This window comes from Babylonia areolata, chromosome 7, assembly GCF_041734735.1.
Source record: "Babylonia areolata isolate BAREFJ2019XMU chromosome 7, ASM4173473v1, whole genome shotgun sequence".
Taxonomy (NCBI): Eukaryota; Metazoa; Mollusca; class Gastropoda; order Neogastropoda; family Buccinidae; genus Babylonia; species Babylonia areolata.
In genome coordinates, this window is record NC_134882.1 from 12,390,634 (window position 1) to 12,462,722 (window position 72,089).

The 72,089-nt window shown below is 39.3% G+C and overlaps 3 protein-coding genes across 6 annotated transcripts; 2 read left to right on the plus strand and 1 right to left on the minus strand.

The window, feature by feature from the left end:
- The first annotated feature begins 18,198 nt into the window (after positions 1 to 18,198).
- On the plus strand, positions 18,199 to 29,201 carry LOC143283711 (transcription initiation factor TFIID subunit 9-like). Of its 3 annotated transcripts, none has more exons than XM_076589962.1 (7): positions 18,199 to 18,357; positions 19,526 to 19,662; positions 20,932 to 21,063; positions 22,383 to 22,458; positions 23,639 to 23,785; positions 25,462 to 25,611; positions 27,527 to 29,201. In XM_076589962.1, the coding sequence occupies exons 1-7, from the start codon at positions 18,234 to 18,236 to the stop codon at positions 27,733 to 27,735; spliced, it is 975 nt and encodes a 324-aa protein (XP_076446077.1). In that variant the 5' UTR covers positions 18,199 to 18,233; the 3' UTR covers positions 27,736 to 29,201. The 3 variants fall into 3 exon arrangements, with proteins under 3 accessions (XP_076446077.1, XP_076446078.1, XP_076446079.1); XM_076589963.1 differs by having other exon boundaries at positions 23,642 to 23,785; XM_076589964.1 differs by lacking the exon at positions 23,639 to 23,785.
- Positions 29,202 to 32,942: 3,741 nt separating this feature from the next.
- Positions 32,943 to 43,220, minus strand: LOC143283712 (cyclin-I-like). The gene is made up of 7 exons (XM_076589965.1): positions 43,059 to 43,220; positions 40,878 to 41,025; positions 39,812 to 39,940; positions 39,424 to 39,498; positions 38,393 to 38,533; positions 37,759 to 37,992; positions 32,943 to 37,271 (listed from the first exon to the last, which is right to left on the minus strand). The coding sequence occupies exons 2-7, from the start codon at positions 40,989 to 40,991 to the stop codon at positions 36,978 to 36,980; spliced, it is 987 nt and encodes a 328-aa protein (XP_076446080.1). The 5' UTR covers positions 40,992 to 41,025; positions 43,059 to 43,220; the 3' UTR covers positions 32,943 to 36,977.
- Positions 43,221 to 49,292: 6,072 nt separating this feature from the next.
- LOC143283713 (uncharacterized) lies at positions 49,293 to 64,470 on the plus strand. 2 transcript variants are annotated; one of them, XM_076589966.1, is made up of 7 exons: positions 49,293 to 49,539; positions 52,050 to 52,199; positions 54,167 to 54,238; positions 56,019 to 56,108; positions 56,711 to 56,866; positions 57,534 to 57,638; positions 58,135 to 64,470. In XM_076589966.1, exons 1-7 carry the CDS (start codon positions 49,423 to 49,425, stop codon positions 59,008 to 59,010), a joined length of 1,566 nt encoding a protein of 521 aa, XP_076446081.1. In that variant the 5' UTR covers positions 49,293 to 49,422; the 3' UTR covers positions 59,011 to 64,470. The 2 variants fall into 2 exon arrangements, with proteins under 2 accessions (XP_076446081.1, XP_076446082.1); XM_076589967.1 differs by lacking the exon at positions 49,293 to 49,539 and adding an exon at positions 50,743 to 50,944.
- The last annotated feature ends 7,619 nt before the right edge of the window (positions 64,471 to 72,089 follow it).

Here is a 72,089-nt window from a genome sequence, read left to right on the forward strand (position 1 = left end):
CCAAACTCAAGAGACACAAAGTCAAGACACACAAAGTTCAAGGTACCTTCCCTCAGACGACGACAGTCTTCGGCCTGATGTTACTCCACTGCATTAAAAACGACCCACTCACTGCTCAGGGAAGAAGAAGGATATGTCGGGTATTGATAAAGAGGTCATCAACGTCTTTAGGGAAGTACAGAATGAGGTACCGATGGATGAAAACGAATGCTTTTTTAAAAGTTTAGTGCCTGTTATGAAAACATTGGATGTGATGCAGGCTTTGGAATTGCGGGGAGAAATTCAGAAACTGGTCATTTCTTTCGTGAAATCAGCGAAAACACAAGCAACAGAGACACATGCACAACAGACACTCATCCCTTCCCCACAAACCAGTACATCTACTTCAGGTGCAGCTCAGTTCCAGTTCCAGCAGTCTCAACAGCAGCCTTACTATGTGCAAGATCAGTACTTCCCTCAGCGAGCATATTCACCCTGAATGTTTATGAATGTGCATTGCCAAAGGTACATTTTTGTCACGTGTGCTATTTTGAATACTTGCATCATGATGCGAATGAAAACGGCCAATTCTTCAGTTAAAAATACCTTCATGTGATCATGTCACTTTTTTGTTTGTTTTTCAGCAATAGTATTTTGCTAAAATTGACACTGCTTCCAGTCTCAGTTTCCAATACTAATTAAAGATCATAATGTTTGTGTGTGTATACTTTTCATGTGGTGTTTTTCAAACTCCAGGTGATGAGTAGTGTCTACAAAAAATGTCTGTAGACAGAGGTTTTTTTAAGTGTTCAATGATTAGTTTTTGTTTCATTTTCCTTTCTCCTCTCCCCCCCCCCACCCCCCACCCCCCTCTCTCTGTTCTTTTTGTGGTGTGACATAGCGTGGATCACACCAAAGTGATGGCTAGTCAATCATTAATGTATGTAAACAAAATTAATGCCTGTATTTTGAGTGATCTTTGCTGCTTTTTCTTTATTATCAATACTTTTTCTACTTCTTCTCTACTTCTTTTTGTACTTCTTCTTTCTATCTTCTTTCCTTTCTTTTTTCTTCTGTTTTATGGTTCTTTCTTCTTTGTTTGCTTACAAATGTCAAAGACTGTGCTCGATTGTTTGTAAGCGGACTAAAATACTAAAATAAAGAAAATGACTGCTTTAACTTTGTGCTCTTGATATCATAAATGACAAAGACGATGTGTGAAAGTAAGCATTATTTGCACTTATGTGTGTATGTATTTCACAATTTACTGTTAAAATACAAAAATCGTGTACTTTGGATAAAGATACCACTGGCTTTTATGCAAATGCATAAATGTTTTCAAACGCTCTCTCTCTCTCTCTCTCTCTCTCTCTCTCTCTCTTACACACACACCCACACAAAACATGGAAACACACAAATACAACCACACACGCACATACACATTCACACGCATTTGCACCGCACACACACACACACACACACACACACACACACACACACACACACACACACACAGACAGCCAAACAGAGACAGGCACACTCAAACGTATATACATACAGAAAAAAAATTCAAATGGTTACCTCAGTGTAACAACAAGTCGTTCTTCCGGTGGAACTGCTCGGCAGAAGTTAGTTGACTTTTCTCGAAGATCAGGTGCACAGAGTTCAAGAAGATGATCAAAAGAATGAGGTGTCATTCTGAGGTACTGATGAAACTTCTCTAAGTGATTGCGCAGTTGGGACATCAGATGGTGATATTCTCCATACATGTGTCTCCATCTGTTGATAGGATGAACAGCGAAACGTCGTAGGCTCCCTCTTTTCTTCCTCCACCACCACCACAGCAACAACAACGATCTGTTCCGTTTCGTCCGCGCCATTTTGATAGTGACGACTCACATTTCCCTTGACCGCACTTGGCCTCAGCCTCGGCCGTCAAAACTCCGGAAAGCCGGGTTTACTATGGCCACTTTGACGGACCCGTTCTACGGGCTAAAGAGACGGCCGTCAAAACTCCAAACGGCCGGGTTTACTATGGCCGCAGCCTTACTATGGCCACTTTGACGGACCCGTTCTACCAGCTAAAGAGACGGCCGTCAAAACTCCGGAAAGCCGGGTTTACTATGGCCACTTTGACGGCCACTTTGACGGACCCGTTCTACCAGCTAAAGAGACGGCCGTCAAAACTCCGGAAAGCCGGGTTTACTATGGCCACTTTGACGGACCCGTTCTACCAGCTAAAGGAACAGCCGTCAAAACTCCGGACGGCCGGGTACTAGGGGGGTTGGGGGGGTAAAAGTGTGTGTATGTGTGGAGGGTGAATAGGGAGAGACAACGCTAGGGAAAATGGAAACGTTATAACGCCAATCTCAAACAACTATAACAACTATAACAAATGTCCTATATGACTACACAGCAAACCTTCTGCAATAACAAATAACATTTGAATTGTTAATAACACATTCAAAAGAACTTTTGGTGAAGTCTGGCAAAAAACATTTTAGATTCTGACATTGTTGCGTGTGTGTGTGCGTGTGCGTGTGTGTGTCCGTGTGTGTGTTTAGGATGGTGCCTGGCTACATACGTTTGTCAAAAGGTTGAGCCTTAGTGTCTGTGAGACTGAAAATTGTTGCGTGTGTGTGTGTGTGTGTGTGTGTGTGTGTGTGTGTGTCTGTGTCTGTGTGATGGAAAGAGAAAGAAAAGGAATTATTTTCTTTCTCTTCTTAATAATTACCTAAATTTCAGTGTTTTAGAAAAAGTGCACCGTATGTTTCCCATTGACAAACATGATACGCGTGTACCCAAAGAATGATTAAAACATACATTACAATCTCTCTCTCTCTCTCTCTCTCTCTCTCTCTCTCTCTCTCTCTCTCTCTTACCTGCGTGCTAGCTACTTCGGTAGCACATCACAGCAGCATTGACTTGAAGTTTATGTACCTTGAGATATGGAGTGTTACTTCTCTTTATTGTTGTTTAAGTCACTTGACTTGAAGTTTATGTACCTTGAGATATGGAGTGTTACTTCTCTTTATTGTTGTTTAAGTCACTTGACTTGAAGTTTATGTACCTTGAGATATGGAGTGTTACTTCTCTTTATTGTTGTTTAAGGATTGTACCTTTCACCGCCTATCAGACACTGGTAATTACTAACATTTAGTTAACGTGCTAATTTTCGCGATTGAATGTTATCACTTTTGAATACATTGATATCTTTTGATGTGGTAGAGAAGGTGAGGCGGTTGTATGTTGAGTTAGGGGAAATAGGATGAATGGAAACAGTGATGAATATTTGAAAAAAAAAAAAAAAAAAAAAAAAAAACAGATGTACAACTAAAAAAAAATTACATAAAGGACTGTATACTTAACGAAAAATTACTCAAACGACTTCATTAAAGGTGAGTCGGTAATAAAACAAGAGAAGTAACTAATAATGAATGTAAAGAGTTAAAGTCTTCAACGTTCCCAGTGACGAACTATATAGATGATGACATACTTTCGTGCAGGTGAGGCCTCATTGATTCACATGTAACATTAACAGCACAATATAAACATCATGCTTCTGTACAAACAGCCCTGCATTACATGTATGAACACGAAAAAAAATAGAATTTGCTTCATCCAGTTAAAAGGGAATAGATATTTGTTTACTTACCGTTTATGAAGAATCTGTGTAGATGTTTCGAACCGGCGATGGTCTTGTTCGTAAAGTGATGACGTTTCCCACAACCTACCCTTACTGAAGTGGTGATATAATTATATATGTGTATATATGTGTGTGACTTGTTCATGAACCACTCCCTCTTTCTGGTGATGTTTCCTCCCCCTCCCCTTCCGGATACACAGAGATGAAATAAATCACAGAAACGAATAAAAACCTCTGTTTGATGTCACATCAGGAGATAGAATGATAACGAACACAGGGGCAGCATGCCACCTGTTACGTGTTGTATGTCGTCTTCGAAGCAACTCTCTCTCTGTGTTTGCATGCGTTATATTCCTGTCCCCACTTTCCCCGCCCATCAGAACTGTACGCTAGTCGTGGCCTGTGTCCTTAAAGACAAACCGTTCCTGCAGCCTATCAAGCAATTATGACAAACAGTGGGCTGTTCTGACCTCTGAGACATGTTCACTCATGTAATGCCACTGGTTACCGTTTGGGACCGCAACTTCGTGTGCCCTTATGACACAGGGGGACAGCTCGTCACTCAAGCTGGCAAACCGGAACACTTCCCAACAGGCTCGGCTGCGCTGTGGCTAACACCCCTGGCAAGCTTGGCTGAAAAACGGGGCCCAAACAGGCTTGGCGACTGTTGGTCACCATTGTCTGCTTAATCTTTTCAGGCAAGATGGCTGCCTTCGACTGGCAATAATTATATATCCATTCTAGTTAAAAATCCGTATCCTATTTAGAATATTAGTACGCAGTAAACACATTGGTGGTGTAGCCAGTGTCATGCTGTGTGTTCTGTCCAGATTTGTTTTGTTTTGTTTTTCTTTCACATGCGGACAAACGATAGAATGCTATGCCATCTTTAAACCCAAAACAAACGTCCCCACAATGAACCGGAAACAATCCAATAAAATCCTCGGGATCCCGAGGCTGAACGAACTAAATGGTTCATGATCCGGAAATACGGGTTAATCCGGAAGACTTACAACCTATCATTGTTATGAGTGAATATTTTCTTTCTTTCTTCTATGTTAAATCTAAATTTGGCATTGTCAAAGTAATACCACAGAAAATGATTCTGTTAAAGTTTTGCACACATACACACGCGCGCACAGACACACACACGCGCGCGCGCGCATACACACACACATGCACGTACACACACACACACACACACACACACACACACACACACACACACACAATGAGAGAGAGAGATGGAGGGAGGAAGAATCGAAACACTGTGTTATTACGTAGACTCACGTTGTGTGACACAGTAGACGACCAAAAATACTATCCGGTTTTGTACTGACTCAAGCATACAGAGCATGAAGCAATGAATGTCTCAAACATATTCCAAAACATTCATAAGAAACAATACTCTTTCACAGGTGTACCCCTATACTTCCATAACACTGTGACCGTATACGTGTGCATGTGTGTGTGTGTGTGTGCGTGTGTGTGTGTGTGTGTGTGTGTTTTGGTTTTTATCAAATGTATTCACAATCATGTTCAACGCAGCCTTACAGAGAGACAGAGACAGAGACAGAGACAGAGAGACAGAGACAGAGAGAGATTTCTGTTCATATCTTCTTTTTTCTTTTTTTTTCGTCTGGTATACCTGTGACTTCTGATGAACAGGTTTTTTTTGTTTTTGTTTTTTGTTTTGTTTTGTTTTGTTTTTTGCTGCCCCATCAACTGCACCGTTTCATTTGCATTACTCCCACGCCGCTCATTTAGATTCCCCCATATACAGCCACACCCGGGTTCGTCCGTCACAGTTCCAGCGTCGGCAGTCCGCAGAGAATCATTGATGTTAGGTCGCCAGGTAGCCACACACCAGAGGAGACCCTGCACTGCTGCTGAGACACTTCGGTGGTGTTCCGTGGTGCCTGTTCTGATTCAACGTACTTAGGACACCACCTACTAAGCCCCTACTAACGACTCTAATGACTCAGTCGCGGAGCCAGACTGAGTAAGCGTCCCTCCCAGAGTGGAGACCGCCACCACGTCCCTTAAACAACAAGCCCCATGAATCTGCCGACACTGAAGACATTGACAGGACTCACCCCAAGCCCAGAAGTGGAGGGGTATCGAAACTGAGGTCACCGTGAGAGCAGGGCATGAAAGGCCACAGACCTTGAGACTGTTTTCATAAAACTGATGATGATGAAGGAGGAGGAGGATGACGATGATGATGGCGATGTTGCTATGGAGGTCCATTTTGGTTTGGGACTGCATGACAAGGCTGTACTCTACGCTTCCTGTCATAATGATATCCCGGCGTTAACCAGGCCCGAGAGATACCGCCACTTGCAGTGACGGTCAGGTAATTAGAGCAACACACCCAAAGACGCATCCTTGAAGTGGATGACACTCTACTGTGTGTTCCCAGTCTCCCCATTTAAACCAACAGCACCCTCAACTCTGGGCTGGAGCCGGCCACGGGCCGAAAAACCCACCTCCGCTGGGATTCGATCCCACGTCCTCCCAACCGCCAGTCCGCGATGCCGACTACTTCGCCACGGCGGCTGGTACTGATGAACAGATATTTAATTCAAATGAATTTCTTTAATGAATGAATGTGCTTGGCGATGAATAATCTGGCGGTTGAGTAAAGCATCAAAATGACAATGATGATAATAATAATAATAATGGTGATGGTGATGATGATGGTGATGATGATGACTGATAATAATGATAATAGCAATAATGAAGATAAAATGATAATAGCAATAATGATAATAATGATGATATGATGATAATGATGATGTGATTATTGTTATTGTTGTTTTTACTCTTTTTTGAATCACTTGTGTAAACAAAGTGAGTCTATGTTTTAACCCGGTGTTCGGTTGTCTGTGTGTGTGTGTGTGTGTGTGTCCGTGTGTCTGTGTGTCCGTGGTAAACTTTAACATTGACATTTTCTCTGCAAATACTTGGTCAGTTGACACCAAATTTGGCATAAAAATAGGAAAAATTCAGTTCTTTCCAGTCATCTTGTTTAAAACAATATTGCACCTCTGGGATGGGCACAAAAAAATATAAAAAAAGAAGCCCAATTATATGCAAACTGCATTTACTGTTATATTTATATTTTTTGTATTCTCTAAACTTGGCACTTTGACCTCTTATTCTGACCCAACAAGAGGAGTCATTATTATCATTTTTTGTTCAAACAGGACCTTCTTTTGCTAAGCATGGAATTTTTTTTTTTTTTTTGCAAACGTTTTGGTGCAGATAGTAAAAAAGGGAAATTACTCTGTAATTAATGCTAGGGGACTTAATTTATCACAAGTGAGTCTTGAAGGCCTTACCTCTCTTTTTTTTCCTTCTTTTTTGTTATTATCATAAAGCACTGCGGTAGAAACTGTTGGACCCCTGATCCAGTGATCACCAGTGATCAGGGTTCGTGGCCACGTTTCAGCATGGTGTTATGTCCTTGGGAAAGACACATTACTCCGACGAAGTTTCTTGACTCCACCCAGGTGTGAATGGTATAGACGTCTGCTATAAAATAAAATAAAGATAGTGACCCTGCGTTTTATAGCTGTTGGTCAAGTCTCTGCTGAACCAGCGAACGTGGCTCCATGCTAGGATGACTAAACATTAACATAACCACGTAACGACCAGTTAGCTTTCGTTGTCATGAGCCAAACTAGTCTCTTTCTGTGGTCCATGGATGCCTACACTATAACTGCAGACTTGAGAAAACGACCGATTTGCTGATGAACTTCAGGTCAAATTGCTCAAGGCTGTAGTTTTCAGAGCGGTGGGAAAGGGGGAACGGAGGAGGGGTTTCTGCTGTAGTCTGTAGCTAATTCACTGCGTTGGTCGATAGCATTGTGCGATGGTTGATAATATTCGCTGCCTTTGTCTTGCTGTTGTCAAAAGGGAAGTCCAACTGCACTGGGTCGTCTCCAGGACCACCAGCCAGCTTCTGCTCCGGGGACGACCTGCATGTCACGTCCTGTAACGCCAGACTACCATCAGCAAGAGGAGCAACAGCAGTTGGAAGCCCGCCGGCACTCGCACCCCTGCAGCCGTCCTTTGGCGTAAGCTGTGTCTCTGGCGCACACTACAGGAGAATGGCGACCCAGACCCGTCCATTCCCAGTGCAATGGCAGTCAGACACTCTGAGATGAGAAGTGTAAGCCGTGGGCGCTGGCGAGGAAGGGTGTCGGTGCTGCCCCCAGACCAGCAGCTCTTCTTCTTCTTCTTCTTCTGCGTTCACTCGTATGCACACGAATGGGCTTTTACGTGTATGACTGTTTTTACCCCGCCATGTAGGCAGCCATACTCCATTTTCGGGGGTGTGCATGCTCGGTATGTTCTTGTTTCCATAACCCACCGAATGCTGACATGGATTACAGGATCTTTAACGTGCGTATTTTGATCTTCTGCTTGCATATACACACGAAGGGGGTTCAGGCACTAGCAGGTCTGCACATATGTTGACTTGGGAGATCGTAAAAATCTCCACCCTTTACCCACCAGGCGCCGTCACCGTGATTCGAACCCGGGACCCTCAGATTGAAAGTCCAACGCTTTAACCATTCGGCTATTGCGCCCGTCGACCAACAGCTCAGCCGGGATTGAAAGATTGACAGTGTCGGAGAAAAGTCCATGCTGTCCATTCAGTGGCCCGCCCCCAAGCCCAACCATACCAGGGTGTCTTCAGGCCACAGTCGCTGCCACCGTTCTCCGAAGCGCTGGCCAGGCACCAGGCCGAACTTAGAGGGTCTGATACCCACATCACAGGCGAAAGATTTTCTTTCTTTTTTTTTTTCTTCTTTTTTTTTCTTTTTTTTTCCATTGTTTTGTGTGCTTTCGTTCTTTAGTTTGGCATCTTTTCACTATTAGTGATATTAGACGATAAAAAAAAGTGGGCTGGGGTGGGGAGAGGGGGGGATGGGGAGAGGGGAATTAGTAGTCAGGATAATACAGAAAAGGTAGACAACTACGAAGAAATGCATAACTAACATGAAATTAGCTTTAACAGTAACAATTCAATAATGATGATAATAGCTAAAACCATTAATACAATTATAAAGTACATTAAAGGAATGTAGAAATAGGGCTATTAACTAATGCCTTTGAAAGTTCTTCTAAAAGAACCTCGTTAGAAATAACTTCCCCAAAATCATCTGCAGAATAGTTAATCTCTATGAAATACTTGGGCAAGAAGATACGGAACTGCAGACAGTGAAACAAACTATGATGCAAGTCGAACTGCTTACCACAAACGCATATAACATTTTTACTATATTTCGTCTTCAGCGCGTCAAGTTTTATACGGAAGAATGTACAGGTTATTAATCTTGTATAACAAGCTGATCAATTCGGTATTTTTTCTTTAATAATATGTTCGGGGAATAATGTCCCTTTCTGTTTTGAAAACGTTGCCTTCCATCGTTTGTGAAATCGACCCCATGCTATTTTTTTTCTAACATGGTGTATACTTCTTTCACGGAAAGTCGGACATGTATTTTTGTCTATTTCTCTGTGTGTGTGTGTGTGTGTGTGTGTGTGCTGGGTTTTGGTGGGGTTTTTTGGGGTTTTTTTTATAGTTGTTGTTATTTTGTTTGTTTTTAGAGAAACCAGAGTGCCCACGCCACACAAGACGGCCAGGTTTTATCCACACATGCTGGTGTGAGTTTACCCTTCCCGTGACGTAGTGAGGATGACGACGGGTGACACATGGCAGTGTGGGAGGAGCTTGACGCTAGTGGCATTGTTTCGTGATGCACTACCGTTCCTCCCACCCCCGCACCCCCACACCCCAAGACACGATTATTATTACGTAGGTTTCGCCTTCGTCCGAGGTATTCCCATACACTTTTCACGGATGCGAAGAACATCCTGGGACGTTGTTAAAAAGGATGAAAAAAATTAACAAAACGTCTTAACTGAAGACAAAAGAAAACAACTGTGTTGTTTGTCAAGCCCACCGGATTTTTGTCTTTCTTTGTTGTTGTTGCTGCTGTTGATGTTTTGGGGGTTGTTTTTTGTTGTTGTTGTTGTGTTGTTGTTTTTTTTGGGGGGTGTGGGGGGGTTGTTTTGTGTGGGATTGTGTGTGTGTTTGTTGTTGTTGTTGTTGTTATTGTTGTTATGTTGTTGTTGATGATGATGATGATGTTTTTTAACGGTGAATCCTGTTTTGTACCTCCTTCAGGATTTTAATCAGGTGAAAATGACTGAACTTGGGACACTCTACTGTGGTTGTGCCTTCAAAATAGTTGTTTAGTTAATTTTCAAAGGCATGAAAACTCAACTTCAAAGGGGCAAAGATAAAAGCAAAATGACGTCATGAAAACATTTCAAAAACATGATTTCAAAGATAGAAATGGCGTACCCGAAAAATACACGTGGCGTCATTTTTCGCGTGACGTGCTACATTGGTCTGTTTGTTGGGAGGGAACATGCGTATGGGGTCGGAGACTGGAATAGAGTGGGAAGGGAAACCCTTGACAATGACGATGTATCAGTTTCAGCTCCAACTTCTCAATGACCGTCACTGCGTTCAGGCAAATACATATTCACTACACCGCATCTGCTAGGCAGATGCGAGACCAGCAAGCAATAACCCAACGCGCTCAGTGAGGCCTTAAGTGCATGGACACATACCCAAAATCAATCAGCTAGAGTGGATTTCGTCTAAAGAACTCAGCCAGAGTTTAGTAAAGACACTTCATATAGTATATCCTTGATAAAGACACTACACTCCGATGTTTCCTCACCTCATCCAGGTGTGGCATGGTTTTGGGATGCCGGTTAGAACGGCGGAAGGAGAGGATTGGACCAAGCCTTTCTGTGGCAAGCCCGAGACAGCGGATATGACGAATGCACTGCCACGATGGCCGCACAGAGTTATGGGACATTTTAACCTAAACGATAAACATGATTCCCAAACCAGTGTTGATCAAAACCAAACCTTGTTAGTTTCATGCAGATGGGGTGAACGACACTAGTATTTTGTTTGTTTGTTTGTTTAAATACTGGCTTTGAGGGTTTTTCTCTCCCCATCCAAGTTTATACATACTTGAATGGAAAATGGATGTACGTCAATCATGTGTGGTGAGTTAGGGTTAGCGATCAGCTTCTTCTCCTCCTCATTTCCCCCTCTTTTTGTACAGTATTCATTTCCCTTTCCAATTTTGCCTCTGTCCTCTTTTTTTCTTTTTCTTTTTTTCTTTTTTTTAATTTTTTTATCTGTTTGTTTCTGTTGTTATTGTTGTTGCTGGTGCTCACCCTCCAGAACTGAAGAAAAAATATCCATGTAAACTTGTGTTTCAGTGCAAATGTCGTTTATAAAACTAAATAAATAGATAAATAAATGATATATGAATAATTGATCATGTAACTAATCAATCAACCAAGAAACACAGATCAACGTGTTGGATGGAAAAGTGTTGCTATCTACTCCAGTGTGAAAGTGAGAACCAAGCAAGCCAAATTACAGACTAAACAGTCAGCTGCCTGTATTGCATTATATTGTACTATATAACTTTTTTTTTTTTTTTTTTTTTTTTTTTTTTTGGTCACAGTGGATCATTTGTGGGGAGGGCGCGTCGCCACAGTATAGCACCGCTTTTCATCTGTCTGCTTGTGTATCGTTTTTTGTTGTTGTTGTTGTTTTTTACCACTCAAGGTCCAGTGGAGGGGGAGATCTTTTTTGGAGAGTGTGGCATTCGACCCGGTATGGTCAGGTTCTCTTGTTTCCAGTGTGGACACGTTGCCAATAGGCCACCTCTTCGTCAGAAAACAAAAGTCAGTTGTTGTTTGTTTGTTTTATGGTGAAATCAATACACACATTAATAGAACGCGCTTGTCAGGTATTGAGAGCTTACCAGAAGTTTGAATAAAACACTAACATAAAACAAAATTAATATAAGTAAAGATTAAACAAATATAAGTAGAATGATATATATATATATATATATATATATATATATATATATATATATATATATATATATATATATATATAATCAAACAAAATAAACAAAAACGTTCACTGGTCCTTTCAGATCCTTGCCATTCAGTCTTTTCACCAGTTTGTTCACATACTTAAAAGACGATCAAAAAGGCCGTTTTTACAAACAAACGGAAAAGACATTTAATATGTTGGATGAGGTCAGCAAACGTGGCTGAAGAGAACAGGGACAATGAGGGTGGGCGTAAGAAAAAAAAAGTTGGAGCTTTTGCGAGTGTCTACATGGTGAGTTGTTTTTTGTTTTTGTTTTTTTGTTTGTTTGTTTGTTGGGTTTTTTTTTGTTTGTTTGTTTTTTGTTTTTTTGTTTGTTTGTTGTTGTTGTTTTGTTTTGTTTGTGTGTGTGTGGGGGGGGGTAATTAACTTAAAGGTGGAATGCGACTGTGATAACTGCGTTTTCTTTATATATATATATGTGTGTGTGTGTGTGTGTGTGTGTGTGTGTGTGTTTTAAGCAGGTCATATCCTGAAACGGAGTGAAGACTGCTCTGCTCAGTGGGTCTTCTCGATCTTTTGAAAGCAACTGCACATGGGGAATTGATGTGGGTTTTGTTTTTGTTTTGGGTTGTTTTTTTTATCTTGCTCATACGCTCTTTTTGAACCAACATGCTGGAAATCCAAACGGACACGCTGGATTAATCTTTAGGAGGGTCCGACTCGCCCAACACACATATATGAGGTCATGAAATACAGACCTCTATTTCTCTCTGTGCGCTGTTCTATATGTGTATAAAAAAAAAAATGTTTGAATGTGATTATTTGATATAACCATGTCTTTTTCTTCTTTTCTTGTCTTTTTTCAATTATTTGCTTGTGAATTATTTTTCTTGCAGTCTTTTTTTTCTCTTTTTTTCCCCTCCATTCTTTTCCTTTCGGGTGCAAAAATGTGAACTTATTCATTACCCTTACCAGTAAAAAAAAAAAATCAATTCATTTTCAGTCAGTCAGTCAATCAGTCAGTCAGTCATTCTCTCTCTTTCTGTCTCTCCCTCTCTCTGTCTGTCTCTCTGTCTCTGTCTCTGTCTTTCTCTCTCTGCTGTATACCTTCAGTGCCGTCTCAGTGGCATCAGTACCCACACACTGCTCATTCCAAAATCCCCCGTACAAAGCGACACACAGGCACGTTTTATGGCAGTCTCAGCACAAGGAGTCCACCAGGGGATATCGATACCGAGTCGCCATGAAACCACCCATCAGAAAAGACCCAGCACGGTTGCTGGGTAGCTCCTGTGACATTCAGTGGCCCCGTATTGAAGGTGGTATTGCTTTATCGCGAAGTGCGCAGTACCTAGAGTGGAGACCTCCCCCACGTCCCATCCAAGACGATCCCAACGAACTTGCCTGCACTAAGCACTTAACACGAACTGCCCAAAGGCAGCAGAGGTGGGGCTGGAGAGAAGTATCACAGCGATATCAGGGCGTTAAAGCTAACAGATTATTGAACTCTACGAACAACTGAGTTCTATTCTGTTGATGACGAATGACCAGTATGAAGATGATGATATTGCTGCTATAAGGAGGTCGAATACAAACTGTCTCCATTCAGTTGTGTATCATGTCATATCTCTTCTTTTTTTCTTTTTACATTTTTTTAATTACTTAATTCATCTTACCTCGTCTCATCTCATTTCAGTAAGAGTCCAAATCAGAACAATTATTCATGTATTTTACATGAGGCCCTCTGTTGACCCATTCCTAAGAAAGAACCCAGCACCGGCCGAAACTTTCTTCTTCTTCTGCGTTCACTCGTATGCACACGAGTGGGCTTTTACGTGTATGACCGTTTTTACCCCGCCATGTAGGCAGCCATACTCCGTTTTCGGGGGTATGCATGCTCGGTATGTTCTTGTTTCCATAACCCACTGAACGCTGACATGGATTACAGGATCTTTAACGTGCGTATTTGATCTTCTCCTTGCATATACACAGGAAGGGGGTTCAGGTACTAGCAGGTCTGCACATATGTTGACCTGGGAGATCGTAAAAATCTCCACCCTTTACCCACCAGGCGCCGTCACCGTGATTCGAACCCGGGACCCTCAGATTGACAGTCCAACGCTTTAACCACTCGGCTATAGCGCCCGTCGGCCGAAACTTTCAAATGACTTTAGTTTTGACGAGAAGGCACTTGATACCACCTGACATAACAGCAATACGCAAGTAGATTGATCATTGAAAGTCACTGACCGAAAGCGTTACTGATATCTAAAGATTGGACTTTTTTCTAAGGGAAGGTGGAGGGGGATGTTTTGCAGTATGCTGAGAGATAGGGAGAAATATCACCGTGTGTGTATGTGTGTGCGCGTGTGTGTGTGTTTTCTTCACTTTAACGTCTATTCACTATAAGTGTTTTTAGACGGAAAGGAGTAAAGTAGTGTACAAAGGAAAGGGAATGCATATGAATATTAGTGTTAAAAAAAGGGGGAAAAAAGAAGAAAAAAGTTCATGTTATGTATCAGAGGAAAAGTATATTATAAGAAAAAGTCTAAAGAGGTTGTGGTCAGTGTGTATTGAATGAGTTGTCATGGGAAGGAGAATATGTATATGCATATCAACAAGTATTAACCTACAACAATGTAAATATAAATAACAGTATTAAATATAATACATCAAAGGAGGATATCAACTGGACTGGAGTTTAAAATTTCTGAAAACATTCTAAGCAATGAATAATCATTCAAAATCTTTTCAGTGGCTAATGAAATATTGGAAGAAAAGTCATCAACTACATCTTTTGGAAGTAACTGTCTTATGCTCGAACAATGAATGAGTAGATGGCTTACAGTTATTTGCTTACCGCATATACATTTTATATTTTTAGAAAATTTTGTACGAAAGGCATTTAAACGAAGTCTATACATTAGACTTGTAATTTGTCTTGAATGTGCTGCTGGTGTCGAATTTAGAAAATGTTTGGGATTAGCTGCATTCTTTGTGTTTACACAACATTGGTAATATTGATTATTTGAATTTATAAGTAATTTCTTAAATCGATTTCTACATACATTTTCTATACAGCTAATGCATTCATGTAGATCTAACTGGATGCCAAGTTGTATTGCGCCTTCGAAATTACGTGCTGCTCTTCTAGCTGCTTGGTCTACCCACTCATTTGAAGATATTCCACAGTGCGAAGGTACCCAACAGAAAGTTATTTTAATGCCCTGTTTTGTCAGTTGGTGAATAATATGTTTTATTTCCATTGTCATCTCAATTCGCTTCTTTGAATTTGGAGATTCTATAGCTTGTAATATTGACTTTGAGTCTACACATAATAAAATTTCACTTACAGCTTTCGGAATGTCTGAAATATAATTTAAGGCCATAAGTATGGCTATAAGTTCAGCTGTGAAAATGGAATATTGTCTACCAATATAGTATAATGTTTCTATTCTAAATGAAGGAATTACAAAAGCCGCTCCTGAATTACCATCTTCTAGAACAGATCCGTCTGTGTATATTTTTAGATAATTTGAATATTGATTTTCTCTGTTGTGTGTGTGTGTGTGTGTGTGTGTGTGTGTGTGTGTGTGTGTGTCAGTGTGTGTGAATGAGGCCACTGAATTAACTTATACCTCAGTACTAAGTAATACTGGTATACTGCGGGATACAACATTGACTAGTAAATGGGGATATGAAACACACTGGGCACCCATCAAAATATGACGACGCACAAGTATTATGGGTTGATTGAGATACACAGAGAGAGAGAAAGATACGGATACGGATAGTTTATTCAATAAAGGCCATGGCCCCTCATGAAGGGGGTACAGTGAATCAACATTCAAAATCAAAACCTTACAAATTACAAAAGTAAATGATAAACTGCAAATGATAATCCACAAATTGGATAATGCACAACTAATAATAATTAACTACATAATACACTGCGAAACTTAAAAGCCTTATATAAGTAAATAGCAAACTGTATAATAGTTTCGTTAGTTGATGACATAAGCATGGCAAGTCGAAATAAAGTAGGGTGTCTATGATATTTTTTGTGGAATCCACTCATGTCTAAGGTCATTCAAAGCAGGGCAACACACACAAAGTGAAGTTCGGTTTCTTCAACACGTCTGCATAAAGGACAACTAAGATCAGAGACACTGGATTTTCGATAACGATAATGATGAAGAAATATGTCAGAAATTCCAAATCGGAACCTGGTTGTGATATGTTTCAAATGCTTATCCATTTTCATTGATAGATAAGTAGGAATAGAGTGCATAGAAATGAACTGTCTGTAAAACTCAAATCTATCGCTATCTTGAACATGATAAGACCATTCTTGCTATCTACAGTCAATTAATCTTGTTCGGAGTGCACTAATAAATCCCTTTATGTCCCCTACCCCCTGCTGTAACCAAACATAACCAAATCCCAGTCCATATAATCTTTGATACCCAGTTTACCTTGCCCCTCAAATCTAAATCATAATATTTATAACATGTTAAATGCTTTTTTCGGCAACCTTGAATCTTCCATTTGTGTTATTTTCAACCAATAGCGAATACATCTTACTGCGGAATTGAGATATATCGGATATCTTTTTGTCTCCCCGTAAATTAAATCATTAGGCGTTTTTATGGTAACTCCAAGAAACTTTTTCAGTGCAAATAAATGAACATTCTCGCAGCAAACTGCAGCATTTGAAAGACCCCAAATTTCTGCTCCATATTGTACAATAGGTTGTACCTAGGAATCAAACAATTTAATAAATAGATCAAAAGATTGATTTTCTAAACTTGACAGTTTTTTTCATAATACAAAGTAATGCTTGTTAAGCTCTACTTGCAAGATCTTTACATGCAACTGTGAAACTCAATTTTGTTGAAAAATATATTCCTAAGTATTTATACCATTCACTACTGGCATAGTTATTCCATTATAAGTCCATTTTTCCCTAATTCCTAAATATCTACATTTTCTAAATACAGTTATGTTACTTTTTGACATATTTACTTTCAACTGAAGTGATTTTGCAGCTCTAGATAGACTATTTAATTGTGTTTGTAAACCAGTCACAGTTTCAGACATCAACACAACATCATCAGCTAAGAGGAGAATGAATAACTCTAGAATCTCACCAGTAAATTGTGCACCATGTTTTCCGTTTCTGACAACTTCTGAAGTAAGTTCGTTAATAAAAAGAGAAAATAATACAGGGCTGCACACATCACCTTCTTTCACGCCAGAAGTGCATTGAATACAATCAGTCATCTTCCCCCCACATCTAACCCTTCCTTTCACACCCGCATACATACTCATAATACATTTCAACAACTTCCATGAACACCAGTTTTTAAAAGAATAGGCCATAGAATTGTTCTGTTTATGGAATCCAAGGCTTAGAGAGAGAGAGAGAGAGAGAGAGAGAGAGAGAGAATCGGAATGTTTTATTCACAATCAGGCCTCAGTAACATCATACATTTCAACGAAGGAAAATAAGCAAATAAACATAAATGTAGACAACAAAATATGGCATCATATTCGGAGAGACTGAGTGAGAGAGAGGGGGTGAGAGAGAGAGAGAGAGAGAGAGAGAGACTGGAAAGAGAGGGGGGAGAGACTCAGGAGAGACCTGAGACAGACAGACAGACAGAGAAAAAAATTATTTATTTCCGAGAATGATAGACAAGCACTGGTGCTTGTGCTTTTCATCCAGTCCCCGCCCTGTTCGGGGTCTTCACTACACCATACTAACTAATGACGACATAATCATATATACCAGTAGGGATGATAAACACAAATTGACATCAACCGATTAAATCCGCGATGCACAAGTAGGTATACTGTATATCTACAGATAGTGTGACGTTGCAAAAATGTGAGAACACCTACTGTAACAAGGAAAGCCTGGTATCAGTGGACAAAAGAGAGAGAGGGGGGGGGGGAGGGTGAGATCCAAGTTCAATCACACACCCCTCATTCAGTTGACACACTGATGCACTGCATCAACGGCGAAAGGCCTGAATTTATGTGAAATACAAAAGAGCACTTTCTGAAGACGGCCTGTCAGCCAGTGGCGGTCCAAAGTACATCCTCATTCCACTTCCATTACATGCACTTTGCATGACTCGCCCTGCAAAGCTAATACACAAAGGGAAGATTTTAATTTTTCATCAGTGGCTTCTTTTTTTTCTTTTTTCTCCAGAACTGACTTATAACGAGCAAAACGTTTTATCACTGTGCTGGGTGTAGGTGGATGGTGGTGGGAGTGGGGGGGACGGGGAGGGAAGGGGCAAAAGTACAGTATCAGTATCAGTAGCTCAAGGAGTCGTCACTGCGTTCCGACGGTCAAATCCATATACACTACACCACATCTGTCAAGCAGATGCCTGACCAGCATCGTAACCCAACGCGCTTTGTCAGGCCTTGAGAAAAAATAAATAAATAAATAAATAAATAAAATAAAATAAATAAATCAATAAATAAACAAATCAATAAATAAACAAATCAATCAATAAATAAAAGTACAACTTCAAACCGGAAGTAAACTGTGTAGTTTTACATGTTTTATCTCCCACCGGATGTAGAATTCAACATTCACTTTGTTTTGTCTTGCGGAAACAGTGCACAGGCAGAAAAATGGCGAACACCACGGTGAAGAGTGCTCCTCGCGATGCACAAGTTATGGCCGCAATTCTCAAAGATTCTGGAGTTGTGGAATATGAGCCACGACTCATACACCAGATGCTTGAATTCACTTACCGTACGTACAAAACATTTCCTTTCAGATGTTTATCTCTGGGCGTTTTTTAGCGCTTTCTTTGAAGTTGAACCAATAACCAGCATGGCAGCAAGTAAAAAGTAAACAGACCGAAACACGCCGGTATTATATATTTGATTCTTCTGGCTGCAGTTTGCACCATGAGTGATGTTACTAGTTACAGATCAACCACGTTCATATTGAACATTTGTTGAAAAATAAACAACAAAATGTTACCCCCCAAACGTGAGCTGAATTGACTAAAGATGACCAAATAGCGCGAAGGTAGAGTGTACTTTGAAAATGTCTCGCATTTCAACAGAACCAAATCTTCATGCATCATTACATGTGTCCGTTGCGACTATGGCCAGATTGGTCCCTGCAATCTATGATTAATCCTGATCCAGACCATTTAAGATAAGTTCTGGAAATTTACTCACAGAACATGAACGATTCAGGCAACATGCATGTGTACACATGTGAGTTTGCAAACGAGGATGTGCGTTTGAGTGCGCATGCATGCGAGCTGGTGCACAGTCACATTATGTAAAGGAATGCATTTGCACTAAACAGTTAACATTACGTGCAGTATAGCAACTGTTAAACTTACCACTGTACCATTGTCAGTTAACTTTGAACTGAACAATTATCAAAAGAAACACTCAAACAAACTCCAGCATTCTTTATGGTCAAATCAAAGATTTTTAATAATTGAATGAATTGTAAACAGTTGCATTACTAGCTAGAAATATTATTAGCCCCATATTCTGTTGCCTGTCAAAAATCCATGAAAATAACACTACAATTATTAAGCAGAATTTAAAACGCACATTGAGACATTTGCAAAACCGACACTATTTTGTTCCCCTGTACACACCTCTGTGTGACTTGTAGCATGAACGTCTACACCTTTTTGTGAACACTACTCATTCTGTCTTGAGGGGGGAAATTGTGTATATTGCTGAGATATTTACTATGACATTAAATAATTTTATGTCGAGAACTGCTGTGGAAGGAAATCTTTCTCTTGATCTTTTTTTTCTTTTCTTTTTTTTTTTTTTTTTTTTTTCTTTTTTTTCTTTTCTTTTTTCTTTTTTTTTCAAAAAATGGTTTGTGATAATTTTGAAACTTTTTATGTATAATTTGCATGTTCCTTTTCCTTTTGTTGCAGAATATGTCACAGATGTTTTGGAAGATGCGAAAGTTTACTCTCAGCATGCTAACAAGAAGAACATTGATGTTGACGATGTCAAGTTGGCAGTACAGTGTCGAACAGACCACTCTTTTACAAACCCTCCACCCAAAGAGGTCAGTTTTATCACTCAGACAGCTTCTTTTTCACATTTTTACCTTCAAAGATCTGCAAGTGGTGGACTGGATATGTTATAACATGAATTATAAGTATTGTGTAGTTTTATTAGTAAATGGGGTTTGTACTGGTATGGTAGCAGGTCTACTTTACCACACAGCTCTCTGTTTAAATTTCTTTTTCTTGATTTTTTTCAAGGGTTTTTTTTTTTTTCTTGTACAGGTCTCTCCATTCCTTTCCCTCGAGTCTGACCACCCGCATAAACCCTCTCTCTCTCTTGGAAAGTTTGATCATTTGCATTATTTTGACTGGGGAGTTATTGGTTGCAGATAGCAGGATTAGAATGGGCACATTCCAAACAGTGATTTTATTTTTTTTCAGTTTTGAAAGCTTCAACTTGTAATAGTAATGAGGGATATATTTTGATGAATATGAATAAGTATATTAAATTGGCTCTAACAACATTTTGTGTGGTGTGCTTGACATTGCAGTGCTTTCAAGATGACATGGACCTGATGACACTAAAAGTGTGTCTTACATAATTTTTGTAAATCTGTGACCCAGGATGAACCACACACACTCTTGGAATGCCCAGTTCCTCATGCCTTAAGAAAAGAACTTATTTCTCAGTCATCCTGGAACTTCCCCACAATAATTAATCTTTGTTACTTTCATCTGTGAATGACCAAATTGTTAAACATTTATCAACATTTTTACATTGTAAATCTTTCAGAAGAAAATGGAAGGGAAGTTAAATGAATTTTGATTTGATGATAATTATGATTATGTCTGCTGACTTTTGTAGACATATAGTTGTGAGGTTGTCGTGTTTTTATTTCTTTGTTTAATAGTTGGGTCTTTTTTTATTTGTTTGTTTGTTGGTTTGGTTTTTTTTGTTATTGTTTCACCCCTTCAGAAGATGGTTACGACCTATGTGAATAAATCATCTGAGGTCTGGTCTCTCTCTTTTGCTGTCTCTCTCTCTCTCTCTCTCTCTCTGTCTCTGTCTGTCTGTCTGTCTGTCTCTCTCTCTCTCTCTCTCTCTCTCTCTCCCTCTGTGTGTGTGTGTGTGTGTATATATATATCACTTATCTCTCTGAGTCCCTCTCTCTTTCTTTCTCTGTCCTTGTTTTCAATGCTTTTGTTGGTCCCTTCTTTACTTTTTTGCTCATTGTTCATCAAACCCTTGTCTTATCCCCTCATTGGTTCAAAGAAAACAAACACTGAAATGTCTGTACTTATTTTTTGCTGCTGTTTTGTTTTTACAGCTGTTGCAAGAGATAGCTCGTCAGAAGAATGGTCAGCCTCTCCCACCTATCAAGCCATACGGGGGACCACGTTCGCTTCCCGATCGTTACTGTCTGACCAATCCCAACTTCAGACTCAGATCATCCAAAAAGGTTGCCATCCATTTAGTTTATGTTTGCTTCTCTTCTTCCATATTCTGTCTCTGTATCCTCAAGTTGTTGTCTGCCTATGGTGTGAAATTATTTCTGCTTCATTTTTGTGTTTGTTTTATTGGATGGACTGTATTTTCAGTGCGGAAGCATTGAGTGAATATGTGAAAAATGCTGAAATATTTTGCATCATATTCCACTGTTTATGATGAGGTGTTATAGCATTTCACCCATGGCAGTGGTTCATTTTCTTTGAAGAACAGATGCCTTTTTAGTTTGTGCAAACTATATATTTTCTCCAGCTGGCTTGCTTTTGTTAATTTGTGGTGTGGTGAATTAGGTGAAACTAGTGTGCTTTTGTTGTAATAATTGATATTGGACACTTGTAGTTAGATGATGCTGTTGAATAATCGTTATAATGTTCAGAACATAATTTTTCAGTTTGTTCAGTGTGTGTCTTTGTGGTATTATTCCTGAATAAAAATAAAAAAATTTTAAAAAAGAAGTACCATTTATTTTCATCAGAATCTTCACAATTTTTGTAATCAGTGAACAGTGACAGATTGTGCTAATATATGCTCTAGCCACAGGATTAGTGTGTAACTGTGTTGCTTGCTGAGATGCCAAGTTACACCTGAGCAGCAGTTTTGAGTACTGGTAGTATTAGCAGTACTTTCATTTAAAGTCTTTTCACGTGGTTGATATTGGATGAGCAACTAGAGTATTGTGAAACAGATTAAAGGTTTGGTCAGCACCAAAGAATGAACAGAAAAGTTAAACAGATAACCCCAGTGAGTAACTTTTTGACTGACTACTATTGTGGTTCAAAGAAAACCTATGTTTCTGGATTGTTGGGGAAAAAATACAGTAATCAGTCAGCTTGGAAGTCCGTGTGAAATGCATTTCTATTGGTTCATTAACTCAGTTGCTGTGTTGGTTATGCATTTTGCCATGGCAACAAAAATACACTCATTGCTGTTCAAATACAGATAAAGATAGATACATATAATACATTCAAAAAGAAAAAAAGTGCCAGGATAACTAAGACTAAAGTCCCAATAAAAGAGAATGAGAGTCTTGCTGTGAGCAAGACCCATTTGGTCATCAAAAGTCTTGCAATGATTGACAAAATCATTGGTATCATGGTCACACTGTTAAACTGAAAAAGTTATTGGTATCATGGACATACATTTCAGTTGACAAATTCATTGGTGTCATGGACATGCATTCAGATAATTACTGGAATATTACTTGATACCCCCTCCCCCCTCCACTCTCACTATGTGCTTGGTTTGAAGCTTGCACATGTTGTTATGTTGCAGCCTCAGTCACGCATTCAGTTTGGTTTGCCCTCACAACAGAGGATAAGCCTGCCCACACAAGCCAAAGGACTATCAGGTAAACCTCATGGTTTTAGGGGTGGGGTTTTTTTGTTTGTTTGTTTGGTTGGTTGGTTTTTGTTTTGGTTGGGGTGGTTTTGTGTGTGTGTGTGTATGTGGTTTTTTTGGGGGGGGGGGGGGGTGTTGTTAATGAGTGTTAACCTTGCTATTGCAAAAATTGCTTTTTTAAATATAATTTGATTGTGTGTGCACATGTGTTTTCATGTGTTCATGTTATACACTCGAAAATTTGATTGGGTTTGAATTTTAAGATCTTTTTGTAAAATGTTTGTTGTTGGTAAGTGACCTTTTTTTGACTCACATGTGTTGAGAAGTCTATGTACATAATCACCCAGTCTCTTGAGTCCGTATGTATGTGTGTATGTATGACAAACTTCAGTGTTGGCATTTTATTGTCTGGCAGAAGATGGGGGTAAAACCAAGCTAGGGTTGGAGAGTAGTAATGAAGACCTTTCCACTTATTTTTATGTTGATGTGGTAAGCAGGGTGACAGATCAGCAGAGTGGGGGGTCAGAATAGGAAAGGTTTGACAGAGTTCGTGTCTTTACACCCAATTTTAACCCTTTCACTTCCAGAACTACAGGTTTTACAGTAGATGAAAACCGCAAAATGAAGGCTTCAAGCCAAATATTGGGTTTTTTCTGTACCCATTCCTGACTCAGCCCCACCCCTTTCCTGTTGATGTACCTTGTAGCATGCAATCATTATCAGGATAACCAGAATCACTTCAGTTGATCAATAACATTACTTTTATTTTCTATCACATTTTCGTAGTTGCTATTGTCATCATTGAGCGGAAAATCAAACAAATTCTAGCCACCTCTTCTACAGTGTACATTCTGACAACCATGTTGACTCACCCAACAGCTTTTCGCTTTATAAAACACACACAAAAATGCATCAAAACCAAGCCCAAACTTGCTGAGAAATTGCTTCAAACACTCATCATGGCATTCACCATATGCATTGGAGGTAAGCGTATGCAACTGAGTGGCTTGACTCCTGATTATGCTGTTAACCGTAAACCGCGGATATACGCGGTTGGAAGTGAAAGGCTTAATCAGACATGATGTTGTGAGTTGGTATGATAAAGCTCATGTCTTTGATACCCAGTTTTAAAGCTCGTGCCGCAAATTTTTATGTCTCAAACTTGATGATGTGACTGGCCATGATGACAGCAGTGAAGAGATTAGAGAGCAGCCGTGGACAGTCATTGTTAACCAAGGCAGGACCTTCAGGTACGGGCCCCACTGACAAGGTGCTCGTCGTCAACAAACCCACCATCAGCGCAGCCATGCCCACCATCCGTGTCAACACTGGTCCAGGTTTGGCTGATCTCATTCAGAACTCCCTGTCTGCCCTTGTTTTCAGTTCACGGCCACTGGTCAAGGTCACATTATGGCATGTACTGTTGATTGATAGTAAAAGTATGCAGGTTTCAGTTTACAGTTTCAAGGTGGTGTCAGAGTGTGGGGGCTGATCCATATAAGCTGCACATTTGCTAGGAGGTGTTGGGGTGGGGGTTGGGGGGGGAGACAGATGCATGATCTTCACATCATCCAGGCCTTGACAGTTTATCCAGGTTTGTGTAAAACATTAACATTATGATGGGGGTGGAAAGCGTGTAGGTAAAATAGACAAGATCTTGCATGTGATCTGAAGCAGACTCCCTATCCCCATTAAGTATTTAACTCTCTTGCAATCACTCTGGCTACAAAGTCCATATTGTCTCTCAGTCTCAGATTTAGATTTTACTGATGCTTTTTTTTTTTTTTTTTTTTTTTTTTTTTTTTTTTTTTTTTTTTTTTTTTTGGATAAACTTTTTTTATTAATAAATTATTTTGTAACATAAAAACTTTAAGTTTGGAAATGCTTCCACATACACTTCTCATTGCTCCCACACCATCGTATGGTATAAGAAAAAGGACCAGTTTTTATCACTTGATCTGAAGAAATTTGTTTTGATGAACAAACATTCAAATGTCTCTCCTTCAGTCTTGAAGAACTAAAACTCAATTTGTATGTGTCAAGATATGTGATTTTGTTAACATAATATGTAATTTTGAAGACTTTTTGTTAAGGATTTACCCCATAACCTAACCACCCCCCTCCCCATCTTTTTTCCAGTTAATTTGGGCATTTCTGAAACTATGATAACTGATTTGATACTTCTGCCTAATAGGATTGCTCAGTTTTTTTAATAGCAGCTGAATAGGACTGTGTGCTTGGGGAACCACAGTTTCCTTGGAAAAAGACTTGGGTAAAGATGAATGCAGGGAAGAATTTCTCAATAAGATATGTCAATGCATGACAGTTCAGGTCAATGTCAAGGTCAAAGTGACAATATGGTATGAAATGTGAGTAGTAAAAGAATTTATGTGAAAGCGATATAATATCTTGCATGCAGACTTAAAGTAAAAAACTGTGATTGGTCATGTTGAGAACAAAATCCTTGTGGGACGTTCTTGGCAACGTCACAGTTCAGTCACATCATTGCATTATATGATAGGAAAGGAATATACTTATTAGGTTTTCCGTTCATTTGTGTCAAACCTGCTACAGTGACTAGCACATTTATGGTCAAAATGTAAACACTTATAAAAAGCTGAGGTAAAGTGAAGGTCACAAGAGTATGCAGGAATGTAAATGCTTTTAAAAAGTTTAGGTTAGAGATGAAAGGTCAAGGTCTCAACAATATGTAGGTTAGAGATGAAAGGTCATGACAATGTGCAGTTAAAATGTCCTGTTGCAAGATGATCTTGCAGTATCCATTTTTCTATTCCATAATCCTTGTGGTTGGATTCAGTGGGTGAATGTGGCGTGATAATCTGCTTTGCAGTGTCTTTGTGTTGCTGCTTTTTCTGTTCCTTTATTGATTGCTGTGCTGGATAAGTGGGTATCACATGTGAGTCTTGAAGGCCTTGCCTGCTCTGTGCCCCCTTGACAACAGGTTCTAACAAACTGGATATCATGTTGTTGCTGTCAATGTGTACCTATGCAGTGAAGGGGTTAGGCAGCAGCACAGGACAGTCGGTGACCGTGTTACCCAAGGCAAGCCCATCGGGTACGGGTGCCACAAACCAGGTGACCATCATCAGCAAACCTGCCGTCGCCACCGCCAAACCCACCATCCGTATCAACACTGGGCCAGGTCAGGCTGCTTGTTCTTGTTCAACTCGGAGCTCTGAGAGAGCATGTGTGTGTGTGTATCAGTTTTGGAGGGCATTGTGAGAGGTTGTGTGTGTATAGATCTCAGTTTTGAAGGAGAATGTGAGAGATGATGAATGCGTGTATCTCTGTTTTGGAGAATGTGAGAGATTGTGGGTGTCCGTGTATTTTTGTTTGGAAGGAGAATGTGAGATAACGAGTGTGTGTATCTCTGTTTTTAAAGAGAATTGAGAGAGAGTGAGTGTGTGTATCTTTGTTTCAAAGGAAAACGAGAGAGATTATGAGTGTATGTGTTTCTGTTTTGAAGGATGAAGAATGTGAAAGATGAGTGTGTGTATCTCTGTTTCGAAGAAGAATGTGAGAGATTCTGTGTGTATTTCTGTTTTGGTGGCTCTATCCATCTAATGTTTGACTATGAGCTACTAGTTACGGTGTGTAAGCCCACAATTTCTCGAAATCACACTGCTTCCACGATTTCTCTCACTTTGGGAGAAATTGTGGGATTGCAAGAAATCGTGGTCATTCCCCTCCCAAGTTTTCTCTCAATTGCAAGAAATCGTGTGAGAATTCGTGGGAAGTCCCCCTTCTTTTTATCAAAAATATTTCTTTATTGTCAGAGTTGCTTTGTCTTTTCCCAGTGCAAATCTTGGAGAAACGTGAGAGAGAAAAAAAGGCAAGAGAAAAAGGAGGGGGGGGTGGGGTGGTGGTGACGACAACAATGACCATGATAATGACAGTGGCGTTAGTGAAGACATCAACAGCAGTAATGACACTGAAACAACCAATTATTGCATGGATCACTGCAGTGCATTGACCTCAAATTCAGCATCGGAATCAATAGCAAACAACAAAATTCAGGCAGTGTGTATAACTTGAACAGAAATATGATATAATACAAAATAACATAACGTAATATGGTATGAATTAAACCAAATATTTCCTGGATGTTGGGAATGGCATCAAAATGATTCAAATTTATACATAAATGTGACAGTAAAACAGGTGTTTCACAATGTCTTACCCTCACGTAGGATGCGTGAAAACCGGACCAAATAGTTTTGATGTTTGTTGTGATGCAAACTTTTCAGTCACATTTATTTAAAATGTTTTAAAATGTTCTTCATTTTATGCTTGCTCATTTGTTCATCTGTTAGTGTCAGCATCCTTTCGCATGCAAGATTGCACTGTAAATAGACTCTCAGTTTCATGGAAGACACTTAGAACATGAAAATATTTTAAAACAGAGTGAATGAAAATCAAATCGACCAGCCAAGTAAACACACATAAGGAAACGCGCGCGCGCGCACGCACACACACACACACACACTCACTCACTCACTCACTCACCATGACATACACATACATTCACACTTTTTTTTAAAACCAGTACAGTGCCATCACCTTCACCGTCTGTTGTTGGTATCTTCGCTAACGCCACTGTCATTATCATGATCGTCGTTATCGTTTCCTCCACTGCTTGTTTCTTTTTATCTCTCTCATTTTTCTCTTAGATTTGCATTGGGATAAGACAAGAAACTACATCCAATGACAAAGGAAATGTTGTTGATAACAATAAAGGGGACTTCCTATGATTTCTCACACATTGTGAAAAATCGTGGGGGCGCCCCCCATGATTTTTTGCATTTGAGAGAAAACGTGGGAGGGGAACAACCACAATTTCTCGCAGTCCCACGATTTCTCCCAAAGTGAGGAAGATCATGGGCTTACACGGTGTCTTGTAGGCTGCTTTCTTTGTGGTGTGCATTTTGTGAATATGGTGCATTTTATTTTATGTGAAGTACATAGTAAAACCTTTCTTCTTTTTTTTGTTAAAGTGATGTTAGAGGGTGAGAACTATGTATACATGACTCTAACCACCCTTCACTGTCCACCAGCAGCAGCGGCAGGCATTGGTGCTTCAGGGTTGGCTCAGATTGTGACGCAGACTACCCCCATCTCCACCTCGGGCACCTCCCTCCTCCCTACTTCCATCACTGCCTCTTCAGCAACCATCGTACCCAGCACATCCGCCTTTGGGTCTTCATCCTCGACATTGTCCTTCAACCCACTCAAACGCAAAGCTGAAGAGGATGATTATGACGGCTGAGTGGAGCTGACTTGGGATCATTTTGTAGGGGAAGAGAGAGAGAATGTATGTGACAATGTGTGTTGAGAATGAAAAGTTGTAAACATGGTACAGTGAGTTGGTCACTGAATGTGTGTGTATTTTACAAGATTTTTGTGTTTCTAGGATTTTGAGTACCGTTTTCAAGGCTTTTGAATCTTTGAAGTGATGAGTTTATGACAGTCTCGATGAAATTTTATCCATCAACAAAAGAAAGTTATGACGCTGATAAGAATGATAAAGGTTTGGTTCTTTTCATGTTATTTTACAGACTGTGAGAAAAAAAGTAGACCTGCATCATTTATACTTCACTCAGCAAACCATTCTAGATATCTGAGAAGTGTTATAATTTGTGAGCACTGGACAGAAATGCTTTTGTTAGTCAAAGAAAATGAAGAAAATGCAGCTTTTGGCAGCAAGTACTTTCATAGTCGTACTGCACAGAAGTATGACAAATTTTACCAGCAATGCAAACACAGAATACAGTGTTTTTCTACATGTGAAATCATTACAACTTGATGTGACTCAGGTGCTAGTTCTTTGTCATCATCTTTCATTCTGAACTCATTTTGTACTAAGACTGATGTGGTAAAGTAGAGAAAATTGTGGACGTTGTGTGTGGTCAGTTTGAATTATAACCTTGTGTGAAAAGAATCAAAACCTGAATGTCAGACTGGGATAGCAGTTGTGAAATTGAAGACATTTGCTTTGCATTGGCTGACCAACTGATAGTTAGCAGATTCAACAATAATTGAGTTGATTTATGATAACTGGATGCATACATGTTGTTTTGGTTTTTATGAGCAGTCTCTGTATACTTTTCATTGTAAACTTCATAGCTCCTTGATTTTGGCTATGAGTAGTCTGTTTTAACCCTCTTGTATGTGTATTCAGATTGTGAGTGTGTGTGTATATATGTGAATGACAGTTGTTCCTCTTCGCTCCATGAGGAGCACAGGGCCACGCAACAGCACTCCGCCAGTGGTACTCAGTTCTGGGCTGTCCTCTTCAGTTGGACTCTTGTCCATCTGGGTGCATTTACCACATGCATCTGCTCCGTGTCTGCCTTGGTGCTCCCACTTTTCTTTCCCCTTGAGGGTTTCACTCCAGTGCTTGTCTGATGATGATGATGATGATGATGATGTTAGACTCACAGCTGCGTTTCCTTGAATGTGTGTTGTGTGTTTGTGAGTGTGAATGAAACAGGTGTATTTATGTGTGAATATGATTATGAGATGAAAAAAGACACTACTTTCTTTGAATGTATGGGTGTTTTTACAGTTGCATTTGTCCTTAAATGCAGGCTGAAAGATAGAACATTATACATATCTTGGTGTGTGTTGACATTTTGAAGTGTACTTTTCTGTGCTTTTTGTTTTTTAACAGTATGAGAAGTGTCAAGATTCAAGATTTAATATGAAAAAAATAAATAAAAGAATTAAAATATTGTTCTGTTGTTTTTCAGTTTTGATTTGGATTCTCCGTTTTCTTCCTTTAAATTATATTTCTTTTTTTAGAACCAAAATCTAGTCAGCTCACTCCAAAGAAAGTTTGCCATTGTGTATTTACTGTTTCTGGTGTGCTTTCTTTAATAGGAACAGAACGCATGCCACATGTAAGACTCATCAGTTCATCATGCTATCCAAACCACCAAGATAGTTGAATGCAGGATTTTAGAGGAGTGGAGGGTGGGGGGGGGGGGGAATGATAGTTTAAATTTGAGAGCAAAATATGAACTGTGGAGTGGTGACTAAGTGGTAACACTGCATAGGAAGCGAGAGAATCTGAGCACATTGAATCGAATCCCACACTCACCACTATTATCTCCCCTTTCACTAGACCTTGTGTGATGGTCTGGACATCAGTCGTTCGGATGAGATGGTAAACCGAGGTCCCCTGTATAGCATGCATTTAGCGCACATAAAAGAACCCACAACTGTCCCTGGCAAAATTCTGAAGAAAATGCCCACTTTGACAGGAAAATGAATACACTTGCAGGCATTTTTTTCTTCTTTTTTTTTCTTAAGTGGTGCTGCATTGTTGTGAGTCACTGGGGAGAGCAACCCAAATTCCAAATAACAAATCAGTTGGTGACAAAATGTAATACAACTGCTCAATTGGATATTTCTATCTCAAGTTCACTGTAGAATTTAGACATTTTGAAAATAGAGAATTCAGTCTTTCTTTCTGATCTGATTTTCACATGTTGTTTTGTAAATAATTATGTGGTGTGTTTGTGCAATTTCATGGGTTGCTATAACGCATAAATATGCTTCCCAGATGCACTGAAAAAGAAGAGTTGTATCCCTTCACCACTTCTTGGCCCATGACTTTTGACCAGAAGTGTCAGTGCCTATTTCACTGGTATGTGCACATAAGAGTGACTTTCTGAAGGCAGTCTGGGGCCCCATGGAATTTTGCTAACTGAGTCCATGGGACCCCCCAAGGTTTTTAACTTGTCAGAAACACTAATTTGTTTGGATGCAATTCCTGACAAAAAGTGTGTTCTTTGATGTAACTTTTACTGACATTGTTGGCATTTGGATTTTTTTTTTTTTTTTTTTTTTTATGTTGAAATTTCCTTGGAAGATGGAATTTAATGTAATGTTTTTTTGCAACACATTATTTTTGTGAATTTATTAATATAACATTGATATAGAAAACATTTTTTTCATGATTTAATCATTTTGAAGGTAGCTGATTTAGCCTGATTGAAGTGTTTATTATTTTGAATAGTAATAGTGATGTACGTTTATATGGTGCTTATCCTGCAGCTCTAAACACATTCAACAATACATCTATTATGAATAAGATACAGAAGTATGATTAAAATGTTACAATGCAGTCTTGCTAAGAATACTATTCCAAAGTTCAGTTCAATTCTGTTGCTCAAGGAGACGTCACAGTATTCAGACAAATCCATATATGCTACACCAGGTCTGCTGAGCAGATGCCTGACCAGCAGCATACCACAACACATTAGTCCCGCCTTGAGGGAAAATAAGATCAAATAAAATGAAAAGAGATACATGAAAAGATAGATAAATGATTATAAATAAATTAGTTAATGATTGAAAATAATAGATAAGATGAAAATAGAAATTAAAATCTGAGTAAAATAAAATCAAAGAAAAATTATAAATAATGATAATGTTATTTTGTTAAATGTATAAACAAATACATAAATAATCGCACACACACATTCACAGACAACAGATGTGCAACAGATATACGGTCTCAAAGATATGAAAGCATAAACAAATGTACACTGGCCCAACACTCCAAATAAAAGCACACAAGCCCAGACACATAAACTTGTGGGTGCATACACTCTAGGCACCATGCTCATAGCATCAGAGATCTTTTCCCACCTCTCTTTTTGCAGATCAGTGGCAGCATTTCTGTGGGTGTGTTTTTGCAGCTGTCATGAGAGCTGTGTTTGTGTGTGCGCCGTGGGAGTTGTGATATGTAGGAATGAGTGTGCTTGCATGTGTGTTGGAGATTCGGAATATAGGACAGTGCGTGAGTGTACTGCATGTGTGGGTGTGTGTGGCGTGGAAGCTGCGATACGAAGGAATGCGTGTGTGAGAATTATGGGAGAGGGGGAATATAGATGTCTGTGCATGTGTGTGTACTTTCCAAAACAGTACATCAGATACCTCTGCTACCTCATCAATACAACAAAAATGTTTATATAAACTTGCTAAAAGTGCTGCTTTACAGGAAAATAACATATTAGTGTTTTGTCATAAATAGTTTACTTGCCAGTAAGCCAGTATGATAAATATATTTTAGCAAAACAAAGATTAACCCTTAATTTTCACCGGCAACCACAATTTCCCACATATAAAGGGAAGTAACACTTTGAGGGGCAATGATTCAGCAAAGCATAAAGCGGTTACTTCCCTTTGACCAGGCAATGTTGGTCATGCTCTTGAAAGTAGCCCACAAACATGTGATTGGAATGGCAGCAATTAGTTTAGAAAGAGTGCATAACATTAACAACACTCTCCAAGAACAATCAGTGCAACAGTGCCTGTGAATATAGTCCCTCATGTTTCCTTATAAATCTGCCAGTAAAGTGTTCATGAGGGTCTTGGTTTGATTCCCTCTCTTGCCCTGTCTCCCAAGTTTGACTGGAAAATCAAACAGCATGTGATCCTCCAGATGAGGCCAAAAAAATTAGTGTCTGTGTACAGCATGCATTTGGCACACTGAAAGAGAACCCATGGCAACCAAAGTGTTGTCAGGCTAAATTCTGTAAACAGAAATCCTTTTTGAAAGGTACGTGAATACATATGCATGAACTCAAGCCAGGCCTGACAGGTGTGTTGGGAGTATATATGTGTGTTTATAATTTTAAATGGGTGAAGCTCAGTTTGTTCTGCCAGTCAGCTTAATTCTGTATTTAAAAGATTCACATAGTGTCCGGAAGCTGTAATCATGAATCTTAGTGTCCGGAAGCTGTAATCATTCTTCGCTTCCCATACTGTGTTGCATTTTGTCATTGTAGATTTATGTTACTGGGCTGCTCTTGTCTTCCCAAGGAGTGTGTGGCTACAGTGCAGTATCACCCTTTTCTTTTCTTTTTATTCCTACCAGGAAGTGTATCTTTTTTCCTATCAAACGTGGAGTAGTGTCTGCATAATTTTGCCAGGGACAACCTTTTGTTTACATGGCTTCTTCTTACGTGTGCTAAGTGCATGCAACACACAGCGTCTCGGTTATTTTCTCATCCCATCGACTAGCATCCACACCACCATTTTCTTGGGGGGGAGGAGAAAATACTGCCAAGTGTGAAAAAGCCATGAGATGCGCTGAGTGCAAGATGTCTACCAATCATGTTCTTCTTTTCTTTGCTGGTTTTTTTTCACAAGAGAACAGGGTACCTATTGTTCCTCTCAATCTGAAGTGCAGTGCAACAGGAGGATTTTGAGAACAGGGTATCTTTTCTTCCTGTCAATCGACAGTGCAGTGCAACAGTTTGATTTCAGTTGAAAAAAATTTAGGAAATTGGTTGATCATTTCCTGTGGCCTGAAATGCACATCCAGATTCATTTATTTGTGACATTCATTTCAGTTCCCCCTTCCCTCACCCTCTCTCTCTCTCTCTATCATACACACATATGCACAAACACACACACACACACACATTCTAACACACACACACACACACTCACACACACACATTTCAGTTGCTGCAGTTTTATTGGCTGTTCTTCACAACAGAGTTTTAATATAATTATTTGCTCTCTGTCAGTGTCATAATACAGTAGTACACAACAAACACAGTTGTGAGGTTCATAACCTCGAAAGTTTACAACAGGACAGGATCTCAATGAATATCGATGTCACAATTTTGATTGGATGTAACTCCTTAATCATCCTATGAACTAGTCTTGCACAACAGTCAACAGAGGTTTGCAGTAAAAAGGTAGAAAAACTACAAGTCTGTAATGACAATTATTTTCTTGTTCCATCAAGTACAAGTTTAACAACTGAGAAAAGAATCGATGTTCTCTTCACTTTCGAAAAAAAGGGTGTCAGGCCTTTGGTTCTGGGCATCAACACAGTTAACTACCTTTTGTTCACATTTCTTTAAAACAACAAGCGAAAAAAAAAAAAGATTCAGTTTTAAACTCAACAGAAAGTGATCAAATCATCTTCCTCTGGTTTACCGGGTAATACATCTCAGCTGAGCCACAAGGTTTTCTAGACCATTAACTGTTCACCAAATCATTCTCTCCAAAATGTGGTCTGACCATTTGCACCTTTTCAATTTTCATTCTGTATCTACAACATACAGACAATGTACATTAAAAAAAAAAGAAAAAATCAACAAATTACAGTACAGAATACTGACAACAACAACAAAACAAACATTTCAACTGAAACTGTACACATTTCAACTGAAATTGCACACGTTTCAAATGAAATTGTGTTGGTGGTTGTGGCCAGAGCAAATAAATTAATTGCGTTGCTATATCTCTCACACACTATTCTTTGGAAGATATGCTTCAAATGCCCTCATGAAACAGCTTCCACATAAGCAACACTTAACAGATTACTTCAGTAACAATGATTTATGGCCAAGTATGATGTGGACTACACATGAAACCATGAACTATATGCAATTGAATGGGACATAAATTCTTTTCTTTTTTTGAATGTGAAATACAACATGTCTTGTTATGAAATATAAACAAAACCTACACACACACACACACACCCCAAAAAAAAACCAAAAAAAATTAACAAAAACCATAATATTACAGAACCAAATTCTGAAAGACATTACCTACCCATTACTGATGAGAAGTCTCCAACACAAGTCATATTTACCCAATTCTACTATCCTTATCCATCTTTTCTTAAAAATCTAAGTTTGAGAAAAAGAAAAGCTGGGTAAAAATCAGTTGCTTTAACTCCCATCCAAATTTACAAAACCCTATACTCAAGATGTAATGGAAACAAGTCAATCCCATTTTAAAAGAATGAATTCTAACAATGCTAGGAACACAAAGACCACAATTCAGTAAACACACTTCTGATTTTTATAACGAAAAAAAAATGCATTTGTTCATGTACAAATAAATGTCAACAAGGTTTGCTACATACCATGACTGATTACATGAAATGACTATATGAACTTTGAATATCACATGTCAGAACAAGTTGAGAACCATACACTCCTGCAACAACAAATCTGCAGACTCTGACAACAGTCCTACACTTTGTACAATATAGCAAAACATCCAATCAATACAAGGGCTTAAACATTGCCCCACTCCATGCAAAACAAACAGTTGACACTCAAACAGCCGTCATTCCCCAATGCTTTGCTGTACAAGATCTATCCACATTGACGTTCATGAGCGTTTATTTTTAATCCGCACTCAGAATGGTCGACAATAGCAAGAATCTCTTTTCAAAGTTCCATCAGAATTTAGGTTTTCAGAACCCATCAGCGAGTTCAGTAAAATTTACAATGGATAAAAATGTTTAACTGATGGAGAAATTTTAATTCAACTGATGTTTCCCCCTTTCTCTTATGTGACTAAAATAATGCTGAACCATTTCAATTTGAATGTACCAGTCTTGCTGGAGCCCCATGCCTGGTTTTGGCCAATCAAAGCAACTTCATGATAAAATGTTGGACAGATCTTGTAGTCAAAGCAATCATTTGTAACTAATTGGGACACGCAAAAAGCACAACTGAAACTGAACAAAGCAGGTAAGATTTATCAAAATATAAGGCAGGGAGAGACAATTTCTTTAGAAAAGAAGGCGATACACAGAATAAAGACGGGTGTGACGTGGTTGCAGTACACAAATGGCAAGTTTACAGCTGTTTTACTTCAGCAAAACATGGTTTGACCTATTAATGCTGTTAATGAGATTTACACCTCACAGCAGAAGAGTCACCAGTCCAGTTCATCTTATCCTGTAAAAGGTGGTGGTGACAGTGGGGGAACAAGAAGGGGACAGAACCCACCTTTTCCACAATAAGTCAGAGAACTGATGACATCCACTGCACTGTCAAATACTCCAAAGTGAGACATTAAACTTTCCTCAATTACAGGGGAGTTAGAGATCAAAGTACTACAAGTAGCAGTGACAATATCAAATGGAAACAAGTTTTCATATGCTCGTTCATGGAACAAAAATAAACCCTGGCATTTAGTCCAGCTGAGAAGAAAACAACAAAAAATTAACTGTTTTAGTCAGTAACTCGCAGATTTAACATTCCATTGACAGAAGATTCAAGTGCCTACAAAACAAAACAGAGCAAAGGAAAGATTAAATAATAAGTATATTTGTGACATGTCTGCTTCTAATCAAGTACAAATACAAACTTGTCCTACCTTCTATTTGCCTCTCTTTGCCAGCCAGTCTTCAAAGGTACCAATCAAAACCATGTACAAATGTGATGGACAGTCATTCTTATCACTAATCCCTGTACACATTGTATACAATAATACTGTCCTTATGTACAAAATAGCACCTGTACAACCTGCAAGTTTGATGCACAACCAGTTTGTTTCACACAAACGCAATATGAAGCAAATCAATCAGACACATCATCGTTATGGAATGTACAGCACTGACACTTTTTATTTACATTGTTCCACCAACGTCGGAAAATGGTTCCACGCTTGTGCAGCAGAGCTTGCAACATGGTTTTGAGGGGGTTTCAAATGCTTACAATGAGATAATGCAGTACATCACTCACTCAGATTTCAGTAATAGTTGTGATCAATCAAGACAAAGGTTTTCTTGGAGAGGGGTGGGCAAAGACTGAATAATGGTATGGAGGAATTACAGAAGAAGAGATGAGAGACAGAAATAAAAAGTCCCATTTACTTACAAATGATTTTCCCATTCAAACTCAGATGGACTTGCTGCCTTGCAATTTTTTTTCTTTGTGTACAGTATTATGCACGAATCCTGTTTATCTCAATGGGTGTGCCTGTACATATTTTTGTTACTGCACAACAAAGTAATCACAGAAACATGCAAACCAATGTGAAAATCACTGAAAATAATAAGTAAATAAATAATAAAACAAAACAAGAAAGTAACAAAATGGTAAATAATAAAAGAAAACAACAACAAAGTAACAAAATGCGTATCTAGATGATATGAAAGACTAACATGAATAACCCAAAATGAAAGAAAAGCGCTTGCAACAACACAGAACTCTTCACACACAAACATACACAATTCACATGTACACGAATATCTTTTTTTATGTTTTAATTATATCTTTTATTTTTTTTAATAACTTGTCTTTTGATTTTTTTTCTTGCATTTTTCTTGTTTTCATAACATAAATTCACAAGCAGAGTACAATAAATAATAACTACTGTGTTTAAAATGAGAAGAGGAAGGAGGAGGAAAAAGACAACACATAATGTGAAACTATCTTCTTAGACAATAGCTACTTTCATTAGCAAACCAGAAAAAAAAAAAAAATTAACTTAAGGTTATTCTCCGCCAAACCGTGTTGTCTACCTCACAGTACTGTTTCTCCTTAAGGACCTCAGGAGAGGAACTGCAAACTGCCTTTCAGATGAGCACTCTACAAACCAAGAACAGAACATCGAGCACTCTTACCTCCCTGAAGACAGTATACAGTCAGTACTGTCAGATGGACTACACAGCAAGCTCACTTACTTAATCACTTACTTTTGCCAATAAAACTGCCCTAACTTTGAGCCAGATTAAACTGCAGCAACTGTTTGGACAAAAGGGTGGATGTCCTCAGAATCCAGGTGCATCTCTGAAGCACACGAGCCCCTCTTCGGTAGGATCAGCTTCTCTGGTGCGGTTCCGCTCTCTTCGTACAGACGCTTGATTCCATCGTAGATGTTGTCCGACTCCAAATCCTCCACTTTGCGCTTCTTGGATTTCGCAGAAGAGACGGGTTTTTCCTGATAGCCCGTGATGAGCATGCTGCACTGGTCCAGCAGCCATGCCATCCTCTCCCGACATGAGATCACTTCTCCGTTCTCAGCCTGGAAACAAGTATTGTGGACATAAGCTTAACGATGTCTGTGTGTGCACACACATACACACAAACACACATGTACACACACATACACATACACCCACACATTATACACCACATTCAGACACCAATATTCAGACTGATCATGCTTGTAACTAAACATTCTGGAAATCAATGTTGCATGAAAGCCTGCAACCAGGAAAAAAGCAAATAAAATACAAGGAAAAATGCAAACAAAACACCAAAAATATTTCACACAGCCAGTCTTTCGGAACCATTTATTCCACAGGCTGTGAACCACCACTCAGCCAGACACACACTGAATGACACACCATCACCATCACCTGAACCCTTCAAGACCTGATCAGCATGTTGGGTTTATGCCAAGATTAGTCACCTGCTTTTGTTTTTCTTCAGCAGATATGGTGTAGCACATACAGATCAGTCTGCACATTTTGAGACCTTCAAACTGAAACTGAAACACCTGAACCCACCTGGATAACGCCCTGCATCATCAGGTTCAGCTGCAACCAGTGCTGAGGGACCACCTGCTCCAGTTCTAAGCTGACCAGAGCAAGAGCCACCACAGACGGTCGATCGCGGGCAATGTTGGCATGACAGAGGAGAGTCAGGAGCTTTCGGGTGAGAAGCGCCAGGAACCGAGAGGGGGTCATGTTCTTCAGGTGAGTCAGCAGGTAGGGGAAGCTCCTCATCGTCCAATAGTGGATCTGAAACATGATGGATGACTTATTTATGAAGTTTTTGTTGCTTACTTTTTATTTGTTTCTGATATATTTCTGGGTTATTGTTTGTGTGTGTATGTGTGTGTGTGTGTGTGTGGTGTGTATATGCATCTGTACAATACTGTGTGTAGATCTGCATGTGATCAATGACAATATCCGTTTATATTTCAGCAAATTTTTCAGATATATATATATATATATATCACCTTCATGTACACAATAAGCTGTAACTAGCAACAATGCTATTCTAACATCATTCTATATACGATGAAGTGACTCAAACAGAAACCTGTACTGACATGTATTGTGCGTTAAACAATGACTGAAACAAAAACCTGAACTATGCTGACATGTCAAAATGTACACAGCAGAGGAAGCAACTGACCAAATGCAAGAAGTCAATGGCAGTGACAGCCTTGGGGTTCCAGTCCAGTTTCGTGAGAATGACCAGCTCCATGCGAAGAATTTCTGACACTGAACAACCGCACTGACTTTTTCGCACAAGATCCAGGGTGACAGGGATTGCCTGGAAACAATAATACCCTCCATCAATAAACAGCGATGCAATGGACCATCTGTAATGATGTGGCAGCAAATGAAAAAAACAAAACCCAACAAAAACTGAACAGTAGGATTGTGCAACACTACTCACTGTGATGAAGTCTACACACTGTTAGTGGTAGTGGTAGTGTGATGCTGTACAAATGACAATTTCTAATTAAAAATAAACTACAGGCCAACTGAAATGAATACTCTTGCACAAATTTGATCTGACAAAAGCAAACATATACATGTGCAAATGTACACCTATATATGTGTATAGCACACACAAACACATGTTCATACCCAAGCAATTATGGATATGCTGTTAATGTTATAAATCAATATATCTCAACGACACAACTGAAAACACTTTTTTTTCTCAATTTTTCACACAGCTTTAACGCTCTTCATTCTCTGTGTGGCAATCATTTCTGGCTTTTCCATCTGGATTTTTCAGTATGCAAAATCCTGATCTGTGTATATATGCACACACAAATATCTACACTGTAATAATACATGTATACACAAACAAGAGAAAGGAATCACATGCCATATTCCAATCCACCCAGTGCAATACACACACACACACACACACATATGAAAAATAGTGCATGCATTAAGGCTACATTCACTTAATGTTACATTTCAAATCTAATTTCCATTTTCAAATTGTTCAAACCCACTTTAAATTTAAAATCTTTATCTAAATTTTAAAATGTTCCTTTATGTTTATTACCTTGATATAATTTTTACCTTTTTTACTTTTAACATGCATATCATATTTACATTAAATATCCACACGATGATACGTCTCCTGTTATGAGTAAAATACCATAAAGAAAACACAATCAACCAAGATGCTGCAGTACTTACTTCATCGTCTTCCAGTGTTTTTGCTGCGATGTATAAGCAGCTGATGGCAACACAGCGCAGATACTTGGGGCGAATCTGAAAAAAAAGTAATAATATGAAATTATACTGTTCATTATGAAGGTTTTATCTAGCAGAATCATTACAGAACTTAAGTATTCAATATTCTTGTTAACTATGGATGAATTCAATGTTGGTATAGTACATGCAAGTGCACACATACAAAATACACACACCCCGTACCCCCCATCTCTCAATGCTTGTATATTTTACAGAAAAACGCAACAACATTTTACACAAAACAAACTTTTAAAAGATGATCATTTCGCCAAAACAATACAATGCATCAAAAGTGCAAATAAATGTGATAATTCTGATAAATTCCAACTACCTTGACAAGTGTGGATACCCGATCCATAATGGAAATGGCCAGAGCATAGGTTTCTGGTGCAAAGTCGAAAGACTGGCTTAACTGGATTAACCAGAAAGCTTCTTTGTCTCGCTCCATATCCGTGATCTCCTGGGAAAAACAAAATAAGGGTTTTATTTTCAAATAACCAACAAATTACAAACTTTCCAAATGAACAATTGTTAAAATAATGTACAAAATTATATGAAAACCTCTTTTTTTTTTCTTTTCTTTCTTTTTTGAAGGAAAGTCAACAACCCCAAAGATGGGAGGCAGTATTTGATGACACTGCACAGCAAAAGCCATCTGTTCTAGAAAGACTCACCTGAGTTGCTGTCCCTGATTGCCAACAGCAGAAAAAGCTGCAGCTCACCGACAACTGGTAACAACCCCCCATGTATTTTTGAAATGCAACCTAACATTATTTTATTTTTTGCTCGCTTCTTTATCCGTCCTCCACTTAAAATTATCTATTGCTCGCTTCTTTATCTGTCCTCCACTCTCTTTCCTCACCTACCGCATACATGTGCTTGGGAGAATCTGCATGCATGCAAGTGCCAATCAATTTTCCATCCACCAGGAGATAGTTTGTTCACCACACACATCCCCTCTAGTCCATTTTTTCCTTGTTTCACTGTCAACTGCCCGTCCATGGTGATCTACTCCACCACCCACAATTGTTTTCATGTATTTAATTTATAAATAAAACTGGCATTCATATCACGTTTCCAATTCATCATTACAAACAGTTCAATATTATCATATATGCAAAATTACATATCTGAATGACATTCATCTGATACCATCAGAAAAGCAATTTAAAAATACCTCACTATATCAAAAACTGTAGATGTTAGAAAAAAAATATTTGAAACAAATACCTGCGTAAGAGATTGTATATTGTATCCACCAAGTCTGAAAGAAGAGTCTGGAAGGTCTTATATCAGACAGCAATTTATAAGCAGTATGACTGAGTATCTCTCAATCTCTGTGAACATAAACTTCAACATAAATTACACTGAAATAAATGATGAAATCAAACAGGCACCTGAGCGCTGCTGACTGGCCTGGGCAGGATGGGCTTCCACTGCAGTCGTTCCTTGCCAAGAGTCGCATCAAGCTTCTGCTTGGCGCGCTCATCAGTCAAACCACTGGCAAACATTCTTCCCCACAAACCTGCTGACACACCAAGATGCCTGAAACAGAGCAGATTTCCATTAGCTAATAGTATCTAACACAAGGAAGATACTTTGCATATTAAACTGAACTGTATATTATAAATAACGTACCATCACTAATCCAAGAACATATGCTTTATTTTGACTTGACACACTTGTATGTTTTTCGCTTATGAGAAAAATTGAAGTTGTCCAAAATTACATGTTGTCAATAGTTACTGAACTTCATCTTCATCCCCGGAGGCCTGACAATAGTAACATTCCCCAAAATCAAATCAGCTAATCAACAAAATTAGATATAATTTCTATATTATGGATATGTGTATGAATGAAAACAACACAGAGCAACAAGATTATCAATCTAACAAGCCATCCTTTGCTGTTTTCAGACTTTTCTCTATTTACCATCTTTGCGAGACAAACACAAATGTTCTGAAGATTTTCCAAAAAGCTGAGTTCTTGTTCTGTGTAGTTCTGCACAATTTTGCTTGTTTGTTCCATGAGGTTTTGCAAAACTATATGTGGTTTAAATGTTTAAAAACAATGTTAAATTACCAGTGGTAAAATTCATCTGACTTCTAGTTCCACATCATTCATTTTACTAAAACTTAATTCCCTTCATCTTTGATGGAAAAGTACCTCTCTTTTCTGTGAGTAGGTATAGGTATAGGTATAGAATAGGGATGAAGTAGGCCTCGCGGCCTTTTTGATGTCCCTTCTTTTTCGTCAACATTGAGTAGTGTCTGCATTGCATGCGGTAATTTTCCTACGAGTAATTTAATCATCATATTCATACTTTTTTATCTTTACATTTATATCAGCGTCCAGAAGATTCTTGAATTGGTTAAGAGTTGGTGCTGTTTTGGTTAGTTCTGTTAGTGGGTTCCACCATTTTATAACGTGGTTAGTAAAAGTGTATGTTTTGGCATTTAATTGAGTATGTTTTGGGTATATATCTTTGCTAGAGCTTCGTGTTTTTTCAACAGTGTTAAATTCAAAGAAATCTTCCACTCTTAGATCATCTAAATTGTATATGATTTTGTATACTTGGATCATATCTCCTCTATATCGTCTATATTTCAGTGATGGAAGGTCCAGTTGCCTCAGCCTTTCTCCATAATCCATGTCTTTTAGTTCACTTAATAATTTTGTAGCTCTTCTTTGCACCCTTTCTATTGATGCTAGCAATCCTTTCCGATTTGGGTATCCCCATATAGTGTTACCATATTCCAAGAGTAGGGAAAGGGAAAATATGGGAATGGGAGGAGAAGGGCCAGACAGGGATTATTATGTACTGATGTTCTTTAAAAAAAAAAATAAATAAATAAAATAATTATTTAAAAAATCTGCCACTGATACACTTAATCTGAAACTGAAAGAAATTATCACCCTATCAAATGAAACTAGTTAAATGGTGATTATCATTCTGGCTCAGTAAACATCTCTTTGATTCTGTCACAAAGATATAATCATATCGACAGTATCACTATCAGTTGTTTGAGAGGCCTAGGCAATATGAACCTTGTCAAAAAACCCAGTTTTGAAAATACACCAGATCAGTATTAATTCAACAGTATTCCCTCTTTCTGTCAATCTGCACTTACATAAGCTATTATTCCATGAGTGAAACCCATTTTACGCAACCACACTGACAATAAATTTTCAATAACTGAAGAAGGAAAAAAACAAGAGATTGATATAGACAAGTAGTCCACCACCCTCAATTTTTCTAAACTACGTCACCAAGGAATCTGACCTTGACAACAATTTTGTTCGGTCGGCCATTTTGTCTGAGTGTCAGGAAAGTCGTTCGCGATCATATACAGCTTGATTTTTCAATGTAAGTTATATTCTGATTATCGAAAAACATGATCAAGGTCATAGAAAATATTCTATAAAGTCTACAATCCGGTTAAATAAAGAATACTGAACAGAAAGTAATAAAAAAAAATGTAATGGTGAAATACGATCAGTTGCATCGTCTGCAAAAGCCTAGAATGTTCGCCCAAAAGAATTCGAACAAATGCGTATTTACACCAAAATACTCTTACCTGAGAACAAACCGGGCACAATTGTGAGACCCTGGACACCCTCTGGTCCATGCACGGTCTTTGTGTTACATTTACTGAGCTGAAACCTCCATTTTCTTTCGAAAATGTAACACAAGTAAAAATTGTAAACTACTTCTTCGGGAACTAGTCCCCAGCTGACGGAATGTTTTTGCTATTAATAGTTGCAAACAACAAAAAAATTAGTCCGCCATGTGCATGTTTACTAATCTTAGAATAGGCAGTAGCAGGTTGTTGTTTTTTCAAATATTGTACACAAAACTACTCGGAAAGCTCTGAATTAATCATTTCCAATAATATCTCCAATTATGTTGATTGCATCTTACTGCTACATATAGGAGTATTTTTTTGTGCGTAGTATGATATCGAAAATAGTTTCATAACATTAACATAACCTGATGCAAGTGCCCTTTCGCCTGGGCATTTTTAGTCACGTCCCTTCTTTCTCCAAATATTACAGACGTATTGTAAATTTGAAGCAAAGCTCATGGAGAAGTGAATGTCTTTATTTGCAACAAAGTTTTCAACAATTGATCCCTTGTTTACATTGTTATCGTGGCTTTCATATGCAAATATACCAGGAACCAATCCCTGCTCGCGTTTGACAGCACCCAATCAACTTGAATTTGACTTCGTGAGCGCCACATTCGAACCACCCACTCTGCATCTGCTCGCCTTGGCCTGTCTGCGAACAGCTGATACAAACAGTTGTCGTTTGGCGTCGAGCTTATCACTTGCTCGACACAAAGGACACAGAAGTCAGCGGAAAGTTCTGCAAGGGGTCATAGCCTTAGCAGTCACACCCTTTGTGTCCAGTTTCACTGTCAAAATTGGCAAACGGACTACGAGCGTTGTCAACAAGAGTCCGTTTTTAAATGACGGGGAATTCATAAATGTTCAACAAATAATTTGTCAAGACCGCTGACTTCTCGGGGTGGAAAACTTGCATTATGGCAGCGCCAACTGTGAGTATTTCCGACTTTTTAAGCTATTTTTATCGTGATATAGTGAATACCTTAAATCCAGTAGATGCTTGTATCACTTCGGGCAGTCGCGTCGTATGTGTTAGTAGCAGTATAGGGATTAGCATTTGACTGCCTAGGCCTCACGGCCATTTTTATGCCCCCTTCAATTATTGTGGGATACATATATATGTTTTCTTTTACATGTACTGTAAATCACTCGTCAAAGTATTTTGTGCATGTTTAGTTTCAATAGGTAGTGCATTCCATATTTGTGCAATTCTATTAATTTTTCCCTTGGTTAGTATTACAGTGGTCTTTACAAATTTTCATCATTGAATTTCTTGTACTCTCATAATCTGACATTCTAAAAATGTTATTCACATTGACTTCATTATAGCAATTTAACATTTTGTATGTTTCTATTAAATCCCCTCTTAGCCCTCTACCCTTTAATGAATGCAGATTTAAGTATTAAGTCTCTGTTGATAGCTCATAGATTTGCATTCTTTTAATAACTTATTTGCTCCTGTTTGTACCCTTTCTAGAGATTGTCTCGGTATGGGTGCCACAACATATTATTACAATATTCTACTTGTGATCTAACCAATGCTTTATACAGTTTAAGAAATATATCTTTATCTGAATAGGTATATGTTCTCTTAATTATTCCTATCATCTGGTTGGCTTTATTTATTATATTCTGTATATCAAATGATTGTTTATTATCGAAAGTTATGCCAAGATCTTTCTCACTTTGACATTTCTGTGTCCTGTGTGGTGTCTTCTATTATCATATGGTATTTGTTTTCTGGGTTGTTGTTTTTTCCCATGTGCATTACTTTACACATTGGTACGTTAAAATACAGATTCCATCTATCAGGTTCAGGTTAAATGTGATGCAAGCATTGTAGCCTTGTGGCGTTATACGCCTCATTGGTTTTCGGTTTTTGTTGTTGTTTTTGGTCAGGTACTCTCAATCCCAGGCTCATCTTTGACCATCAAAGTCAGTTTTCTTTATGATATCGTCATCAGTGATAATAAGCTTTTTAAAGGCATTCGTGTTAGGTGCACGTTTGATTTCTGGGGTTAGTCTATTCCAGTTGTTAGTTACTCTGTAACAAAAAACATTTTCTAATGTTGCTACTACAATGTTGCTTCTGAATTTTGTCGGTACTGTTACAGGTGACAATGTTAGTTTGTGGATCAATAAAGAAACGTGCTTTGTCAATGTCATCAACATTATTATATATTTTATATGCTTGTATCAAGTCCCATCGTACCCTTCTTGCTTTAAGGGAAGGGAGATTAAGATATTTTAGCCTTTCTTCATAAGATAAATCCTTTATTTCATGGACTAATTTTGTTGCTTGTCTTTGTACACCTTCGATTGCAGCAGATTGACGCTTTAATTTTGGGAACCAAACTGTGTTTGCATATTCTAATATCGGTCTTACCAGTACTTTATATGGTCTTAAAAATGTACAACTGTCCAGAAATGTGAAGGTACGCTCGATTATACCAATTCTGATTTGCCATATGTATTTTGCATGTGATATGCTTGTCAAAGAGTGGGGTTTTATCAAAAATGATACCTGAATCATTTTCTTCTTCACATTTTTCAACATTAAACTCTTTATCACCACTTTTCATCAAGTAGTCATGTTCAGAGTTTTTGCTACCAGTATGGAGCACACTGGTCTGTAGTTTCCTGGTTCATGCTTTGACCCTTTATATATATATATATATATATAATAGCTGTTACCTCAGCCATTTTCCTTTCCAATCTTTAGGCAGGCAAGCAGATTCAAGTGATTTTTTTTTATACATTATATTCAAAGGAAGAGCTAACTCCCTGCTCAGTTCCTTCAATATTCTTGAGGGTATTTTGTCTGGTCCTTGTGCTTTATAGGGGTCTAAGGCATGCAGCTTCTTTTCTACTGCCAATGGAGTGACTCTTAAATCACAAATATTGATATTTCCCGACCTGGAGCTTTCTCCAAGGTGAGGTGAATTTGTCAAGGTCTCTTTAGTATATACACTTGCATAGAATTTATTAAGTGTTTCTGCTTTTTCTAGGTTGTTTTCTGCTAAGTTACCAACTTCTTTTTTTTAGTACCCCTATTCCTGTACTAAGTTTCATTTTTTTCTTGCACATATTTCCAAAATATTTTAGGACTTTGCTTACATTTTTTGGCTAAATTTCTTTCATGTTTTTTGGGGTTTTTTGTTGTTTTTTTTGTTTTGTTTTTTTAATGATTTTGCAGCATTTATTCCTTTCTTTGATGTAGCATAAATAGGAGTGACCTGACCTAGTTCTTAAGAAATGTTTGTACATTTATTTATTTCTGATGATTCTCATTCTCATTTTTTTATTGTTCGTCCATGAAGGTTTGATTTTTTTCTCCTGTCCATTTGACACTTTTGGTATATATATATATATATTCATAGTTTTGTGAAGTATAGTCTTCAAGTCATTCCGGCACTGGTTCACATCTTTTCCATCCCAATCCACCTTATTTATCATTTCTCTCATTCCATTATAGTTTTATATTAAATTTATACTTTTTTCTGCTTTTTCCTTCACCAATGACTTGTGGAACTGAAAAACCAACATCAAATGGTCACTCCTTCACAGGGGATCTAGGTGGTTGATATCATTATCTTCATGTGAGTGCTCAACAAATTTTTTTTTCAAAATCGACGAGTTCTTAAAGTTACGGCAGACATACTATACTTATTTATACTGGCCTGTATTTAAAATACCTTAGATGAATGTGAAAACCGGACTTTTTTTTTTCAAATGCAAAATCTTGATAAGGCAAAATTATTTATTTCTCTCACCCACCCTCCTTTATTTCTCTCCTTCCCTCTCTTTAAGCATGTCTGATTTACAATTGACCTCTTTTTTTTTTGCACAACCGGATTCAGTTCGTGCACAAAGTTAAATCTACTTTAATGGGTCAAAATGATAAATGATAATGTATTTCTTATTATCGGGGGTTAAGGTGTTGCTTGTTTTTGAAAATATTTGGCAGGTGTTTATTCAGATTGTGTATTTTCATTGGCCAATCCTCAGATTTTAATACTCCCTTGTCTCACCACTCTCCAACTTAACTATCCCCTCAAGCCCTCGTGCACACACCTCGCAACCACAGCTTTCTCTTCACAACCCCCCCACTGACAATGCTGACAACAGCAGATAAGCTTATACCCAATCTACGTCAACGCTCACGCCCACTTCACAAAGAGATGGCTGACACTGTGACAGCGTCACAGGGCAAAATTGGTGAGATAGCTGACGCTCCGTGCAACCGCTGGCCCCGTCGGTTACAAGCGTAACGGTCACTATATTCATTATTTTGCCGTTGGGATCGAGACAGTTTCGATCTGATTTTAGAAATACCATTTTAAGATTTCAAGGCTTTAGAATACTTTATCCCTGGACAAGAAGATAAGACTTGTTTGCTTGGCATAGGCTCGTAGCAAATGGAGTAGCTTGAAACTAAAAGTAATATTATTTATTTGTTTCACTGGCGTACCTTTCATCAGGTGCACCCATGCAGCTAGCTGCCCGTTTTTATTCAGTGCTTGGTGTATTTGTAACTCTCTCTCTTAGACAATGGAACAAGTCGCTTTCCCGTGGGGGGCAGTTGTTTTTTTTATCAATGCGTGTGAGGCACTCATTGTTGCTCCGGCTCATTGTTGCCCGGGCTATGCCTCGATGTTGTTCTGGATAATTGTTGTCCCCCAGTGCTTTCAAGTGTTAGCTCAGTTCGCCGATCGAGCTGTCCAAATGTGAGATCGAATCGCAGATACTGAAAATGAAAATTGTTGCTTTAGTTAACGTATTGTCATTGTGGTGGTGTATACAGTGTGTAGTGTACTGTTAGATATGACCCATCCTCCCACCCACCCCCATATTTAGGCTTCTGCCGTGAAGAAATCAAAAACAAGATTCTTAGACTAGTTACAGTGGTTATCGATAGTTCTTTGGTAACATAAGTGTCGTGCACAATTTTTCAATTCGGCAGCAACAAAAAATGTATCTCAGCTTTCTGAATCAGATGGTTTTGTTTTGGTTTTTTGGGTGGGTGGGTGGAGGTGTATGATATTAGTAGTAGGGGCTAATGTTTTGGACCTTTTACCGTCTTGTTAGATAATTTCTTATTGGTTGGCTTTGAATGCCTACTCTAATTTCTTTTTGTCATCAATGAAAATAATTTGTTAATCATACTCATCGATGTCTTGAAAATTGTGTCGCATTTTGGGCACTGTCAAGCAGATTTTTTAGACTGTGCATTTTTAATGTTAGTGTTCAGACTGTTCCAGTGCTTCGGTTGATAACTCGATTAGTAAAAGGTGAACTTCTGGATGTTAGTATAACAATGCCTTAGATAAAGGCTCGCATATATTTCGGCGTATTTCACGGAATACTATTTCAGTTCTGTTTATCATGTGAGGAAGCCTTCCTGGAAGAATTATGCATTTTTAGATATTTTAAGCGCCCAAATGCGCGACTGAATTTTGTACTCTGTAGTATATTACATAGCCCACACCCACACTGACACATATATGTATGTATATATGTGTACGTGTGTGTGTGTGTACAGTATTATATATTACCTGCATTGCTTTTGTATGTATAGACATTCAGTGGTGTTCGTGTCTTCAAAAGACCATAGAATACAGTATGCAAAGATTATATCACTGAAATGAGAGAATCAATACACGGATAATTAAAAAGCTGTGAGAATTAACTACACGAGAGAGAGAGAGAATCAGTATGTGTGTGTGTTTTTTGTTTTGGTGATTTGCTGCTGGTTTTTATTATAAGACAGATGATCAAAGATTCTGTTAATACTCACAAACTACACCCCAAGTGCATTTTAAGACTAAAATGCAAAAAACATATAACAAATAAACTCTGAAATGGAGAAAATGACTGAGTGAGGGGTGATGTCAGGTATTCATTTTGCCAACAATGCGGCATCACGAAAGTGGAAGTGTTCGAAGTTTGATATAATATTTATCGCCGCTGCATAATCATGCACAGTGGTCGAAATGCAAGTGTCGCAATTTGGGCACGATAGCCTCGTGTTTCATGGCAGAAACTCGTCTCCTAACAGCTAGTCACAGGCACATGTCTCGATGCACGTAGGTCTCTTTCCGGAGACTCGGTGTGGTGACTCAGTAGGCCTCGTCCAACGAAGAACCAGGTTATACGTGCGTCACAGTGAGAGTGTGAGTGCCTGTGGCGCATTTGTCGTTCAGTCAGCTGACGCAAGGCCCAGTAAAACTGGAGATTACCCATTTTAGTCATTATCATGTTAAACTGCTGGTGGTGGTGGTGGTAGCAATCGAAGGAACTTCGAACAGTGTTAATGGATGAGTTTATTCAGTTTGTGCCATTTCAGGTTGAAGACTTGTTGCTACAGCAAGCGTTTCAACAACAGGAAAAGGGGCAACTGTTCCCGCAACTGAACAAACGCAAGGAATGTGTAAGTCCACAATCTCTCTCTCTCGATCGACTCTGTTTACAGTCTATATTTGTCTTGGATATTTATGTATCATCTGTGTCTTCAGTGTCCGTGAATACCAATTCGACATAAATTTCTTGTTCACTTTGAATTGTGTTTTGTGAGCATCATTCATTTTATGTCTCTTGATAAATCGAGATTTTCCATCATTTTTCCTTTGGAAGAGGGATTTTGAATCACTAACATAATGATATATCGAAGTAAAATGAATTTTTATTTCATCAAATTGTTTCCTGCTTGCTGGTACATTTTTTTCAATCATCACGTTCCATAACTGTTATTGAAATAAACATCGAAAGAAAGTTTTGAGTTTAACGTGCGTTCCTAGCAGAAATTACTGTGAATTTAAGTGTGCATTATTTCTATGTTTATTCATTGTATATAATCACTGAGAAGGCGTGCTGCAATGCGTTATATATTCTGCACTTTGGTGTTCTATTTTTCGTATAACACAAAACACAAATATTTATGTATTTAGGCCTACTCATGGTTATTTCCAAATATACAAGAACACACAAAGAGATGATTTACATGCAATCTGTTCACACTTTCATCACGAACAACAAAATTAAATTCTTCCTTGATTCGCGAGAACGTCAGTAACCGGAATAGCTCGTGCGTATTTTCCTACGGGAACACAGCAGTGAGTGGAACAAGCCTTCCGTTTACGTTTCAATGGGCACGACCTACTTTCAGCCGAAAGGGACGCTTTGCCGATGAGTGGGTGTGAACTCTGGCCCCAGCCAGCACAAGCGAGCCTTGCAAGAGCCAGCAGGGGGAGGGCGGATCCCGGGCTGCACAAGATGCACGGGGCAAAATGCGTTGAACACGATGCAGCTAAAAAGAAATTATACACCGCATATGCGTACGCGTTTTTGCTAATTATGCACACACACACCACACACACACACACAACATTTATTCATCCACGATACTCACTCGTGCACTCATGCGCGCGCATGAAAACACGCATGCATCGCTTTCAGCTCGCTTTCTGTAGCACTGCACTGCCTGCACAGCATTCTCTCTCGCTCTCTGTGCACCTATCAGTGTCGAAGTGTGTGCAAAGGTTTTCGCTACAACAGTGAAGGGGTAGGAGTTGAATAAGGGTGGTATTGGTCAACCGGGAAGAGGGGGTGGGGTCAGAAAGACCAAAACAGTGCTGACGGTACACGGCTAGCACCATCAGTGACCACAGTGCCAACACATGCGACCCCGTTTTAGGTGTGTTGTGGGTAGGCCTCAAGGTCGGGGTCAACGGTGTTTGGGTTCTGTCGCCTGGAAGTGGAAAAACAAGTTGGTAAACAACACCCCGAATTTTAGGTCACCGCATTCTTTTATCGGGCCAAAAAGCTAGTGAAGAGAGGTAATATTTCCCCGAGTGTCAGACTGTTTGATGGTATTTTCCATTCGAACAGTTTGTTTGGAATAGTTTAATATTTAAATAACGGTTTGTTTGTTTTTTGTTTTGGTGTGTTTTTTTGTTGTTTTTGGGTTTTTTTTTGCAAAGTAAGCAAAACACCGTTGACAAGTTTAAGCGTCAGTAACCCCCCTAAGTGTTTATTTTATTTTATTGAATATGTCCGACAAAATGAATGAACAAACGATTGTTGGGAGGAGGAGGGGGGGTAGGTAAACGTGGGCCCATGTTTTTTTTTTTTTTTTTTTTTAAATGAAAGACCTCAAGAGCTTAAATTCATGGGGGGGGGGGGGGGGGGTTGAAATACGACGAGGTGCCCCCACGGACGTATGTAGGTCTGTGGGTGCCCCAAATCCCAAGATTCGCCATCGCTTGAACACAGCTATTCACACACGTACACAATAGATACATGACAAAACCCATGAGTTTACCTCTTTCCTCATTCTCTCAAACTTCACCACCTTAGGGAGGCAAATTAGACATGTATTATGTATCAAAGCACTCTGTTGTCAAGTGAATGTAAATTTTGTATCTTAGTTGTTCATAATATACCGGGTTAACAGAGAAACAAGAGATAAAGCTGACAGAATAATATTTGCATGTGTTTAGATAACTTGGTGACTTGATAATACATCACTCCTACTTACTGTTTCTCACGTTTCTACACCCCACCCACCAACAACTCTTGTCTCACACAGTCAGGCACACAAAGCTATATATATATATATAGATAGATATCAAAGCTGATCTTTTGTATGTTTGGTCAGGCTAGGGAGGTAGTTAAACTGTCAACAGTACAGTTGGGACTCCCACATTGATGCTGTCATTGCTTCTGGCCCATACGCCCATTATGTTTTTCAAGCATTGTCCAGAATGATAGTTTAATTTTGGACTTGTAAAGTTGCAGCTTAGTGAAATGTGATTCTAACCAGATTCCTTTCTCAGACATTTTTAGATTCTAACTGAATTATTTGACAGTATTACTATTAGATCTGATGCAAACAGGCTCTTAAAAGATTCATGGCTGATTGGTATGCTGACATCATTTCAGCTTTCGTCTGGAGAGTTGCACACGAAGTATGGACAGCGGGCGGAGTGTGCCAAGCAAATCCGTGCCATGTGCACATACTTCGACTCCACAACGCCAGCAGTCTTTGCCACCTCTGTGGCAATCATGGATGCAGCACTTATAAAAGTTAATGTGAGTTGGGACACATTTGTTTCATGTAAGATATATATAATAGAGAGGTATATAATGAATATAGATATCTATACAGATTGTAATGTAGATAGATATGTATATTTATCACTGACGCTCTCTCTCCTGCTGATCTTTTAAGTTATTGTATGAAAATCTTAATGTGACGATGTTAGGCTACAACAGATGTACAACACTGATTATTAGGACAATAATATTCAGTGGATAAAAAAAAAAGTTATTGAAACTATTGTGAGGGCATTGTAAGGATCACTTATGCAGCTTGCGATGTACTCACTTTTTGGACTGGAAAAACGTTGTCCACATCTTGTGCATTTCATAGTGCAGGATTGGTTTGTGTGACAAGTCTGTTCTCCCTTCCATGCACCAGATTAACTGCAGTCAAAGCATTTCAGAGATGACAGATCAAGTATCGCTGATCTGTTACATTATCTTAATTTGTGGGCTGCAACATCAGCGTTGATTTAATGTACAAAATTTCATGGGTATTATTGTGTTTACGGTCATTTCTATCCTGCCATTCAAGCAGCAGAGCTTTGTTTTTTGTGCTCTGTATGTTGACACTTTCATAACCCACCAAATCCATGCATACATTAACAATATGTACAATATATTACCATCACAGCTGTCAGCTAAAGAGAGCTTAGCTAAGGTGTGTGGTGGTTGCAACTGTGCAGACAGTTGTAGCTATGCTAAAAATATCACCACTCAGCAAGGTAACAGATGTTGGCACATTATTTGCTTGGGGCACGAAGAGCAAAGCCATCTTAAAAACAAAACACAAAGGTGGCTTCAGTAACAAAACAAGTGACAGATGTCAATCTTAAATATATGTTTGTAGACATGAAAAGGGTTGATGCAGCTGTGAGTCAGAACACATGGTGAAGCAGAAAAAAATCTGCACCATTTTTATGTGCCACTGTGCTGGGATTTTCATTTTAAGATTTAACAGACCACTGATATAGAAGTGTAGCCCACTAATCCCGCAACTTACCTAACCACCCGTATGTTAAAACTGGGGACTAAAACTGTTTCAATATAATTTGTAATCTCTGGTTGTATTTGTCTATTTCAGCAGGTGTGTTTTCATGAAAAGTACCTAGTTTAATGTGTTAGCACGCACACACACACACACACAAACTCACATACAACACTGGGTAGGCTCCTGACTACTGTGCCAACCCATTAAGTGCGCTAATAAAACCAGCTGACACAACAAAAGTCCTCCATGGACTGATAGTGACCAGTCAGTCAACTCTAGGTCATTCAACTTTAGTACAGTACATGTCAACACCTAACCACAACAGGCTAGGGTTGGTATCAGTTGACATGCAGATAGTCACGTCCCCACTTGAGTTTTGAACATCAGCCATCCCCTGTTTAATGTAGTGGTTCACATCAAGCCAAGACACACTGTCCCACTACTTTTTTTTTTTTACACTGGCTGTAATTGCTGTGGGAGAAATTTGTTTTGCAAAACTTCAGGGCAAGGGCACATTGACCAGATTCAGACCTTTTCAGACACTAGTTCAGGTTTAAAATATTTACCAGAGCACAACCATTCTTCCACCATGTTCATAAAAAATCCAAAAAGTAACTTTTTCTTTCTTTCTAATTCTTTTTTCCCCCAGTTGTCCATTGTGCATTGGATTTCTGTCAACTTAGCAAGCTGAGTTGGATTGATTATTATTATTATTCCAGATGAAAGGTGAAATTTGTTCTCTCAACCTTTATTCAGGAACATGGGGTGAAGAAAATAATACATTAATATATGTTTTGTTTTTTGTTGTTGCTTTTTTGGGGGGGTGGGGAGGGTGGTATGGTGCTCGACTGGTATGATTCTTGTATCAAGAGTTCTTGTCTTTTCTGATATATTCATGAAAAACAAGTTGACCGATCATGATTCATTACAACTTGATATGTTGTCATGCTGATTTTTGGTTTTTCAGATCCCATGGAAATACCTCAGCTGCTTTTCTGCTGCCTGTTTCATCATTGGTAGCAAGTGGATTGAGGATGAGGTATTTAGTGCATACAATATTTGCTCTCTCTCTCTCTCTCTCTCTCTCTCTCTCTCTCTCTCTCTCTCTCTCTCCCCACTGATATTCTCTGTGTACAATTGTGTATACCCCCTTCAGACAGGGGCCGTGGCCTAATCTGAATGAAATATTCGCATTTGCATTCTCTGTACACTGTTAGACTAAGATAAGCAACAAAAAAGAGATCATAATTCCGCAAATATTTTTTTTTTTTTATTATTATTACTCTTAGTGGCATTATCATCTGGGGATGAGTCATTGGGATCGATGTAGTTCAGACAAGTGAAGAATTTCCCACGACCTGTAAAGTTACGTATTTGTTAGATAACAACAGTGGACAGTTTGAAAGCGGCTGTAACTAGTTTACCTTTAACCTGGTTTTCCCTTATTCTGTCTGCCCTTTGTTTGTTTTTTCCCTTCAGCTCTGAATTGTTCCGAGTCCAAAGGTAGCCGCACTCAAAAACATGAACACAGGTATGCAGGATATTACAACACTGCTCCAGTTTGGTCATACCACCAAGATAAGATAATCTCTGAGGTCGTATAATCTGGAGCAGTCTCAGGAAATAACTCGAGAGATCTGGCAGGAAACGGTGTCTCCTTATCTTTCCTGTTGATAGTATATGGTGCCAAAAGAATGGGATAGTGTGCTTTTCATAACAGTGCCGCTGGAACTTCCGTTTGTTAGACTCTTCAGTCTCTGGTACTGTGTAACTGATAATACAAAAGGTTGGCTTGTGTAGTGACATAGCAGGATGTTTGGTCAATGGTTTTTCTGATGTAATACCAGTGAAATGAAGATGGGTATGAATGCTTTGGTCTGTGTCCTGGCATAGTGTTACAATGCAAATAAAATGTGATGTTTCTTTTGACCTTTCAATCATGCAGTATTGGGTGGCAGGTGGTGGGTGACTGAAGCCCAAAGAGAATTTACTGAATTAAATGTTACACACAGCGACACATGCAGAACTTTTAAAGTGCCCCCAACACTTTCTCACTATTGTGTCAGTCATACACAGTATTGAAAGTGATAAAGTACTTCTAATTCATATTATCAGAATGGTGCCATGCACATGGTGGAACTTGAGTGCTCGTGTATCAAAAATCAATAAAAATCAATGTACCGGGTAACTGAATGCTAATAAACACAGGTGCAAAAGCCAGATGATTTCAGAGCATTGGGCTTTCAATCTGAGTGTCCTGGATTCAATTCCCGATTAGAGAACCTGGTAGGTGTAGGTGGACATTTTACCAATATCCAAGGTCAATAGATGTACAGACCTACTTGTGCCTGAACCACCTTTAGTTTGTGTGCATATAACTGTATGCATGCAGAATATCAAACACTCATGTTAAAAAGCAAATCCGGTAATCCATGTTGGCATTGAGTGGGTAGTGGAAACAAGAACTTGTCAACATGCACATCCCAGAAAACAAGAGTATAGCAGTGTAAAAACAGTCGTCTACATAAAAGCCCACCCATAGAATACAGGTGAACATGAGAGCCACAGCCCACAAATGCTGAAGAAAATCAATGTATTTGTAATATGATAAAGCAGATTGATGCTCACACCTCACTAGCATATATACATATTTTTTTTTAAGTTGTAAACATAAACTTTCAAGTTTCATGCACCAAGGACACCGTACACAAACAAGTGTGCGCACACAGGCATGCAGACACAGACATACACGCACGCACAGACTGACACACACGAGCAGCAGAAACCCATGAATAATGATGGTGACCTTTCCCCCCCAGTGCTCGCCCTCCATTGTGGTGCTGGCAGAACTGCACTACAAGCAGTGGAAGGAGGTGGACCTGCGACGGATGGAGGAGAAAATCCTGCAGGTAGCAAGTTTTACCTTTGTCTCCAGTTTTATCTCTTTCCACTTGGTCATATAACAACAGTTTTTTGTTTTGAAAAAATAAATAAATAAAAAGCTTAGGGAGGGTAGTGAAGAGAGTAGGCAGGAGAGGGTGAAAGCTGGTTATGGAAAAGATGCTGTATACCAATATACATGCATATGAATGAGAGTGAGATACAGTTGTCGGAGAGGGAAGGATCATTAAGGAACAGATGCATGTGTACCCACATGTGTGTGTGTGTGAGAGAGAGAGAGCATTTTAAAGATGAGAAAGGCATGGAGAATAGGCAACATGAAGGGAAGATAAATAATCTATAAGGATTCTTTTTGAAAGCTAACATGAAAAAAACTAACAAATTTCGTATGATTGTGTACTGTTTTGCAAAACCTTGAGCAGAATCTGTTTGTTGGTATAGGATCTCTTATTTTTGATGTATCGAATCAAAAGTGAACTTGTATAATTCAATGGTTTGACACCATCGTCTAGAGTTGTGAGCGAACAGAGTTTACAGCTGCACCATTGTTGTCTGACCACAGGCGCCTGACGTAGCAGTATCAGTAAACTAACATCTTGAAATGGTGCAGGTATTGGGGTGGGAGATGCCGAGGAGCACCTACCTGAACTTCCTGCCCCACATGATGCAGGTGTTGGCCAGGTGCATCCCCCACCTGCCCCCGACCACCCAGGTCATCCGCAATGCCGAACTGCTGCTGCTGAGGGAGTTCTCTTTCGTGCTGAAGGTACCTTATGCTTTTTTGTTGTTTTGCTTTCAACTAATGGATCTTCTTTGAGGTTTGGGTAGGGCTATACTGCGGCAAGTTAGGTAGGTTTTATGTGTGTGTGTGTTGTCATTTTCATATATATATATATATATATATATAATGAATGTATGTATGTATAATATCTCACAATCCACTTCCCTTAGTCTACTGTATCTTCTGATGGTTTAGTGCTTTTACGTCGTCTTTTCTGTTTGCCCTCTCACCACTCCTATCCCCCTTTTCCTCTCCAATTAAACTTAATTATTCCCCTCTACGTTTCTTATTTAAATTTCTGAAAGTCATTTGGTTTCATTGATGTCCCCCCCACCCCCCACCCCCCTTTTGTTTACATATACAGATACTGACATTTGAGATTGGATTTTTTTTTCAAAGCATATGTTGTTTTTGCTTATTTGTTCTTGCTTTTCTTCTTGATTAAAAAGATTGTGTATTTTAAACTCTTTATGATGTTAATGTGTATGTCGTGTGTATATATGTATATATATATATATATATATATATACACACACACACACACACACACACACACACACACACACACACACACACACACATATATATACACACACACATATATACATATATATTTATATATATATATATTCCTACATTTGCTATTCTACAGCCTGCAGCGTTGGCCCTGGGAGCTCTGGAGCACACGATCTGTCAGCGTGGGGCATCCTCACAGACCCTGTCTTTCGCCATTGTTGCCCTGCAGGACTCTGTGAAGGTAATGCTCCATAATGGCTTTCTCTATGGACTTGTGTAGTTTTTGTTTTGATTGGTATTCTTAGTTTGTCCACTTTGCTCTTGCTGGAACATAAGGCACCAAAGAATTTCCTCCGGTTATTTTGTTCTTGAGCAAGCCAGATGATAGCGTTTCAGGTCTTGCCAGCTGATTTATATTTGTATAATGACTTTTTTTCTCTTTTTTTCTTCTTCTTTGTTTTTTTTTTTTTTTTATAGTTTCTATTTGTCTTGGTTCATTTTGATTTTTTTAGTACTTACAAATCTGTTTTTACTTAAACTCACAGCACAAAGAGTAGAAACTGTTTTAAAAGGATCTTGATCAGTTGGTCTTTACAGACGTGGAGGAAAAAATCTTGCTTTAACGAAAACATATTTTTGTATGGTGTTAATCAGCTTCATATGTGTGGGGCAAACATGTCCACTTAAAACTGCCTGTCACCTTATTAGCCTTGTCATGTTCTGCATCTTTTCACCAGGTGCTGGATTCAGAGCTGCATGAGATTGCTGAGGCCCTGACCGCTGAAGACAAGTTGCGACAGGCAGATATCAAGAGCAACAAGGCCTACTTCCCTAAAAAGTTTGAGACCCCTTACGACAGCTTCTGTCCTGACTACCGTCTGTACAACATCATAGAAGAAAATGGTGAGTCTGAATCTGAACAAGGACCAGGACACACCTCTGCTGCCAGACGTCAGCCAAGTCCCAATGTTTCAATTTCCGACTACGATTACTCCGAGGATGAGAATGATGAGTCTGCAAATGAGACCTCAGCGGTTGACAAGTGTGACAGATCTGCAGGCATTGCAGCTGAAGAAGACAGCATCACCAGGCAGCCTGTTGGCAAACAGACAGGTGTGGTTGCTGGGCTGGACCAAGGTCTACAGCATGCAGCTGTGTGTGCACAGTTGTCAGGACTGAGTTCTGCTCAGCTTCAGGATAATGCTGAGCATTCCACTGAACAGTTTTCCACAACAGCAGTGGGTTCTCCCCAGCCAGGTGTCTCAGAACATTCCACTGTGAAGCACAGTGCCAGCAGTCTGCCAGTCGCAGCTCCCATCAGTGACGGTTATTTCAGTGATGAGGAAAGCAGCCTCAGTGACAATGATTCCGGCTGCGAACAGGACTCAGACGAGCGAGAGCAGGACTCTAGTGAAGCACAGGGTACCAGTGAGCATGATTTCTGCAGCAAGCGTGATTCCAGCGAGCATGATTTCTGCAGTGAGCAAGATTCAAGCGAGCAGGACTCTGAATGTGATCAGGATTCTGATTTCCATGATTCTAGTCCTTGTAGAGCATGCCATGTTAAACTGCCTTTGGATCAGGTGCAGGGTCAGGCTTTAACATTCAACTAGCTTCTGTAGGATGGCAGGAAACGGGTCTGACACAGGCATTTTTTGTGCCTTCGTTTCTGCTCAAGTACATTGTGTTTCTTTTTGTTTATGCAGTACACACACTGGTAACATTCTCTCTGCTGAGCTTTTGCATGTTAACAGTCAGGTTAATGTCAAGTCCTTTTCATCTGTCATTTGACATATTCTGAAACTGTCTTGATGAACAATGGCCACGTTCTTGCGCTGCAGTGTTAGCACAAAGAATTTTTTTTTTTACACTGCAATTTACTGGTTGTCATACTGATAACCTTTGAAAAATTGCCAGTGTATACACAGCCGCAATCAATACAATCACGTGAGTGAAACGCGACTCTTTCTTTGACCCCTTTATTACTGTTAACAATACCAATCAGTACCGCTCAAGATGTTGCAATATTGTTTAACCAAAAGAAATCCACAATGGCTAGAGTGTTTCTGTCCCCTTCAGAATATCATGGAACACTGAGCAGTATTGAGCAGGGGACTGTGACTATCACTGTCTGACAATCATTGCTGAGACAGGGCTTTCCCAGTCCACCCGCTTTCTTGTCCATCACTTCACATCAGCAGATCTTCAGTAGCTTGCAAACATTAGCAATATTCAGTAATTTACCTTCAACCTACAGTACTTACTTTGGTAATGAAAAGCTCCCCGATTCTCCAAACCTTAGTAGTTAGTACTGAAAAGTTATGATTGGTTTTAATGAATATTAACATAATTTATTTTAATCAGTAGTAAAGACAGTTGATTTTAATAAATATTTAGATAAGTTTAAACTTGAAATAATTCAAATGAATGTTTACATAAGAATAACCTGGAAATTTAAAGCATCAGAATAAAAATGGAATACTGTGTTATTCTGTAATTTGAAATTCTGAGTGTGTTTAAGCTGGGAAGAGATAAGATGACTTTATGGTTTTAAGATAACAAGAAATTGATAAGGGTGGATTTGTGATGGGTTTTTTTCTGACTTTCTTTTACAACTTTTTTTAAAACCAAGCTCTCAGTAAGACAAAAATATATTTACAAAACTTTTTTTTTAATATATATTTATATTACTAATTTATTTTGATCCAGTTCCCCATGAAAAACCTTTGTTTTTCTTTATTTTTAACAGCAGCATAGTATAACAAGATTTTAGATGGATTGTTTTAACTGTCTTTTTATCAGTTACAGATAAACACAAAAAAAAGTCTTATTAAAGTGGGTAAGTGTACTTGCAAATAATGTACTTGAGACTTAGCTCTGAAAAATTTATCATGTATGTGGGGGGTGGGGGCAGTATATTATTTTGGTGGTTTTTTTGTTGTTTTTTTAAGATGGGGGGCATTGTTCCCTTTAGTTGTCTCACACTGTGTCATTGTATTTTGCAACAGGAATGGGCAGTCCAAGATAAGACATTGAGTTGAAAGCTGAAACACTTGACATTAAGATAAACAGGGGGTCTTGGATGGGTATAATGATCAAGTCAATGAAGTGATACACATATGTCCACAGGATCTCGGACTCGTATCCCGTAAGTCCCTGTGGAAGGATAGAGGTTTTCTTGGTGATGATACATACATGCCTGTTAGTGCTTTAAAATGAAGTGAATACATTTGACACAGACTGACGTCCTGATGGAGTATAGATGCTCAAATCAAAAAGGAATAACATTGAAAAGTTAAACAGTTACCCATTGTCTAAATGAATTATTGAATGCACTGAGTAATGGCTCATGGATGCCTTAGCATTAAATACTTTGTAATGAAGGGTGATCATGATGTGAAGAAAATATATTGTACATAATGTGTAGATTATTTATTATGATTTTTCTAAAATGTTATTTATTTGCAGTTGAATCTCTCACACATACAGTGAGATACGCACTCAAGATAGTGAATCACTGAATGGGGAAAAAAATTGCATTGGAGAAAGAGATATCTGATTGTGTTTGCTGACATTACCAAACATAAGAGAAAAATCTTTGTGTGTGTTTGTGTGTTGAATAAAGATCACTGATGATTCTGGGACAGGGGGGTGGGGGTGAAGTGGGACTACTGAAATTAGTCAGCATTAGAGATTTTTTTTTCCTCTGCTCTATTTTAAGTTTTTGCTTGGAATAGTAATATCAGGTGATCTCAACCATTATTGTGGTGCTATTCTTGTTATATATTCCTCTGCCAATTGGAAAAAGCAGTTACATGCAAATCAAGGCCAGTGATATATGTATAATTTTCATCAAACGGCATCAATCATGCATCATCACAAGTAATTAGGTACATATGAACCAGCCATCTTTTTTATTCATGCCCATCATTGCATTGTATTGAATTGTATTGAATTTTCCTCAAAAGCATATTATGCCCCTGAGTCAAATTTGAGATGAGACTGTCATTGCAGTACTACACCATGTCCAGGATATTTCCCCAGCCTGAAAACTGACAGGTATTTATTGATCAGTCAGAGTGGGATTTCTACAGGCTTAGCCAGAGGAGTCCAGCAGTCTTCAATTTTTAAACATGTTTGTTTTTCACACTGTACTATATAAATCAGTCAGTTGATTCTCCAGAAAGACTAGCTCCCAGCTCCTAGCTACCACTCAAGGTCAAGTGGAGGATCAAGAAAGATGACTGCTCCACACAGACCACAACCATGGAATTAGGTCTTCCATTTCAGCGCAAAAATGACAAAGCCACGACTCTTGCCTTTGAGGCAAAAATCATATTGAAACATCAGTCATCATGCCATCACTCAAAAGTTTTACATGAATCATTCCAAGCAGACCAAGATTTTTTGGAGAGGCGAGGGGGAATTATGGTTGAATATTGTCACTCTGGTGCCGAGTGTGTGGGAGAGAGATTCTGCATGTCTGTGTTGACCTGTGTGTTTTAATACTTTGATGTTTCTTATAAATCAGATGTTTTCACAGATTGTTTTTCTGGTGTCAAGTTACTGAGGTTTAGTGAAAAATATTCTCAAGATAGCCTGGTTCAGCCTGCTTTTTTGTTGTTTTTCTGTTGGCATTTTGTAAATAAGTAGAAATTAAAATGGATTTTAGATCAAGTCTGAGCAAGAGTCTGTTACCTCACTTTGTCTCATATTCAATAATTAATTGTCCTATTACATGAAATATATAACTTTCCCCAGTGAGAGGGTATTGTCTTAGCCTGACATCTTTTGTTTTTAATTTTTATGTTCATATGAGGTTTTAACTGATTAACAGTGATTTAAAATTTACCGGTAGTGTGAACCAGTTAGAATTTTAAAGACTGTCATTTTTTCTTTTCTGTTTCAAATTTCTGGTCTCTTGTGCTGTCAGTGTTTTTTGTTGTTGGTTTTTGTGTGTGTTTTTGTTGTTGTTGTTTCTGTCTCCACTGTCTCTTAATTCCTCTTGTTTGATTTTGTGTCGAGTTTGGAAAAGTTGAATTCTGATCAAGAAGTGACAGAGAATTTTATGTGTGTTTGCAACTGGGAGTTTATGTCCTCAGTGTTTGCCTTGGCAATAAAATTGTTATAGAATAATAAATTCATGGACCTACTTTTACAATCATGTACCATGCAACCAAGAGGAGAGCTCATCTTACTGAGTACTTCCACGATATGCTTCTGTTCTGTGGTACAATGTTGGGTCATTGACTGTGCAATCATTGATGTTAGTCTTCAAGAGAGGAGAATGGCTTATTTGTGCATAGTTGGTGGAAAATCACAGCTGTGCATTTTTACTTTGAGAATTTTTTTTTTTTTTTTTTTTTTTTTTTTTTAATAAGTGTGTGTGTGATGTATGCTTTCTCTTGTCCATTGTTGAACTGAGATGAATTAGTAAGACTAATCACTGTGATGGGACTTCCCATAAACATACAGGTGATTTCTGTTGAGTGATTTGTAAGACAGGGATGAATTCAGCTCATAAATGACAAACTGGATTTTTCAATTTGGACCTTGCCAGATAATGTAAGATGTGTGTATAAGCGAAGTGCCTTTGTTGTGATGTTCTTTCTGTGGATCTCAAAAGCAGTCTGCATGGATTTTAAGATAGGCAAGAGAATATAGACAGTCTGTTATGCCATGTGATGATTGAAATCTTTTTTTTTTTTTTTTCTTTTTTTTTTTTTTCTTTTTTTTTGTGTAATGAGTCTTTCACTAGTTTCAGGGCTACAATAATTTGTGTCAAACTAATGCAGTATTTTTTTGTTTGTTTGTTTCCAGTTTTTCCCCACTTTATGGTTGGGTTTGTTATTTAACTGTGTGTGTATGTGCTGTTAGTTTTTGGTCTCTTGGTTATTTTAGTTAGGAGATCGGAAGAGAATACAATGATGAGTTATTTATTTTGTCTTTTTATAATTATTAGATAACACAATTTATTTCATGGATTGCAGATAATGTCAGTCCATTGTTGTATGATATGTTCAGCAGTTTGTGGTGATAAGACCATGATTCCCAAGTGTCTTGGTTTTAAGGTTTGTTTCTTGATTGACTGAGAAGCTCAGTTTTCTGTCACAGTGTGTAGAGAATGCTATGTTATGGGTGTCGTTTAATCAGTAAATGAATGGAATTTGTACATAAACTGTGAGTGTGTACATCAATGCGATGTACTTAGACATGCATGGGTTGTGTCCTGTTTGCAGCAGAGAGTGTGAACTTGTTGATGAGGATGGTCCTTGGACAGGTGCCTGCCTGCCTGACCGTTCCACAGATGGCCTCTGAGGTCACTTAATATTAATGTTAAAGCAATAATAATGAGAGGATGAAAGTAATCTCTTGTCAAAATCTGTCAGTGTCATATTCACAAAAGTTCTATCAAGTCTCTCCCTGTAGCTCCCTTTTGGAGAAGTAGAGTATCAGTTACTCAAGGAGGCGTCACTGCGTTTGGACAAATCCATATACGCTATACCACGTCTGCCAAGCAGATGCCTGACCAGCAGCGTAACCCAACGCGAAGTTGAGCATTCTCTAAGAGTTACATAGATGCTGTTCCTTTCTTTCAATCATTTCTCTCGCTATAGACTTGGATCTTATGGACCGAGGCAGACACAGAAAAGCATTGCTTTTCACTTTTGCTTTTCTTTTTCACAGTTTGATTTTGAGTTGGCTGAAAAGGTTAGAAGGCGGGGCTGATGGCTGATTAGAATAAACACAGCAGGCTTGACAGGAGATTTTTTTCACCTTGTTATTTGTCATTGGCAGTGTCTGGAAACATGTGCCTTATTCTCAGGAAAAAATGTCCTGTGTTGTGTTTACCAGTCACACAGTGTGCTGTTCACTCTGAGGGCTTTATTCTAATAAAGCTTTATCAGAAAGTAGTGGTAGTGTACCATGATGTTCCATTGTTGACAAAATGGTCCATAGCTTATCTGTTATTACAGTATTATGATTTTATAACAATAGAATGAACATATCTACTGTGTCGATGATACTCTGTATCTTTTTCATTTTTCGTAATAAAAGCAATGAATCTCGCATCGGGTTTTCTGTTTTAAACAGTGTATTTTCTGCTATTGACAGTTTAATGTTTGCTTTGAGAATCTGTGTGACAAATTTGAAAGAAAGTGCTTTGACATGTGTGTGTGGTGGTGGTGCTGTTGATACCATTCAGAAATAGACATTTTACTTTGGCCATTGATCACACCTTGCTCTTAAAGTCTTAACTCCCGAGAGCAAGGTTTCGGTTCTAGCTCCGCCCCTTTTCTCTGCATTCAAATTTTGTATTACGTGTAGCTGACACATTTTGTACTTTCCAAAGTCAATTCAGGTCTAGATTGGAAGCTGCTAGGCAAATCTCGCTCTCTGCCATAAATGAAGCCAAACTGTAGCTTTATTAGGCTTTTATTTTGAATAAACCTTCACCGACGTCACAGTGTCAGACTCTGGTGAGAAACTGGCTTGATTCAAATCGCCCGCCATTTATAGTCCGGTTCAGGCTTTAAAGTGACCTAAGTTTCAACAAACTTCAACAGCAACCATGACTTCATCCCATCTCACAGACTTGGTTAGTCGACTCTCTCCTTGCCATGTTCAGTGCCTTATGCTGAGACCTACATGAGCTTTTGTTGCTAATGTTAAGAGAAAGCAACCAACACACGCATGCATGCATGCAAACACATTGGTACAAGCATACATATACGCATACATGCTAATGGGTGCAAGAGAAAAGAGATACACACAAACGCATCATCCCTCTTCAAGCAAAAAGACATGCTGAAGATAAAAGAGTGGAGTGAGAGGAGAGGAGAATGCTGGGATCAGAGTGGTGGTATTTGTTGTTCGAAGAATATCCCATCAGTTTACAACTGCTGTCTTGAGCGCAACATGAATGCTGAAGATGAGGCGTTTGTCATCCTGCTGAAGAACCATAAGTATCCAGGCATCTCTCCTTTTTTTCCATTTTCTTTGGAGCCGTGCATGAATGTAAGAGTTGTTGATATATATTTCATGCATGCTGTATGATCAAGTGGAAGAATATTGATTTCTTTGATATAATTATCTAATATATCATAATGGGGCCGTTGAATTTTAGCTTTGTTAACTTCTGCAAAGGGATAGGTGAGTCTTCGTCGGTGGGTCTTTTCAGAGATAAGGGGGAAGGAGGAGAGGTCGGGCTTTATCTCTGTTATCTGCTTTCTTTCTCTGTTTTGTGGGGGGGGCGGGGGGGGTTGTTCCTACCCACCTCCTGTACAGCATTTATCAGATGTATGAATGGTTATTCATTCCAAGCATTTCAATTACTCGACGTGGTTGTTCACGAAAAATCTATATAACTGGTGAGCAATCCTCTTGACTTAAAAATCGACTGATTCGCTGACTAACGAGAGCTGTTCCCCTTTTCAAAGTTCCATCAGCATCCCACCCAAGTTGTTCTCATCTCTGAGCCTAACACTGAGTCGCTGACCATTGATCGAAAAGTATTTTTAGATCGATGGTTATTGACCCCAACACTGAACGCCAAGTCCTGATTAACTCCGGAACACTTCACTCAAGGAGAAGGGAATGACCTCTTATCACACACTAGCGGGCCCACCGAAAAGATCAGTGGGACTGGCCCCACGTTCGCACTCCACTTGGTGACAATCCCCGCCTGACCAAACAGTGCACGTTTGACGTGCGGTGGTTAGGGTGCTGAAGTCTCGCCCTGGTTTCCTGAGTTCGATCCCACTGTTCTAAAAATAGGGCGGGTCCACCTATTTTTCGATGAGTGGTTCGATCCCCGACTTGTCAGCGCTCCTCTGCTGGGTTAAGGGTACCGATTTCCCAGGTCAGCATAATGGGCAAACTAGACTAGCAGGTCTGCACGGCATGTGTTGACCTGGGAGACAGGAAAAAATCCCCACCCCTCGTCGAGTGTAGGTATAATTATGTGCACGTAGAAAATCAAGTACGCACGTTACAGATCTTGTAATCGAGGACAGAGTTCGGCGGGTTAATTAATGGAACAAGAACATATCAAAAATACACTCCCCCCTTCCTCCCCCCACCCCCTCCACACACACACACACACACACACACACACACACACACAAACGAAGTATGACTGCATACATGGCGGGTTAAACACACACACACACGTAAAAACACACGTACTTTTACAAGTGAACGTGGGAGCTACAGCCCACGACCAAAGAAGTCAGTTCAAGTACTCATTGACCAGCACACACGTGAGAAACGGCGCGTCACAGTCCGGAACACGGTTGAGTCCATATACATATATCATCTCAGTGACTGAGTCATCAAAACGCGTGCCGCTTCATCATCACTCGCCTTAAGCCATGCGACCCAGCTGAATACCACTACAGTGACAACAAAATTAACTGCGTTGAGCCATCGTCACCTTTACTTGCCTGAGGCGGGCCGGTTTCAGATCACATGATGGCAATGAATCAAGTTTATTCAATATGGCTGTGGACAGTCTCCCGCCCCACCTGTTGCCACTCTGTGTTTGAAACATCGAGGCCCCGGACCACAAAGACAGCTGGACAGATTTTCGCGGCACTCTGATACTTTTGCTTTCCTCACAGTCACTGTTTGATGGAGTCAAGGTTGCACTGGCTCTTAGTGCTGCAGCCATATTATTATTATTATTATTTTATCATTATTTTCATTACTACTATCTTTTTTTTTCTTCTCTTTTTTTTTTCCCCCATCATCATTATTATTTATTTATTTATGTATGTACGCTTCTCTCTCTCTCTCTCTCTCTCTCTCTCTCTCTCTCTCTATATATATATATATATATATATATATATATATATATATATATATATATATATATATATATACTTTCTTCTTCTTTTTTTTTCTCAAGGCCTGACTAAGCGCGTTGGGTTACGCTGCTGGTCAGGCATCTGCTTGGCAGATGTGGTGTAGCGTATATGGATTTGTCCGAACGCAGTGACGCCTCCTTGAGCTACTGATACTGATACTGATACTGCTGCAGCCTTGGGGGCTAGCTGGCCTTTGGGAACCACACCAACGCCGACTGTCCTAAAACCCCTTTGGCTGAGAGTATGGGAACGTAACTTGGGCAAGACACAGGCCTCTACTTTAATCAATTTCTAATCCAGATTGTCAGGAGAGCAGATGCCTCGTCTGCTGTTCTGGTGGTCATAGTCGGACACGGCTGACTGCCATACATAAAGCACTGTTTGATGGAAGAGAACACTGAACAGTCACAAGGGAATCATGCTGGAAACAGGTAACCAGCTGCAACCATTTTGGCAAGAAAGTCAAAAGGTTGCTGCTGCACTGGCGTTGTGATGGAGTAAACCGTGATAAACAAGCGCTTGACTATACCCAGCATTCATCAGGGCCCAGTCCAAGCCAAGGAAGAAGAAACAAGCGTACCTGCAGTGCAGGGATGCACCTGTTTGCATCGTGCCTTTAATTAAGACCCACTACTGAAGACCCATAATATCTCACGACTCGAGACTGGTTTGTGGTCTACACCTTGGGTCAACAATTCACTGTTAGACATAATGCAAACACTGGAATAAATGCTAATAAACTAATCTAACATACACTTATGCATACAGTTGTTGAAGACGTCTGGTATACAATATCCCCACTTTGTACGAAAAGTACATTATAAAGCCGGGAGAAACACGGGGGACAACAAAACCCAAAAGACACCCGTTTTATTTCCATACACACGTCTTATTCAGTGCAGTGTCAACAGTCGGATAAGTTACCACCACAAATCTCTCTCTCTCTCTCTCTCTCTCTCTCTCCCACATCCACACTCACTCACCCTCTCCCCCCCCCCTCCCCCGCCGCCGCCCACCTCCCACACACACAAACACGCCACACACTCCAAGAAACAAACAAACGGTCATAGCCTGCCGCGGTATCAGTCATTTGTGGAACCTGTGAACACGTTTGTTCAGTCCTACAGGAGCGAACAACGAACGCAGTGAAGAGAAAAGAACAACAGCCTTGGGCAATGTTGGTGAATGAATTGAGCTGTGGAACGCTGACAGGTTTTCCAAGTCCATGACTTGGGAGCAAGTGATGGAAGTTTGACACGCACGACAGGTCCAGGACTGACCGCCTGTGCGAACCACCAAGGTTTGTATAACAGGTCTGTGGTGCTAATGGACCTTTCCTTCTCACCTGGTCGTCAGTTATGCTTGGCCATACTTCCTCCAGGGGTCGGTTTCATGAGAGAACAGCCAGTTGTGTGGTTTGGCAGGAAGGAAGGTGGCGGAGCTTGATTTACACATCAGTGACCGTGGCCTGATGAAAATTGCAACACCAACAGCCCATCTCGCTGGTGTTAGTGTCAACGCCGGAGGATGTAAACATTGTGTTTCACGCCTCCTTTGTGAGAAAATAGTTCGACTTTTGATTACTCTCTCTCTCGTTCTCTCTCTCTCTCTCTTTCGGCGTTTCATTATCATGTGTGAGATAATCAGGGCGTTGAAAACCGCTATTACTGGATTTCTTAAAATGTTTCAAACAATTACTGGTTGCCAGTGACAGATTGGCATGATCATATACAGACTAGTTATAGTTTGGTTTGTTGTTGTTTGTTTGTTTGTTTGTTTGTTTTTGTGTGTATTTGTTTTTTGTTTTAGAATTCAGAATGTCTAAACTCGTAATAACGTGAAATCTTGTATTTAAATCCATATGAACATGTATGTTAGAAGTGCATTATCTGAGTTCACGTTTGATGTGTTGGATATTGCCCGCCATCACATCAGATACAGTGGGAAAAGGTTATATTGTTTTCTGTCACTTATATCATGAATATTAACTAGAGAAAATGAAATTCATGTTTGTTTGGTTGGTTGTTTTGTTTTGTTCTTTGTTTATTTGTTTCCTTTTTTCAGTTCGTCCTGCTCTGGCTGTCTTGAGGATAAAACCTGTGTATCATCAGAATCCATGTCTAAATACAACGGAAATGTCTTGACCAGCTTTGCTTTATTTGTCTGTAATGCAGCAAAACAACTTACTGCATGATTATTACTGTATGTACAATATATGTTTTATCAGTGATTAATGTATGTGTTTCGTTAGCACTTAATTTGTTTCTATTTGTTTATTATCTACGCTGATATTGTAACTACTGTCCATTTTGACGATTATGAAATATCCCTCCAGATAAGGGCTATTGTCTTCTCTGAATTATATATTCACATTCTCTGTATTCTGATGTGTGTTTATTTTCCTTCTTTTTAAGGAAAATATTACCCGCATGCTTAGGCCTTTATAAAGTTTATCTGTGATCTAGTATTGTGTTGTGTGGGCTCTTTTCGGGTGAGGGCTGATTGATTTTTTTTTTTAAAGAGTTAAGCACATCAGTGCTTATCTATTGCCCTCGAAAATCTCTGTTCTCTCTCTCTCTCTCTCTCTCTCTCTCTCTCTCACACACACACACACACACACACACACACACACACACACACACACACACACAAACGTGGATGCCGAGTGTAAAAAGATGGACGTAATATGCGTCTGCTGCTGTTGTTCATGCACCTCCGAGTCAATAATGAGCACTCTGCGCTTTCAATCGGAACGCATCAACATGCTGTCTACAATGAGCTCCTGATGGCAGAGTATTTCTCCAAACTGAAAAAGGCACCAACGACAAAACTTTTTTTTTTTCTTCTCATGGGTGAAGCTTCCTTCGCATGCCCAAGATTATCTTACCAACTTGTCCACTTTGTTTAACCATAATTATGGGCAAGTATTTCAAACCATCTTCGCTTTCGTGTTGCCTGATAACTCACAAGCATCATGCGACTTTTCTCTGTCAGTGGCTCTACGCCATCCATTTCCTTTAGCAGCAGTGTCGGAGGGGAGGGGGGTGTCTCTTTCATTGAGATCAGTCACTGATCAGTCTTGCTAGTCACAGCTGATCAGTCTTGCTAGTCACTGATCAGTCTTGCTAGTCACTGATCAGTCTTGCTAGTCACTGATCAATCTTGCTAGTCACTGATCAGTCACCGATAAATCTTGCTAGAGTCTTGCTAGTCACTGATCAGTCACTGATCAATCTTGCTAGTCACTGATCAGTCTTGCTAGTCACTGATCAATCTTGTTAGTCACTGATCAGTCACTGATCAATCTTGCTAGACACTGATCAATCTTGCTAGTCACTGATCAATCTGTCGTGCTAGCCACTGATCAGTTTTGCGTGCTAGTCACTGATCAGTCGTGCTAGTCACTGATCAGTCTTGCTAGTCACTGATCAGTCACTGATCAATCTTGCTAGTCACTGATCAGTCTTGCTAGTCACTGATCAGTCTTGCTAGTCACTGATCAGTCACTGATCAATCTTGCTAGTCACTGATCAATCTTGCGTGCTAGTCACTGATCAGTTTTGCGTGCTAGTCACTGATCAGTCGTGCTAGTCACTGATCAGTCGTGCTAGTCACTGATCAGTCTTGCGTGCTAGTCACTGATCAATCTTGCTAGTCACTGATCAGTCTTGCTTGCTAGTCACTGATCAGTCTTGCTAGTCACTGATCAATCTTGCTAGTCACTGATCAATCTTGCTTGCTAGTCACTGATCAGTCTTGCTTGCTAGTCACTGATCAGTCGTGCTAGTCACTGATCAATCTTGCGTGCTAGTCACTGATCAGTCTTGCGTGCTAGTCACTGATCAGTCGTGCTAGTCACTGATCAATCTTGCTAGTCACTGATCAGTCTTGCTTGCTAGTCACTGATCAGTCTTGCTAGTCACTGATCAGTCTTGCTTGCTAGTCACTGATCAGTCTTGCTAGTCACTGATCAATCTTGCTAGTCACTGATCAGTCTTGCTAGTCACTGATCAGTCTTGCTTGCTGGTCACTGATCAATCTTGCTAGTCACTGATCAGTCTTGCTAGTCACTGATCAGTCTTGCTAGTCACTGATCAATCTTGCTAGTCACTGATCAGTCTTGCTAGTCACTGATCAGTCTTGCTAGTCACTGATCAGTCTTGCTTGCTAGTCACTGATCAGTCTTGCTAGTCACTGATCAATCTTGCTAGTCACTGATCAGTCTTGCTAGTCACTGATCAATCTTGCTAGTCACTGATCAGTCTTGCTTGCTAGTCACTGATCAGTCTTGCTAGTCAGTGATCAATCTTGCTAGTCACTGATCAGTCTTGCTAGTCACTGATCAGTCGTGCTAGTCACTGATCGGTCTTGCTAACCGCAGATTTTGGCGATTCTTTATCTTGTTAGAGAACTGGGATGTCTTCTGTCAGTGAACACCAGTGCGGCGTACACATACCGGTACCCTGGCTGGGATGGAAGTGGGCAGGCCTACCTGTCTTTGGGAATGAAAGACAGTATGATGTGTGTGTTTCTTTGTTATCATATCTCAGTATGTGTGTCAGTGTGTGTGTGTGTGTGTGTGTGTGTGTGTGTGTGTGTGTGTGTGTAGAATACGTTGCTATAGCCACTTATGACATAAACGCAACGGTGTGTGTGTGTGTGTGTGTGTGTGTGTGTGTGTGTGTGTGTGTGTGATGAAATTATGCACATTGCAAACTTTATGAGAATCAGTGACGCTGAACTGAGCCGGCAGCCTCCACGAAAATAGCTAAACGATCAAGACACACAACGGGCTCTCTCCCATAGAGAGAAATCAAATGGGC

Bases quoted from the DNA above. Each gene is read 5' to 3' on its own strand.
- LOC143283711 (XM_076589962.1), top strand. From the start codon at position 18,234: ATGGCGAACACCACGGTGAAGAGTGCTCCTCGCGATGCACAAGTTATG. The intron at 21,064-22,382 runs GTTGCCATCCAT...GTTATGTTGCAG, and splicing joins GACTCAGATCATCCAAAAAG to CCTCAGTCACGCATTCAGTT. The intron at 22,459-23,638 runs GTAAACCTCATG...CCATGATGACAG, and splicing joins ACAAGCCAAAGGACTATCAG to CAGTGAAGAGATTAGAGAGC.
- LOC143283712 (XM_076589965.1), bottom strand. From the start codon at position 40,991: ATGTTTGCCAGTGGTTTGACTGATGAGCGCGCCAAGCAGAAGCTTGAT. The intron at 39,499-39,811 runs GTAGTTGGAATT...CTTTTTTTTCAG, and splicing joins GGGTATCCACACTTGTCAAG to ATTCGCCCCAAGTATCTGCG. The intron at 37,993-38,392 runs GTCAGTTGCTTC...ATCATGTTTCAG, and splicing joins CCATTGACTTCTTGCATTTG to ATCCACTATTGGACGATGAG.
- LOC143283713 (XM_076589966.1), top strand. From the start codon at position 49,423: ATGGATGAGTTTATTCAGTTTGTGCCATTTCAGGTTGAAGACTTGTTG. The intron at 52,200-54,166 runs GTGAGTTGGGAC...TTGGTTTTTCAG, and splicing joins CAGCACTTATAAAAGTTAAT to ATCCCATGGAAATACCTCAG. The intron at 56,109-56,710 runs GTAGCAAGTTTT...GAAATGGTGCAG, and splicing joins TGGAGGAGAAAATCCTGCAG to GTATTGGGGTGGGAGATGCC.